This window comes from Sarcophilus harrisii, chromosome 3 (genome assembly GCF_902635505.1).
Source record: "Sarcophilus harrisii chromosome 3, mSarHar1.11, whole genome shotgun sequence".
Lineage (NCBI taxonomy): Eukaryota > Metazoa > Chordata > Mammalia > Dasyuromorphia > Dasyuridae > Sarcophilus > Sarcophilus harrisii.
Window position 1 is genome coordinate 216,353,047 of NC_045428.1, and position 72,089 is coordinate 216,425,135.

A 72,089-nucleotide genomic window follows, 5' to 3' on the forward strand; every position below is an offset into this window, starting at 1 on the left:
AAATAGTCCCTATGAACATTTGGGATGGCTTTTTTTAACTTTGCACATCTCCCGTTTCTTCTAAGCTAATTCAATTCTGCTTTGCTCACAGGGTACAGCACTTTCTCTGATGGAGGGCATGCCATCGTGCTGGGTGGCCCTGTGCCAGTGTTGTCCATGTCATACCATCAATTCTGAAGTTCTTAAAAGAGACCTTGAATGTGTCCTTGTATCACTTTTTCTGAGCACCTTGTGAGCACTTGCCCTGTGTGAGTTCTCCATAAAATAGTCTTTATGATAAGTGTACATTTGGCATGAGTTTAACTACTTGTATATATTTGTATATATTCATTTCATATTTATAATATATATTATTTCTATAATGTACTTGCTTTTATGGTATTTATGATGAAGAACTATTTCCATTCTTTGTATTTGTAGCCTCAATATCTGGTACAGAGCCTAGCATCCATTAGGTGCTTAAGAAATAATTATTAAATGGTTGTTTGAATGAGTAATTGAATGAGCATACATTCTTGTCTTCCAAGCAATTAAACTTGGATAGGAATTACATCTATTTTGTGAGTGACTAAATCTCTTGGTCATTCAAAACATTTTTTGACCACTTGATCCTCATCTTCTAATAAAATGATCTGGAGAGGAAGGGAAAAGACTGAACCTACATATAAATGTATCTGAAAAAAGTTTCAACAGTGATTTCTGAATGTGCAGTATTTAGTCTTGTCCCAGATTTCATCTTGACTCAAATATAATCTGCAAATAAACAGTAGTAAATAAAATAAGTCAATTACAAAAGGTAAATCCAAGAGGAGTCAGTTAGATAAAGCTGTTTCTTTGTATGTAAAGAAACAGCAAAAGCTGTTTTTGTCCCTACTACATAGTCATTTCTTAATCACAAACCAAAACCTTCTGAAAATCTAGCATATGTATTTGGTCTGAATGTGTTTTCCTCAATCAGAAATGCTCTCTCAATTTCCCTTTTGGGTTATTTAAGGACAATGATTCAATCCAAATGGTCGGGATCAAATTATATTCTTGGGGTTATCTAATTGCTAAAAGGGAATTTTCAAAAGGAAAAGCATGTGTGGTTGGGGCCTCGATATACTTTCCCCAAACAAGTGAGGTAGACCTCATGATACAGCTCCAGAGACAGCCCTTCCTCCTTCTGCTAACTCAAAAAAGAACTGATGTTCAATCAAATGAAGCAGGCAGTTTTTTATTGGAGGAACTAAAAAAGTCATCCAATTTATAGACTGCTAAACCCATTATATCACATAATGATGAATATTGTAACTTACTGTATTTTTCTTTGCTAACTTTTTTTCTGCACCCTGCAGTTTTTCTTATTTAGAAATAACATAGTATTTTTATCTTTCTCCCACAATCCATCTTAACTTTATTAAACTGAGTAAAAATGTAGATTTTCCTGCAGTTTGAACAGAAGAGACTTTTCCATTAGTATTCAAGTTCTCCCTAAAGTGACCATCAAGTTATATCACAATTTAAATATGTATAAATGTTAATGTGCCTTGGAAAAATATGGTTGGAACCAATGTAACTGATGCACCAATAAATAGCTTTTATTACAGAAATTTCTTCCCTTGAAAAGCTTTTCTGTTTATATTCATTTAAGAGAATAGTGTAGGACACAATACTACTAATCATACTCCAAAGAGCCCAATAGAATGGATCATGGAAAAAACAAATAATAGAACCTAATTTCCTCCAAGAAAGATACTAAAATTGAACCACATTTCAATGGGAGATCATACTCTACTTAAAATAACTCAGAAAAAAAAATAATGCAGCTATATCTAATTGTGTGTTCTAATCTGAAATTCTCACTAACTTTCTAATTCTGCACAATTTAGTAATAGTTCACCCCAGATATTTTCACACTTACATGTAATACAATTAAATTAATTCAGAATTCAGATGAGAATTCAAGGAACAGCTGTTAATATTTCAATGTAAACTTGATTAAATATGAATGATATAGTATGCTACAAATCTCTTCTTGGCCTTGTGTTAATGTCAGTGTTAATGACCTTGGATATAGGTATACTTAGCATGCTTATCAAATCTGTATATGATGCAAAACTTGGAGAGAACTTGCTTCAGTAGATTAACTGAAGGAAAGAGAATTGGGACATAAGCAAGGTCTTACACTCAAATTTGAAAAATGAATTTTATGAGTACTTTACAAGCTCCATACAGTAGACAGAAAAGCTAATGGAATTCAAGGTCATATTAAGAGAAACACTCTGCCCCAGTCAAACTACATCTGGAGTACTCTGTTCAATTCCCAGTTCTGAATTTAGAAAGACATTGACAAACTAGAGAATGACATAGGACAATCAGGATAAAATATTTCAATTCAATGTTATGTGGTCATTAGTTAAAGGAAATTGGAATGTTTAGCCTAGAAAAAAGAAGGCAGAGAGGAAACATGATAATCCTGTTTAAATATCTGAAGGGTTCTTTTGTTGGAAGAGGGATTAGATTTGTTCTGTTTGGTTCTGGAGGATAAAACCAGGAAAATGAAGCAAATTTAAGCTTAATTTAAAAAAAAAAATTCTAACAATCCAAAAGCAGAATAAGCTGTCTTTAGAAGTGGTAGGTTTCTTCTCCTCAGACATCTTTAAATAGAAATATAATGGCCACTTTTTAGAGAATGTTATAACAAGAATTTTTTTTAGAAACAGGTTGAACTGGAGGGCCAATGAGGTTCCTTACAACTCCAACTTCCAATTCTATGATTTTATAATTTATTCTTATGGCAGTAGTGGGTTTTTTTAAAAATGTAATCTGCTAATTTACTAATTCATTTTGAAATTCACCCAAAGAAAAATAAATATCTGAGGACTAAATGAGACATGATCATTTGGACCAAGCACACACATTTCACAGTCCCTCTCCTCCTCCCCTGAAAATAGACATAATTTTACTAATGAAGGAGGGAAGGAATGGGTTGTTACATAAAAACTTATAAATACATGGACTTTCAGGAAAATTACTACCATGATATAAATATGTAAATCTATCATAAGACATCTACAAATTTAGAACATAAGTTTTACAATAACACTAAAAACAAATATATAAACATTATTGCAAAACAGGATTACATTATCTATTAGTACCTTCCCTAGGACCTCTTGTGCTTATACAATACAAAATCATAGAGGTGAAAAAAGAGTGAGAGAAATAGAGTTAAATACAGAAAGAGCCTGTGGCATTGACAAGCAGAGATTTTTTTTTTTGCTTGCTAGAAAGGAAAGAGGGGATTATGTGCCTCTTCCCTATATCCTTTCCACTACTTCCAGTTTTTGTAAGGGTACAACAAAAATTACTTTCCTATTTGCTTGGCTCTCTTCAGATTCCGGTGAGAGTAGGAAACAAAATCACATCTTGTGCATTTCAAATTCTATGTCAAATTTCATGGTCATTGGGGATGGTGCCCAGTTTTAAAGAACATGTTGCTTTGAAATAAATAAGAGCATGTCCTGGTAAAAGCAGAAAAGGTTGTCTTTAAAATTCAGTCACATAGCACATGCTGAAACCAGATTTTTGCAAAAAAAAATACTTATTTATATCTGGAGTTGGAGCAAAGAGTGAACATTATTATTGCTTTCTACACAGTCTCCAAAGAGTTAGAAGATCAATGATAGCTTTGTCCTGCTAGATTGTTCTGTCATGGTAATATATTAGCTGATGTTAATATTGTCTACTTTTTTCTCATCCTCAGTGTTTACACATCATCTTCCTATACCAAAAGGCCAAAAGATCTCTTATAGGACTTAAAGACTTGTGCAAGATTAAAATATATTCATTCTTCTCAATTGAATTGACTTAAATCCAAGTCTTCTGACTATAAACCTAGAGCTCAGAGTAAGGTAAATATTATACCATCAATTCATAAATGAGAAAGAGATTAAGCAAAGTTAAATATCATAATTTATAGTTAATCATAGGCAGAGCCAGACCTCAAATCCACATATAGTAATTCCAAGTTCATTGTTCTTTCTATTATAACAGAATGTCAGAAAGCTTATTTTAAGGGCAGACTCAAAAATCTCATGTTTGTTTTGTATCTCTTTTTGAGGACAATGGGCTCTCAGTAAATGCCCTTGTTAATGTCCAAAGAAATATTAACCTAATGTTAATACTTCTTACAAAGGATATAAAGAAAAAGATAAAAAGTCAAAGAAAACCACTATGTAGAAATCTTAGCAATGAGATCTTTTCATGTATTAATCTAACAGTGTCTGTTATTTGCAAAGCACCTTCCATACTGCATGTTTTCAAAGATAGTATATTGAGCAAATGTGGGAAACACAGGAAAGACTCTAAGTAAAAGCTAGCACTTGAGTTAACCTTGAAAAAAGGTAAGGGTTTTAAGGGATGTAAAAGAAAAGAGAGAGCAGGTGTGTGAGCCAGGTTTTACAGTTTCAGTGATGGGTGGGAGAATGTTGCTTTGAAACAGTATTGAAAAAGGAATAAAGAAGTAAGTCTAAAATGGTAAAAGAAATCTAAAGGATAGAGAACTTTAAATACTAAGTTGAGGAGCTTCCTTTATTTTGAGGGATAATAAGAAGCTACTAAAGATTTCTGAACAAGAACACATCATCAGTATATATTAAATTTTGAGCCATTTAAAAAATACATTTGCATTTAATGTGAGTTACAAACTTTATCAAGTATTATTCATAAACGTATGTGTAACATTCTTTGTTCTATCATTTAAGTAGATCATACTCACATCCATTGAGGGCATAAATTCAGTTCCAAATTTAAACAGTGATGAAAATAAGAATAAAACTTTACTTGTCTAGGATGCATGAATTTCCAGAGAGAGAAGAAAAGGGATAGAAGAAAAGGGATATATTCATACTTAGGCTCATGCCTTAAGAACTTTTCTATTTCTTCATCCTCAGGATTATGTGGCTCACAGATCATGGATTGAAAAATAGCCTACTTGATCAACAAATCAAAATATACTTATTTAGTTAGTGCTTATAATGTATCAATTTGCTTGTATTTCTATCCACACTGTGATGCAGCCTTTAAATTCATGTTTTATAGTCTGGGTTTACAAACAAGAGGCAAATAAAAAAGTTAGTAGGCAAAATTTGAGTCAATTAGGACTCAAACAATGACTAAATGGGGCTTGGTGTGGAACCTATTGGTGATCAATGAGAATTAAATTGGTTTTAGTTTAAGTAAGGACTAAGCCTTTGATTCTGACACAGAATCAAACTAAAGGCAAGTTATTTAACTTCTCTCTGTCTCTCAGACACTGATGAACAAATTGATAGAAATCACTAGTGTTGACCAAAAACAAAATAAATCTCTTTCATAGTAGGCCTTTAATTAACATAATAGATCAATTGGTCTCCAACCCAGGAAGACTTGAATTCAAATCTTAACTAATTCAAGTAGATATTAGATTTCTGCTTTGTTTTTTTTTTTAACCTTTCATACTTCAATTTAACTTTCAACTAATTTTCTCAATTAGGAAGAAAGTGTGTTGAATAGCAGTTCATATAAGAACATAAGATGCTTGACAGAATTCTAACTATAAATTCATAAATTATCACTCTGGGTTGTCAATAAAGCTTCTTTATCATTGACCTCATGAATCAATTTACCAAAGCATCATCTCATGTGGATGAGTTTATAAAAACTGAATTTTATTTTATTTTTTTTAAATAACTTTTTATTGACAGAACCCATGACAGGGTAAATTTTTACAACATTATCCCTTACACTCACTTCTGTTCCGATTTTTCCCCTCTCTCCCTCCACCCCTTCCCCCAGATGTCAAGCAGTCCTATACATGTTAAATAGGTTACAGTATATCCTAGATACAATATATGTGTGCAGAACCAAACAGTTCTCTTGTTGGACAGGGAGAACTGGATTCAGAAGGTAAAAATAACCCGGGAAGAAAAACAAAAATGCAAGCAGTTTACGTTCATTTCCCAGTGTTCTTTCTTTGGGTGTAGCTGCTTCTGTCCATCCATGATCATTTGAAACTGAGTTAGATTAAAAACTGAATTTTAAAGATGAGGTCTAAATTATGGAACATGAATTATTTCCTTTTTAAGAAAAACTCAAGTCTGTGAATTTTATTTTTTAATTTAATTTAATTTAATTTTTGTTCCAATCTCCTATCGTTGACAAAGCAAGAAATGATACCCATTATCCATATACAGTCGTGAAAAACACATGCTTGTACTTGCCATGACTCCTTCCTCACCAAAAAGCAAGGGGAAAAAGGTAAAGGGGAAAATATAGTTCAATTTGCACTCTATGACCACCAAGTCTCTCTTTGAAGCTTGAGAGCAAGTTAAATCATAAGTTCTTTGAAATTGTGCTGAACCATTATATAGATTGGCATTACTAAATCTTTCACAGTTTATTATCTTTACAGTATTGCTGTTACATAAATTTGTCCTCCTGATACTACTCGATTTACTTTGCATCAATTTATATAAATCTTCCTGTTTTTTTTTTTCGTGGAAACTATTCCCTTCATTATTTTTTATCACACATTATTCCATCACATTCATGTATCATGGCTTGATCAGCCATTCCTTAATTAATGGACATTCTCTCAATTTCCAGTTCTTTGCCACTTTAAAAAAAAAAAAAAGAGAGCTAACATAAAGGTTTTTGTACATATGCATTCTTTTCTTTTCTTTTTTTTTTTCTTAAATCTCCTTGGGGGTATAGACATAGAAGAGGTATTGCTGAGTCAATAGATATGCACAGTTTTTAGCTTTTTGGACATAGTTCCAAATTGTTTTTCACAATGATTAAATCAAGTTACAACTCTACCAATAATGAATTAATTTCCCCCCCACATCCTCTTCAATATGTTATCCTCCTTTTCTTTCATTTTAGCCTGTCTGATGGATGTGATGTAATACTTTAAAACTGTTTTAAATTTACTACTCTAACCAATAGTGGTCTAGAGCATTTTTCTTTTTGATTCTTGATAGCTTTGAGTTCTTCCTCTGAAAATGGCCTGTTCATATCTTTTGACTACCAATCAAGTGAGGGAATAGTTCCTTTTTTTAAAAAAAATAACTTTGGCTCATTTCTCTATCTAGTTGAAAAATAATACCTTTATCAGAGAAACTTGTTGCAAATTTTTCTTCCAGTTTCCTGATTCTCTTCTGATTTGGACTGCATTAGTTTTGTTTGTGCAAAACCTTTTTAATTTTTTGTAATAAGTATTATCAATTTTATCTCTATTATGATTCTAACACTCTCTTAAACTCTAACTTGAATGAAAAAATGTCTGACATCTTCCTTGAATAAATGTCATTTTCTTCTTATCCACTGAACTTATTAGTTTTTCACACATATTTTCTGTTTAGAATAGTGAGGTAGATTGGACCTGATATTTCTTACCTTTCTCTAGGTCAATGTCTATGATAAGCAAATAACTTTTAACTATAAATTCCTATTATTGTTCTATAAGAAATGATGAGCAGGCTAATTTCAGAAAAGCCTGGAAAGACCTAAGTGAACTGATGCTGAGTGATTTGAGTAGAACCAGGAGAACATGGTACACAGTAGCAACAATATTGTGTAAAGATCAACTGTGATGGACTTGACTCTTCTCAACAATGTGATGATTCAAAGCAATTCCAACAGACTTCTAATGGAAAGTATCATCAGCATCAAAAGAGAGAATTTATGCTTACTGAATATGGAAAAAAAGCATAGTTTTTCACCTTTATGCTTGTTTGTTATTTTCTTTCTCTTTTTTTTTTCCTTCTGTTCTGATTTTTTCTATACAACATAATATATATGGAAAAATGTTATAAAGGATTGCATATATTTAACTTATATCATATTGCTTGCTATCATGCAGAGGGGGAAGGTAAGGAAAGAAGGGAGAAAAATTTAAAACATAAAATTTTACAACAATAAATATTGAGAACTATCTTTATATGTATTTGGAAAAATAAATACCTGTTTATTAATAAAAAGACTATAAATTTTTTGAGAGTAAATATTTAATTCTTTGTATTTATAATATGATTAATACAGTATCTATCAGATGACACATATTTAAAAATGCTCATTGATTGTTCTCTATCCTTCTACTCCTAACTAAGTAGAACAGTGGAGAGATTGCTAGATTTGGAGTGATAAGGATCATAGTTCAAATCCTGTCTTGGCCATGTACAATCTCTGTGATCTTGGAAATGTCATTTATTCTCTCATCTTATGTTTCTGCATCTGTAAAATAAAGAACTAGACATTATGGCCAGAAGTTAATATCTGTATATTATATTGTCACCCTTCACTGTTTCTTCTACTTGTACTTCTTTATTCAAATTGGCTATTCCTGATTTCTGGATAAAAGATCTCCCTTTACACATTCAGCATATATTTTTGGTAAGTTTTCTTTGAAATATGCCTTAATTTTCTCTTCTGTTTGTAGAAGTAGAATTGAGGTGGGGAAAAGAACTCATAACATCTTTAATCTACCTTTATTCAATGAATTAAGATTGTTTTACAAATGAGAGACTTGAGCCACAAAAGATGTTACATAAAAGAATATGAGAAGAGGGTAAAATAAATGAAAGACCAGATTCCCAAACAGTCAGAGCAAACTAAAAATGTAATGAACTGTCTTTGGAGATAATGGGTTTCCCCTCACTCAGGGTCTTATGGTAAAAAATTGAATGACTTCTCTGATATCTTGTACAAAGGATTCTTATTCAGGTATGCATTGAACTGGGTGACCTCTGAGGCCTTCCAACTCTAGATATCCATAATCCACTATTTTCAATGATACCTTCAAATCTCCTTTTATCTATCTGTCTGGTTGGGAGGTAAAGGAAAGATAGGTAAGAGGATATATTTAAGAATTAATAGCTGTCTATTAAGAATGGTGCTTTCCATTCTCCAGGTAAGGATTGATCTAGATGACATCTATCTTCTCTTCCAACTCTGAGAATCTATCATATAAGAATACTATATGATATTCTTTCATTTTGGAAGGAAGAATTTGATTCCTAGAGTGACTTGCCATTATTCACTAAGTAGTTTGTAGATTATATTGTATGTTCACTAAGACTAATCAAATTATTTTTTATATTAATAGTTGTGGGATAGGAAATAATTATTTCCTGGCTAAAATTGCATCATATATTTTTCCAGTTTTCTTGAACTGAAAATTTTGAAAACCAGCCTGAGTGAGGATCTTGTGGTACTCTGTTGGAGTTCTTTCCTTTCCTTCAGTCTGTACCAACATGTTCAAAGAATATAGCTGACTTGTCAAAGGTCCCCTTTTATCTTCAGCCAAAAGGGTTTCAACTACTAAAACACCACAGCCTAGAAAGAAACAAAATAAGTATTAGTTTAACCAAACCAGAAACAAAAGACTAAAATAGGTGCTTTCTCCTTCAGTAGGCCCAGTTTAGGGTTTGGCCATAGGAAATATGCAGGGACTATTTTCAAATGATCAGAGAGATCATATTGTAAGTCTGTATGCAGTGAAAATACCAAGTTCCTTTCAGCATGAAAATAAAGCAATGTGCATTTAGTATCCTCTGGGCCTTAGCTCTACTTTCATTCAGCAATACAGCAAGGGTATATTGCCCAAGGTAATCAGTTCTGTCTAGAGACATATCTGCTTCAGGTCAACTCTCCCCTATGTCAACTAATCCTATGTCACAGATCCTATGTCACTGTGTCCATGAAGATTAGCATATGTGGTGGTTCAATCCTTGTGCCATTATATGTTAGTGTACTCAGAGACAGAATGTACTGTCTCTGATTTCCCAGTTCCAGCATCTGCTTTGGACCTTGGACCTTTTTATTTGGTGAGAAGACACAATGTTATCTCTTCCTTGTGCTTTAACTTTGCATTAAGGGTCTTAGAAATTTGAATTCCTAAGCTGTCAGGGAGGAATTCGACAAATGGAGAATTTGGAGCCACAAAACCGGAGTAGAAATCTTGACTCTACAACTTATATAAGTAATATTTGACAAGTCACTTAACTTCTTTCTTTCTAAGTCTTACTTTCTTCATTCAAAAGAAGAGAAGCCTCTTTAGCCTTTTTAGCAGTCTTCCTCTCAAAAGGCCTCTTCTCTCTCTTTATTTTTTTGTTCCTCCCCTCTACCAACTGGGAAATTTTTTTACTTTCTCCCTCTAATGCTACAAACAAGCTATCTTTTGTGCTCAAGAGCTCTCAGCTGCAGTGGGCTAATAAGCCAATTGAATGTTTGCACTTGGTTTGGCATTAACATGGTGAGCTTCCAGGGTTGGGAAGGAAGGACTTCTAAGTAGCCTAAGGAGGGGTGAACTGACCCAAGTTAGAAATGGATCATGTCAATGTTAATCAATTATAAGATAAGGCTCTTTAGTAGCCTCTGAATTCCCAGATATGAAGATCTAGATTTAACAATAATAAGGATATTAACTATAAAGCACATATGAAGAAAGAAGCATATGCATCCAGAGAACTAAGTGATAATGGAAGTATGTATAGATAATTTTTCATTTGTGTCTAATGTTGGCCATCTCTAAGGGATACAGGGGAGAGAAGAAAAAAAAAAGGAAAAAAATTACATGATAATTTTGTTGTATATTTAAAAGAAATAGCAAGTTGCATATAGTATACTTACATTTTCATGTACAATCATCTTTTTAATTTTATTACATTATGCAATATTACATTACATTTTTGTTTTATTAAATAATTTTAATTGCTTCAGAGGAGAAAAATGCAAATGGAGAAATATGAACTCATTAGTCACTTGACCTTATTGAAAATTAGATATAAAAATACCAGTAGGACAAGTACAAAAGACTCATGAAGGAAAATGCTATCCATATGACCAGGTAAAGAACAGATGGACTCTGCAGATTGAAGAATTTTATTTTCACTTTACTTATTCTTTGTCATGTTTTTTTTTCATCTTTTGATATGTTTCTTCTTTCACAACTTTTAGGGGCTAGAACTTGAAACAAGGTGCTAAGTCAGTGGAATTGCTAGAGACAATAGTTATCTAATTTAGCGTGGTACTTAACAGTTCTCTAGCTCAGTACATGTACTTAGTACTTACTACAGTTCTACAAGATTCACACCTTTAAGAGAGCATATATAAACTAGGAGCCTCGACCAGGAATCAGTCAGGGAGATTGAGTAGCCAGAGCTCAAGCTCTCGGAAACAAGACTACAGAAGGTCTCTAAGAAAGCTAACTGGGCCCCAGGAAAGGAGACAAGACTTGGAAAGAGACAATAAAGGATTTGGACTTTAATACCTGGCTGCATTTGGAGTGATTGCTGAATTGAGGGGAGGACTGCCTCCAGAGACCCCAATGAGACCTCAACAGAGAAGATTACATTTTAGAGAAGAATATTACAGTAACTAATATGGAAATACACTTTACATGATAGTACATCTATAAACTATATCCTACTGCCTACCATCTTCAGAAGCATGGAGCCAGGGGAGGAGAAAAAAAATTGAAATTCAAAATCTTTTTAAAAAATGAATACTAACTATAAATGTGGAAATATATTTAGAAGAATTTCACATGTTTAATCTATATTGGAGTACTTGCTATCTAGAGGGGGAGAAGGAAGGGCAAAAATTTGGAATATAAGGTTTTGCAAGGGATGTTGACAATTATCTGCATGTATTTTGGAAATAAAAAGCTATTACTAAAATATTTTTGAATGGATACTAAAAATTTTTCTTGACATGTAACTGAGGGAAAAAATAAAGTACTATTAAAAAAAAGAATACCAGAAAGACCAGAGAAGTGCTGTTAGATTGAGAAAATGTTTGCAGGAATAAAGATATTTCCATTAACAAAGAAAAACCACAACTTTTAATGCATAGTTCTTTAAAGAATGGCCCCAAATGCCTTATATTTCAGTGAAATCAGTGAAAGAGATCATTTAAATGAAGGCAGTCTCCAACTCACATCACCAAAGCAATCAGCTATTTACTCTGTATGTATCATTTAGAGGAGATCTAGAAGATACCACTTTTGCTAATATTTTATTTAAGATTTTAGCATCAATATTCATTAGGGAGATTGGTCTATAATTTTCTTTCTCTGTTTTCAACCTACCTGGTTTAGGTATCAGTACCATGTCTGTGTCATAAAAGGAATTTGGCAGGACTCCTTCATTCCCTATTTTTTCAAATAGCTTATATAGCATTGGGGCTAATTGTTCTTTAAATGTTTGGCAGAATTCACATGTAAATCCATCTGGTCCTGGGGATTTAGAAGATACCACTTTCATGTTTGACTGAGAAGATAAATGGCTTGATGCATATATACTTACATATGTACTTGTCTCCCTAAAAGAGTTTAAATTCCTCAAGAGCAAATTATTTCACTCCTTGAATTTTTATTTTTACCACCATTTAAATAATTTAATTGACTCAGTCAAGTCATTTCTCTTTGGGCCTCAGTTTCATCATGCTGGGAGGCCGGAGAAGGGGCAGGAGGCAGTTTAGGTGCTTAAATAGAGTAAATAGAGTATTAGGCCTGGAGTCAGGAAAATGTGAGTTCAAATCCAACCTCATACACTCACTAGTTGTGCAACCCTGAGCAGTTTATCTTTTGTTTTAATTAATTAAGCCAAATTAAGCTTTAATGCACTGGAAGAAGAAATTGTAAAGCACTATAGTGTCTTTCCCAAGAAAACCCCATGGACAATATTATCCACAGAGTCATTAAAAATTGGACACAAATGAATGATTAAACAACACCAGAAGTATACAAAAATAAATGTGTCTTAGTTCACAATACTGAAAACAAACAATACATACGTACCTGGTCTACAGGCATGGTGGATGTTTTTTAGCAATTGTATGCATTTATTATCTGCCCAATCATGAAGGATCCTGGCCAAAATATACAGATCAGCTTCAGGAATGGGATCTCTGAAAAAATCCCCTGAAATAAAAAGCAAATGACCTGACATCATCCAAGAATTCAATTCCATTTGGATAAACCTGAACTATGCCAAAGAATCCTATGTTAGAGCAGCTGCAAGGACACATGGGAAATAGAGCCTTTTGTTAAGCTGAGGCAAAGTCAAAACTCTCAATAAATAAATACATTTGAAAACACTGAACAATAATAAAGCAATTGGCAATGTGAAGGTCAGAGTTGTAACTAAGGATTTTCCGCACCTTATGCAAAGAGGAGGCAGTTGGAAGAGAGAGATTACTTGGGGTACTGCTATTTCCAGAATGAGAAAAAACACATTATACCACAATATTTACTTTGTTCAAGGACTAGACACTGCTAATGAGGTGAAGGAGAGAGAACTGTATCCTGAGGCAAAGTCCCATAGCTGGGGGTGGGACTCGGTCATAAAAAGTTCACATGAAGTGTGGTCACAGGGAAGAAGGAAGCTTATAAAGAGCTAAATTGCAGGGCATTTCTAGTGATGTCCTTTGTTTCAATAAGCTGAAGGAAAGCCCCAGTCATCCTGCACTAATTAAAGTTCTAGAACAGGCTATTTTTCCTTAAGGACAGAAAACCCCTGGAAAATGTCATGAAATAAAATATCCGTCAGAACTTGAACTTAAATCATTTATCTAAAACAGAAGTTTCCAAAAAGTACAATCACAAAAGTACAAATTACAAGCATGATTTACACATCCCTCATATCAAGAATATCATACATAAATAACCAAACAACCTTTTATATTACTCAAAGCAAACAATTCCCACCATATTAAGTAGATCTGTTACAGTGTTGGTTGTATGTTATGTACTGAATCTTTTGCTGTGAGGAAAAGTCAAGTATTCAATTTCAGTAACTCTTCAGAGAGAACCATAAAGACCCAAAGGACTCTTGAACTAGAAGGGAATCTAGACATTTTTAAATCCCAGAACTCCCCTAATTTTATGGGAAAGAAAATTTAAGTAATAAGAAATTAAGCAACATTATTCATTGTTTCTAGCCCTGTATCCTGTCCACCGTACCATATACTGGGCTGCTTTTCAATGATTTCTTAAACACTAGCTCAGTTTCTAGAAGGAATGTACTTCCTAGTGTTCTTAAATAAAGGAATCCATTTGAAAAAATTTTAAATTAGATTAAATAAAATCTGATGACATTAAACAGCACAAAAGTCCTAAAATGGTGATTTAGTATATGGCTCTTTGACAGCATCTGAACACACAAAATTATGAAAATGTAAATGTATTTATATCCCAAAATACTGCCTTCATTAGAAAAGACATCCAGAAACATGAAAACTGGGTCTATGGTCATGGGATCCCCTATACCTAAAATATAAATTCTTGAAAGTACCAAAAACTTACAGAATCCCAGAAAAAGCTCTGAAAACAGCAGCACAAAAAACTTCTAGCTCTGGACAATGCCCCCTTAACCCTGATAGCAGAGCCCAGCTTTAAAATACAGTTGAAAGTCAAGAAAGGGATGGATAATGAGTAAACAACAAAAATCATAAAAAGCTACTTCCATGACAATGAAGCTCAAGACACAACTACAAGCAAAGCCTCAAGGAAAAAAATGGGAATTAAATATAAGGGAATTAAATATAATTAAATAAATAATAATTCCTGGAAAAGCTAAAAAGGATGTTTAAAATTAGAGCAAAAACAGAGGGGAGAACTATAAACAATTTCTCTGATGAACACTGGCAAAAATTTTAAATAAAATAGTAGTAAGAAAATTATAGCAATCTATCACAAAAATCATATGCTACAAACAATGGAATTTATACCAAGAATACAGGCCTGTTTCAATATTAAAAAAAAACTATCAGCATAATTGATCATATTAATGAAGAACCAACAAAAATGATTAATATTTTTCAAATAGTCAAAAAAAGCTTTTGCCAAAATACAACACACATTCCTATTAAAAATATGAGAAAGCATGGAATAAATGGAGCTTTCCTTAAAATGATAAACAATATCTATCTAAAAACATCAGTAAGGTGCTGAGTGAAGTGAGCAAAACCAGGAGAACATTGTACACAGTAACAGCAAGAATATGAGATGATCAACAATAATTAAACTTAGCTCTTCTCAGCAATGCAGTGATCCAAGACAATTCTAATAAACTTAGAATGGAAAATGCCATTGGCATCCAGAGAGAGAACTATAGATATTAAATGTGAACCAAAGGATAGGATTTTTATTGTTTTTTTTTGTTTGTTTATTGGCTTAATATTTTGTTGTGTTTTTTTCCCTTTTGGTCTTATTTTTCTTGTATAACATGACAAATATGTCAATGTGTTTAAAACAATTGTACATGTATGACCTATATAAGATTGCTTTCTGTCTTGGGAAAAGTAGAGGTAAAGGAGGGAGGGAGAAAAAATTTAGAACACAAAATCTTTTAAAAAAATGAATGTTGAGAACTATCTTTACATGTTTTTGGAAATATAAAAAAAAAGATTGAGGAAAATAAAGCAAATTAAAAGCATAAGCATAAGCAAGTATTATTTGTAACTTGGATACAAAGGTGAAATAAAGATTTCCATTATTACCACTATTGTTCAGTATTAAACTAAAAATGTTAGCAATAGCAATAAGAGGGAGGAAAATGAAGGAATTAGAATAGGCAATGAGGAAACAAAACTACCATTCTTTGCAGATAATATGATGGAACATTTAAAGAATCCTAAGAGAGTCAACTAAAAAAGTAATTGAAACAAGTAACAACTTTTGAAAATTTGCAGCATATAAAATAAACCCATATAATACATCAGCATTTCTATATATTACCCAGAAGGTCCAACAAGAAGAGATTGAAATAAATAACTATGAACTCTAATGTACATCATTCAGATTGGCTAAGATGACAGAAATACTGATGAATGTTGGAGGGGATGTAGGAAAATTGAGACGCTAATGTATTGTTGGTGGAATTGTGAAATGATCCAACCATTCAGACAAGCAATCTGGAACTATGTCCATTATAAAACTGTGCATACCCTTTGACTCAGCAATACTACTGCTGTATTCCCAAGGAAATCCTAAAGGAGGGAAAAATACTCACATGTGCAAAAAATGTTTGTAGCAGCTCTTTTTGTAGATCAAAGAATTGGAAAATGAGTAGGTGCCCATCATTTGGGGAATGACTGAGCAAGTTGGTATATGAAGATAATGGAATATTATTGTTCTATAAGAAATGAACAAGCTGATTTTAAAAAGGCCAGGAAATGATCTGATGCTGAATGAAACAAGTAGAACCAGGAATACATTGTACCCAATAGTAGCAAGAAAATGAGATGATCAACTATGAAAGGCTTTGTTCTTCTCAGTGGTTCAGTGATCCAAAGCAATCCCAATAAACTTTGGACAGAAAATGCCATGTGCAACCAGAAAAAGAACTAAGAAGACTGAATGTAAATCAACATATGCTTTAGTCACTTCTTTTTTCTATTTCCTTATCTCTCCCATGGTTTTTCCTTTTGCTCTGATTTTTCTCTCCCTATATGATTCATAAAGTAATGTGTATTAGCAATAAATAAATTTAGTAGAAAAAAGAAAGAAATTACTACAGACAATATAAAATACTTGGGAATCTACCTAATAACAAATCTAGGAGCTATAAAAACACAATTACAAAACACTTTCAAAGAAATAAAGACAAATGTAAACAGTTTAAGAATTGTTGGCTTATGCGTAGGGTGGAGTCAATGTAATAAAAATGAACAATTCAACCTAGATTAATTACTTATTCAGTGCCTTACAAATCAAACATATCAAAGAATTTTATACAGTTAGGGAAAAAATTCATCTTGAAGATTAAAAGGTCAAGCACATCATGGGAATTAATAGAAAATAATGTGAAGGAAAGTGACCTAGTAAAATCAGATTTCAAACTATATTATAAGCCAATGATCATCAAAACAAACAGGTACTGGCTAACAAGTGTTAGATCTGTGGGATAGATTGGGTACATAATAAATATAGCAAATGACCATAATAATTGACTATTTAATGAACAAAAAGTCCAAGCTTGAAGGAGGGGGTAAGAACTTACTATTTTACATATTGAAAAACATTTTGGCACAAACTAGGCACAGAACAATATCTCACAAACTTATACCAAGATAATGTAAAAATAGATGAATGACTTAGCCATAAATGGTGTTATAAAAAATTAGGAGAGCATGGAAAATTTTACAAATCTATGAATAAGGGAAGAATTTATGACTGAATAAGAGATAGAGAAGATCATGGGATATAAAATGGATAACTTTGATTATATTAAATTTAAAATCAATGTTGCCAAGATAAGAAAGAATGCAGAAGACTGGAGAAAAAATTTACAGCAAAAATCTCATTTTTAAAATATATAAGGAATTGAGTCAAATTTATAAAAATACGAGTCATTCCCCAATTGATAAATGGTCAAAGCATGCAGTTTTCATAAGGAGAAGTCAAATTTTTCTATAAGCATATAGAAAAGGCTCTAAATCTTATTGATTAGAGAAATACAAATTAAAACAGCTCTAAGATAATATCTTATACCTATCAAATAATAATATGACAAAAGGAAAATGACAAGTGCTAGAGGGGATGCGAAAAGTGGCAATACTAATGAACTATTAGTGGAGCTGTGAATTGATTCAACCATGCTAGAAAACAATTCAGAATGAAAACCAAAGGACTATAAAATTCTGTATATCTTTTGATTCAGCAATACCACTACTAGGAATGTATTCCTAAAAGATCAAACAAAAAAGAAAAGGACCTATATGTAAAAAAAAAATATATATTTATAGTAGCTCTTTTTGTGGTAGCAAAGAATTGGGGATGTCCATCAACTGGGGAATGACTGAACAAATTGAGGTACATGATTGTGATGGAATACTATTATGCAATAAGCAATGATGATTAGGGTGGTTTCAGAAAAACCTTGGAAGACTTATGTAAACTAAAGCAAAGTGAAGTGAGCAGAACCATGAGAACATTTTGTTCCATAACAGCAATATTATACAATCATCAAGAATGAATGATTAGCTATTTCTGATCCAATGGTTCAAAATAATTCCAAAGGACTATGATGAAAAATACCTCCAATGGAGACAATATATCAAGCATAATATTTTTCACTTTCTTTATTTCTTTTTTGCTACGTGCCTGGTTAATATGACATATTTTGCATAATTTCAAATGTACTATTGATCTTTTAAGTCAGCTCTGAATGGATGGGATGAGAGATATTGGAAGGGAAATAATTCAAAACCCAAAAAATTTAAAATGAATATTAAAAATAAATAAATAATGAGATTTTGACAAATTAAAAAAAAATAAAAGGACACTTTATAATCTTTAGCACATTAGGTGTGTTCTCTGGATGATACTTCATTTTCCCATAGGAAGAAAAGAAGAAAGTGATGGCCAGGGAGACTGATATAAACTCAACTGAATTTTATTTCAAAACAGAGGGACATAGACATACTCAGTAATGGGAAATTCTCACATTATTTATCTTGCCCACTGAAACTCCTGGTTAACATGAAAATGCCAAAGGGCCAGGAATTAAAAAGAAGAAACATTTTTAGGCTTTTGGTAAGTAAAGGTAGGGAAAAAGAAAAGAGCAAATTTTCATTAAAACACTCTCCTGTCATTTCTCAACAAATTTCCATTTTGATATAATTCAACTAATATTTTCAAATTCTTTAGTATTTAGTCTAAAGACACTACTGCCTGTGTTTTTAAATCAGAATAGGTTAGGGAGAAAATGTAATTAATTTGAGAAAAAGGCAGAAGAAGGTTGAAGTTTGTTTAAAAAGTTAAGGAACAATAAAAATCAACTTTTATTTATCTAATAGAGTTGGTTTAGTAGCCAATAGTCTTTGCTAGTACTCCTAACACATGTTGATAGAGGTAGATCACATTCTTTAGCAAGTCTTTGGCCTACCAGAAGAGATTTTAGGATATATTTAGCTCAAAGGACCCCAGGTCAGAATGATCAATCAATAAATAAACATTTAATAAGTGCCTAGTATGTACCAATTATTGTGCTGAGCTCCAGGGATACAAAAAGAGGAACTTATATCCCAACTTCTAAATGTAGGCAAAAATTCATATAGTTTATACATACTTACTAGATCATCCATTAGCCATGAGACCTTTGGTAAATTATTTAGGAAGGCTTTTATGAATATACATGAAATAAAATATTCATAAGTTTAGCACTGGAAGAGACCTTAGAAATTAATTAGTACACCCTCTTTTTTTTACAGGTGAGGAAATTAAGGTCCATAGTAAATGAGTCACTTGACCAGCAAGTAGCAAAAGAGACACCAATCTAGACCATTGGATTCAAAATTCAGTGCTCTTTTCATTGTATCATGTTTCCTCACCTGTAAAATAGTTAAAATAATATTTAAACTACTTTCACATGGCTGTTGCAAGGAAAGTATTTTTAGAAACCTCAAAATATCATATAAATTTAAATTATTATATTTGTATTTGTCCCTTGAGTCATAATTTCAAAACTGAAAAGTCAGGATCTGATGATTAATGATAAGGGAAAGTTTTCAATTCAATATCCATTTATGTTTTGAGCTTGATCTTTCAGTATAAAATAATGAAAAATACTTCTTAGTCCAGCTTGTAACCATGCCATTATCCCTCCCAATATCCCATACAATATATTTGTTTCATTTTGTGCTATTATACAATTATGAAAGACAAAAGAAAATCACATAAAACAACAATGTAGATTTTTTTAAAAAATTATATAAGAAGTCCTAGACTTTCTGAATATCACTCAGATCTTAAGCACATGATCTAGTTTTTTTTTTTTTCTTCTGATATCTGGATTTATGATATCCCCTAGAATCTTTACAGGTGGTGTTGCTAATAACTTCTAGGAGACTGTAAATTTGTTTAAAATGTTTTGAAGGTCAATTTAATCCAATAAGTATTTAATAACCCTTTATCATATTCAAGGCACTGTACCCAGGTTCAGGAAATAGAGAGACAAGGTCAAAGAGTCCCTTCCTAAAAGGACCTTATATTCTACCCAGGTTATCATTATTTTGTGCAGTTCTAATTGCTTGTTTGTTTTTCCTCAAAAGATACCATCAAGGTGTATGTAGTGGTGTCTTACTATAAATTTGGGAAGGTTCTGAATGCCAGTAGTCCACGACAAGGAAATATGAAACACATAACACCATATAAAAAATCAGTTTTATGAAGGGCATGTGCTTAAAATATGATGATCAGTCAGGAACATATTAGGTCTGCTGGACACTTAGGGCCAGTGTCCAGCACTGTGTCCCTTTTCTTTGAGAGAATGAGGCACCTCCTCTTAAAGTCTGTTGAGCTTTTATAAGATTCCTATATGGATCCAGTAAAAACAGGCATTTGGGAGAAAGAAGTAAGAAGCTGGACCTGGGATGTGTTGCTAATTCATGCTAGTTAAGGAAGAGAGGAAAAGGGAAAAAGGAATGGAAGATTCCTAGCTGATGTTCAAACTGGAAAGGAAGATTTGAGCTACAATGAAGCTTCCCCAGAGAGTCTTCCTTTTTCAGGTTGAGAAAAGTCATATTGAGGTCATTACAGGTGGAGAATAGGATAGTAAAACCTTTCAAATATATCAAGAAAAATCAAATCTTCATGGCTCCCTATTACCTCTAGGATAAAATAGAAAAACCTCAAAGAGAGACAAACTTGGTTTAAGGTCAGGAGTACTGGCTCTGTAGTCAGAGACCTGGGTTGCATCTAATTAATTGTGTGGATTTCAGTTTCCTTTTCTGAAAAATGAAGGGCTTTGACAAATGATGGATATGTTTCCTTATATATTTAAATACTTTGGTCATATATTACTTCAAATGTATTTTACTAAAAAAAATTTTAAAAACTTATCCCTTGAACAATACCATTTTCCTTGTGGACTACAACACCACATCCAGACGTACCTATGTGGAAACGGATCCGGGGATTTTCTAGGAATGAAAAATGCTTCTTTGCCACTTGTACCACTTCTTCCTTTTCAAATATTGTCACTTGGCATTCAGGATATATGGTGATACATTCCTTGGCTAGGGCACCTGAACAACCTCAAAACAAAAATAGAGGAAGAATCCCAGCTAAAGTTGCAGGTCACATCAGCTGCACAGATATGACTAATCAATCAACTCCAGGGGCCTTTCATTCATAATACTAGTTGTCAGGATCTTCACCTTCTCCCTTTTGCTAATGGCATTTTGATTGTTTTGAGGCTTGTTTTTTTTTTTGGGGGGGGGGGAGATTGATTATTTAATTTTTCACTAGCTCCAGGATTCAGAAGATTTCCTTTTCTCCAAGTACTTCCTAGTGCCACCCCATCTCTGTCTAATGTTCTCTTTTTTTTCAGAATCTTCCACAGATGCCACCTTGTAAGTTATAGATTTAGAGCATTAAGAGACCTCAGAGGTCATCTAATTCAATTACATTTATTTTTCAGATAAGAAAACTGAGCCTGGGAAATTTGAGTTACTCAAGACCACATATGTAAGTACCCATCAGAGTTGGAATTCAAACCCAAATTCTTAGAGTTATACACAGATATTCTTCCTATGTACCATAGAATACATAATGCTTGTAGTGATATCCAAAACTATAAATAAGTCCTTCTCACTTGAATTTCTGAGCTTATTCTGTTTGTATATTATCCCACCCCACTTGCTATACAGTCATTTTCTAACTGGTAGTATAATTACTCATGTACATGTATCATTCCTTTTACTAGATTTTAAAGTCAAGGACAGAGTTATGTTTTATGTGTATTTACTTTTTAGTTTTGAGTTTCCATAATCTAATCTAGTCCATAATACTTAATTGTATGCAATAGGTGCTTAATAATGTCTGTCAATTTTTTTTTAATTGAATTGATTTCAGCCTATTTTCCTAACTTCCTAACTTCCTAAACTGAGTTTCTGCATACTCAGAAGACAAAAGTTCATGTTAATATATCAAAAAGCACTTTCCTCAAAACAAACTTATGAGTTGTGCAGTGCAAATCATATTATAACTATTTTACAGATTAGGAAACAAAAACTCAATGAGCATAAGGGAAGTGTGCCCATGTTAACAAAGTTAGTTAAGCAGTGAGAACCTAAGTTCATATCAAGGTCTCCTGAATGCATGTAAGGCTAATTCACTTTCCACCATTTATTAGATATCACTTAAGTGCTAGGCATTGTAATAGGTACAAGGAATAGAAAGACAAAGACAAGAATTCGCTGTTCCATGTTGCTCCCCACTCTCACTCCATTCAGGTTTTATGGAGGAGTGAGAAAATCAGATTCTAAGTCCCTAGGTTATTTGGCCAAAAGATATAGACACTGACAAATGTTAGCAGTGGATCATTGAGAGACCTTCAAATTTAGGTTGTTGAAGTTGGCCAGACACTGAGGAGTTGAGCAAGAAACCCTACTCTGCTTTATTTTAAAACTGAACAAAACCTTTTCCCTTCTGGCTGCTGGTACTACAGAGGCTTCAGGGAGGCTTCTATCCTAACTTTTCAACCCTATTCCTAATACTGCGTATCAATAGTATTTAGTTGGAAGGAATACCAGAGCTCAGCTAGTCCAAACACCTCATTTTACCCTTGAAAGATTTCAACTATTTGCCCAAGGTTATACAGACAGACCATTATGCTTTGGCTTTTTGCTGACCCTCGTGTCTACTTTCACAATGATACATCCAACTGGCTATTTTATTGTCTCTAGTACTCAAATTCTTATGCACCAACCTGAATCCCTGAGGTACCAAAAACCTCTCATGGATTTTGCCTAAGACTTGAGGCAAACTATTAAAGGAACATAGAGTTTAAACCTGAAAGGGGCCTTAGGTGCCATATTGTTCAAGCTGTCCATGTAGACTGATGCTAAGTGGAAACTGAGGCCTAGGATTCAAATATAGTCTATAGGATTCAAAAATAGGCTCTAGATTCAAGCCACTTAACAATTCACATTACCCTGTCTAAAATTCTTAATAAATGAGCCAACACTGTAGAGGAAATGTTTGGAAATTAGGAATTTAGAAATGATTGCCTTTTTGAAGCCCTAGATTTCAAACTAGAAGGAACTTACCTCTTCTTGCCTTCCAGAGACAGCTGGTGATACAGTGGGGTTACTGTGGGAGACCCTTCACATAGTGCCTGGCACGTAACAAGAGTTATATATACGCTTCACAGCATCATTCTAATCCTCATGTACAATTTTTAATCACCTCCATGAAAGTCCTTGGTTCTTAGAACTTATCTAGAATATTTGAAACAATTCCTAATTCTTTAGCTAATACTTACCGCCAAGATCATAAATGAGAGGGAAGGAGGAAAGATCAAATGCAGTAATCACATATCTGCCATTTATACTCCAAATCTCATGCAGGCCATGCATGAATTTTATCAGTTCTTCCTCTGACCTAGCAGTTGAAATAATATTTTTATTACATGTTAAATCAAGAGAAAGTATGAAATAATGATTAGAGAGACACTCTTGGAGTAAGAAAAACCTAGGTTCGAGTATCATCTCTAACAATTTAAGTTATGTTATGCTAGGTAAATCACTTAATTTCTCAATTCCCAATCCAATTCTCTAAGCCTCCCAACAATAAGGATGTTCCTTTTCAGGACTGCCATGCACTGTATTTATGAAATCACATAAGAAGAAAAAGAAAAAAGACATTAAATACTGTATATATCACTATGAAAAGTGATAAAAGGCAATCTCTAAATAATGTCTTTAAAAAACAGGATATCAGTAATGGAATGGATTTTTGTCTAGCTTAGGAAATAAACCTTAATCATTTTTTCCTGAAAATTCATTTTTTAAATTCTTATTAAATCTTATGATCCAATAAACCTTTTGTACTTTCTCCTGAGTTTTATATAATGAAACACATTTATTAACAGTGAAGAGAGTTTATTTCCATTTCAACAAATGACTAAAATACTTTCATAGAAGTTTAATATCAAAGCATTATTCAAATACTGATGATGAATCTATACATCAAAACAAAAGGAATATATATAAATTATTCATCATAAAATGAGATATCTAGTGTCTTAGTTATTTACTTAGATCTTTGATTGTGTCTGTACCCTCAAAATGAAGTGATTAGGGATTTAATTGGCATAAATATTCATATTGCAATGACTCAGGGCACAAATATGATTTGAGATCATCTGTGAGAAATGATTCATTTGGACTCCTAAAATATTCCAATCAGTATCAGTCAGTTTGATATTTTATACAAATCATATAGGGATATCATTAGATAGGGTTCTTATAAAGAGTAGGCTTTTATGGCCTTTATAATGGGCCTCAGACTTTAATGTAAGTTCACTACTTGTTTACCAGTTATGAAGCTCACCTAAGCAATCACAAAAAAATCTGACAAAGATATCTGCATCTTGTTTTGCAAATTCCATGTTGAAACCCATGGGTGGGATGCATCTTTGCAACTTATTTTTGTACTTCCAGACTACTCTCTCTTGAGTACTCTCATGAGCAGGTGACCATCTTATGACCATTTTGTGATGATTTTTCAGTGGAGAAGCCCTGTGCTTCACTCAACCTATGAATACTCTGCTGATATATCAGTTTTTTCAGCTGAAATCTCATTTTTGGCTCTCAAGAGCAAGGTCTATAAACCAATAAGATTCTCTGTTTTACCATGTGTCTTTTGTTTTTTTTTTTTTTTCTGAGTATCACACCCCATATAAACAATGTACTGAGAACCCAGAGGCATCCCAGATCACAAGAAAGATATGGGGTCCACTTCATTAAAGGGAATCATGGACTTAATAAAGTGCTATTGATTCAGAGCACTGCCTCAATTTTTTTTATTGTAAGTTGGATAATTTTAAACTCCATAGATCTGAACTATATATATTGGCTATGAGCATTGCTGAAATTAGTTGGATAATCACAAATCTCAGCTTCACTTTGAATTTTTATTCCTATGTATTCTCTCCTATAGTAATTATAAGAGAACAGAAAAATTCTCTCTGTTAAAGAGAACAGAATATCAGAGAGGTTCATTTTACCTGTAGATAGCTTCAAAAAGATCATCTGATGGGATACCAAATGTCCTCATATATTGATTTTTTCCTTCCCTGAGAGAGAAAAAGCTATTATTACTTATATGTACTTACTGAGCATCAGCATATTACTACATGTCCCAGAGTCCTGAGTACATATAAATCCTTTCTTAATGAGCTTATAAATATAAAGTCCCAACTGTAGAACTTAACAAGCATTATTCTTCAAATTGAGCCAAGAAAGAAATTCAATAAGAGGACACTAAAAAACAAGTTGAAAGATATTCTTAAGAGAAATCTTAAGAAAATATAAGATGGATGAAATGCCATGGAAGACTCATCTCCATTACTATCATGAAAATCTTTGGCCAACATACTTCTGATTTAACCCATCATGTAATATTTATGAAAAGAGAACTAGTGATCTCCATTGCCATATCTTTTAAGCTTTCTTGAATAATTGTGATGTATGAGTGGAAGATTTATTATTGAAAGAGAACCCTTTAACATTGCTCTATTAAACATTTTTTTTAAATTAATCGACAATAAGCAAAGAAGACTGTTGTATTATCTGTGACTTCTCAAAATTGTATGATAAGAAAGATGCACTGTATTGTGTAATATTGTGTGTGAAAACGACATATTCCTAATGCCCTCAATAAAGATTTCTTTAATGTGTGAAAATTATTTTCTTTTAAACTATATGTAGTTAGGAAAGCAGGACTATTAAATAATAGATTTTTTGGTTGCTTTTTTTAAAGCATTAATGAAGTCTGACATTTTCCTGTGTCATTGGAATGTTCCCTTCTTTGAGATAACTTGTAAATCAGTCTCATAATAACTTCACAATTGTGTTAACTCCACGTAGATCTCCTTTGTGTATACTTGGTCTAGTTCTTTGTTCTTTGTAAAGCCATTTATATACCCATGATAAGCAAAAGTAGGTTGGTGAAATTAAGAGTCCAAGTATGATGATTCTAATCTCTTTGATGAAGGGAAAAAATACAACTTGAAAAAAATTTCTGCAAATGTTTTTCATTTTTTCCTGCTTATTGCCCTCCTTCCATTTTTATCTTTTAATGCTCTAAGGACAACTTGTTCAGCTTAGTCTTTCTACAAACTTAGTTTCTATTGGTTTTATTCTCCACTGCTTTTTAAATAAATATATAAATATATATATATATATATTGCTCATCATTAATAATCATTTTTCCATAACATTTTACAGATAAATTTATATTATAAACTTTTTTATATTATAAACTGGTAATAGAATGTCTTTGTCATCTCCTTCTACTTGTCAAATGTTTGCTAAATAAAGGGATTTTTAGGTTCGTTTTAGTCTCTGAGAGATTGGGAACTCTTACCAGTTTGAAAACAAAAGAGAAGTTTTGGCTCAAAAGAGAAAAAAAATGATCAGAAGGAAAACAGCTAGCAGAGAAGTGGTTTCATGTGATGAAGAGTGTTCCTGAAGGGACCAAGGATTTCAAGTCTGCATTTCAGAATTGTGGGATACCCTAAGACATATGTTTTTTTCCCTCTCATGTCCCTTCCTCCCAGATTTGTATAAGTGTATGCTCACTCTCCCACATGGACATTACATACATTCCTGAGAGACTATGACCGAGATTTATAGGTAGACTGTGATGTCTTGATCATGACCTGTTTTTGCCTTCTATTGAATAGTTGTGATATTTTGATTATTTTTGTTTGCCTTTTATTCATAATTACTGTTTAATATTCCATTTGATTATTATAATTATTACTGGCTTTTCATTATAATTTAATAAATGATTTATGTTTGAGTCAGTGGTATCATTGTGATTCTGTGTAACTAGAAAGCATATTATTGGGGGGGTCAGAAGTTACTATTTTGAGTACTAAAATTGTACCCAACAGGAATGCTCCTACCACCCTGAGAAGGTGTGAATTATAGTCAAGAAGAGGTGACTGAGGTCAGTCTCATTTTAGGAAAAACTCCAAGAATTGCTAGTATCAAGAAAGCTGGGGTGAGTGAGCCATCTCTGAGAAAACTGAAGTAAGTGAAGGTTCCAGATTGGGTGGTATACAGGAAGATGATGTTACTTTCATCAGTGAGCCAGTATCCAATACCATACCTGGGCTACAATTGTGCACATACACTCAAATTAGCATCATTAATAGACAGGAGGTTCAGAGGGAAACACAGACAAGTAAGACAGCTATGGAATTAACATGCTTAATTTATTATATTCTTGGAGATTTATAGTTTCATATATAATTATCTTTTTTCTGTCTTTTTTGTATTAAAATATTCATGATATTAGTGCTTGTCAAGTTCAAAATTACAAAAATAATTAAAACATATAATTGGTTTTTGTTTGTGACGTTATTTTGTCCTCCACAATATCCTTTACTTACCAATGATTTTTTGGAAGAAGGTATTAATCACATGTAAGTGTGAGGTTGTTACATAGTCTACCAATCTTTAGACTTTCTCTTTCCTTCCATTCTCCTTACTTGTACATTCCTGTTTTCCAAAATATTTCTTACCATCCTTTCCTATTCCTGCCTTTTCTTTGAATCCAGATAATATCAAAGTATATATGTTGACTTTATATGGCAGATTTTATAAAGTTCTTCATAGTCTTTCTTTACCTTTTCATCCTCTGCAAAAGATATTAGTTCATATGCTGTTATTTTTCATGGTGAACTTTCTGCAAATACTCATTGTGTATTTACAATATAAGATGACCAAGAATCCATGAATTCTTATCTTTAGGCACACCAAAAATTCTATTCTATTAGTCACTTCCTTTATTTGCCTCTACAGTGAAAAGCTGAGATCCATTCTTCAATGCTACAATTTCCTACTTTTTTTTTCATTTATATTGACAATGTCAAGATTATTATTATTCAGGTTCTGCAGTTTCCTATCCCCTTGGTCATGGGACAAAATTCACAAGTAGAGTACCAACTGTTATATTAAAATATATAAATGGCTTAGAATATTTTCTTTACTTTTATTGTGGTCTCTGACCCTTTTTCTACCTCTTTTCTATTATCATTCCAGAAGCAGAAGCACTGGAAGATAATTTATATTTTCATTTGTTTCAAGTGCTGCAGTAGTCAAAGAATTCATCAACTAATAGCAAGTTACTTCTCTGTATATAAGTAGACTGTTCCTGAATCAAGACTCCATCAGTTATAAGAACTATAGCTGAAGTTTTTACAAAGTAATGGTATGCCAGGTATTATTCTTTGCTGGCATAATTTTTGAGAATCCATGGCTCACCTCCATAATATGATGAGACATCTAAGTAAGTTTTCCTATGAAACCATTACATTCAAAAATAACTGATAAAATTAGTCAGAATTAGAACAATTGAAGTTTATAAAGTACTTTAAAGTTTGAAAAATGCTTTATATATGTTATCTCATTTGATCCTCATAATGACCCTATTATTCCATTGTGTAGATAAGAAAATTTAATCTAAGAGGAAAGAGATTAAATGATTTGCTTATAATCATACAACTATTATATGTCTGAAGTGGAATTTGAACTCAGGTTTTCCTGAAACAGAGTCTTACATACTATTATTACATGACTTAGGTACATATATAAAAGCATTAAAATACCCATATATACACTCCTTGCCCTATTTTAGGTTATCTAAATCATCACTCATCTCCATTAACAAGCTTTCCAAATATTGATGGATCACATAGATGTTTCTATTTTTAATTGTGTCCTGTTCTTCTGGTGTTGTTTTATTGAATTCCACCAAGTGCCACTCTAAAAGAAGATAAACTATTCCTTTAAATCAACTTCAGGTTAATTAAACAGGTTATGTTTGAAATAAATCTAGTAATTTTTCTTATTTTTCAAGTGTTGCCAAACAAGTCTGAATAAAACATCAGAGAATAAACCATCACTATTTGAAACATCCTACTACTTTACCTTATGGCTTCAGTTAAATGATTCCAGCATGAGTAAGTAGTTTTGGACATATAAAGTAACATGTTGTACTGAGTTTTAGGGCCAGACTTGGTGAGATACAAGGAGGCAAGTTTTGTGTTTTGATATAAAGCTGAAAAGAAAACAAAATTATTTTCATTTTTTCTTTCTTTTTTTCTAGTAAATTTATTTTATTTTATTTTATCTATTTATTTGCTGAGGCATTTGGGGATAAGTAACTTGCCCAGGGTCAGACACCTAGGAAGTGTTAAGTGTCTGAGACCAAATATGAACTCAAGTCTTCCTGACTTCAGGGCTGATGCTCTATCCATTGCACCACCTAGCTGCCCTGAATTAATTTATTTTAATGCACATTACTTTATGAATCATGGTAGAATAGTAAAATCAATATAAAAGGGAAAAACCATGGAAGAGATAAAAAAAGAAAAAAACAGAAAAAAGAAGTGAACATAACATGTGCTGATTTACATTCAGTCTCCTTAGTTTTTTTTTTTTTTTTTTCCCTGAATGCAGATGGAATTTCTGTCCAAAGTCTATTGAGATTGCTTTGGAAAAGTTATTTTCTTTATCATCATCATAAGTGTATTGAGCCCATTATCTCTTTGACCATTTAGATTATCTCAAATAGCAATCTGATATTGTATAAAAGAATAAGATAATTTAGCATCAACCAGTATGCTTTTTTTGCATTTAGTAGGAAAAATATATCTGATTAATTTGATTTACTAAGAAGGGAGAAAGTAAATGTATAAACATTAAACTCATGAATTTAACTTTTTTATTTTATAAAAACCTTTTTTAAAAAGTGAAATGAGTCACCTCAAGAATAAAGATGGTGTTTTATCATGAAAATAAAAGTAACAGAGATAAAAAATTAAAATTAGGAACAAACAATATTTTTCTGAATAAAGTGTCAGCAGTGAAATATTTAATAATGGTATAAAATATTTCAAAGACAGAAAAAAATATCCTTAAGTCTTACAGATAGCACAAGTCTTCTGGATAGCAACAGTCAAGTCTATGACATAGAACTATAGAAAATCTATATAAAGTGATATGCATATTTACTAAAATAAAATAAAACATAGATTATTTTAATATGTCATTTTCTATGTCAATATGTCCACAGACATCTTTATGTACAGTTTGGTGTCCCCTGTTTCTATTTGGTTTAGATGATGTCTGAGGTCTTTTCTAGTTATAAAATTCTATGGTCCTATCAAGAAACAGAACTGGTAGAAGAACCTTTGATGCAAGTGTAAGGGAATTGATTTTTTCACAGACCTAATCACAGAAAAGAGATGGGATAATAAGTTGTTACATTAACTATAGAAATTCAGCCTCACCAGGTGATCTCTTTATGAGATTCAAATTAGGTTCTTTGAATGAATCATAAAGAAAGCAGTAAAGAATGAAGAATAATAGTCCAAAGCTCTAAGTGGCTTTGGAAAATTTGCTAAGTTTGGGTAACAAATAAACTATAAGGGTCTTACATAAAGGAAGTCTGGAGAGGGGAGTTTATCAAAAAGAAAAGGGCTAGGACTCTGAGTGAGGCTGCTTGTACTAATCAGGATGATGTGCATTGGGGCAGAAGCCATGAGCTAAAATACTCCGGAAAAAGTGGCGATTTTGTAATTACTTTTTCTTCTTTTTGTTCAATAGTTTTTCCAGTCATATATAGTTCCTTGTGACCCCATCTGGAATTTTCTTAGCAAGAATCCTGGAGAGTTTTGCTGTTTCCTTCTCCTACTCATTTTACAGATGAGAAAATTGAGGCAAACAGTGTTTAAGTGTTTGGGGCCAAATATGAAAATTAGATGAATCTTCCTGACTCTAGTTCTGACACTATCCACTGTGACACCTACCTGACCTTCTTTCTATTCTATCACCCGCTAATGGGAAACTCAAGCCTTTTTCTCTGAATATTTTTGCTTACCTTTCTGTTCTAAATGTTTTTTTTTTCTTTCTAAACCATCAGCATTTGTTGTACTCATTTTACTGAATGGAGTTTAGGTATTTATTAGGGATATAGTTATAGAGATAAGTTTAACACTGAGATGTGTTATCAAAAATGCTATCGTTGCTGGGAATTTAGAGCTAACAAAAAGATAAAGAGAATTATTGATCCTTTGATACTATTCCTCAGAGCAGAAGAGGAGCATCTATATGCCTAAATTTGTCTACACAATAAGTCAGTAAGAGGGTAAGACTTAAATAGGAGTATTTGAAAAATTGTCATCAATATATTCACCATTTAATGTAAGAGAACTCATCTAGGGAGCAAAACAATTTATAAAGGGACTCAGTGTTCTGAAACATCCCAAAAAAATCAACAAAATGTTGATCTTTGAACATCATTAGAAAATGCACTGGAAGTAACCCCCCCCCCAAAAAAAAACAACCTTTAAAAAAATTTTAGCAATGAAGTTCCTAAGAGTTTTCATGTTGAATGTCATCAGTTTAGCTAATAAAGTCAACAAAGATTCAATCCAAAGATTTTTATGGCCTTCTCAAGGTTCACAGTCTTAAGTTCTACAGAGAGGGCACAGCAAGCTATATAGGTGCTTTAGAGTTAGCAAAGACTGAACCAGCAAGTACCCTTGCTATATGGATTAAAGGACAATGAAATTAAGATTATTAAAAATGGCAGATAATTTTAGAGTGCTCAAAAAGGCAAAGCAATGTGCATCCAATTTGATCATCACAACAACCATATGAAGTGGGATTATAGATGTTGTTATATGTTATTGTTTGTTCTGCTTAGAAGCAAACAATAAAATTAGGAGGATGATGTCTTGACTTGTAAGTGAATTGGATTTAAGTGAGGCAGAACTGTGCAGTCATTATCCTCACTCTCTCCTCAAGAGTCATCAGAGTGCCGTGATAAGACATAGGTCAAGAATTTTTTAAGTTTAATCTGTAAAAAATCTCTGCACCCATATAGATCAGCTAGTTACCTATAACTTAGAGTATTAAAGAGATATCTGAGGCCCTAAGAAATTAAGTGACCTGCCACCATCATTAGAGACCATCTAGCCCTGGTCTTCCTGACTCCAAGATTGTCTCTCTAACTATTAGGCTATGCTGCCTTTCAGATAAGAAATAACCAACTTCTTATCAGACATTTTTATCATCATTTTAAAACCTTATTTGAACATCTCTAATTTTATTACTAGGAGTCCCTACTCCTTAAAAAAGTGATACTCATTAACTCTACCTCTTTTAAAGTTTTTTATTTTCCTATCAATGCTGATGCTAAAAAGGAAACACCATGACCATCTGTCAAGGATGCAGTAGACAGGATTTATGCTCAGATACAGCTTAACAAAAAGGGCTCATCCAAATCATAGGGAAGGAAGATAATTCGAGGCATCTAGTACAATTCCCTCATTTCATAGATGAAGAAAGCTGTGTCCACACAGGAAGGTTAAATGAATTTCCTAAGTCACATACATAGTAAATATCAAATAATGTGAACCTAAATCCTCTCACTCAGCCTATGCTTCTTCAATTGTACCACGATGCTTTCCTAGTTTAGGGACATGTGATAAGATTATAAGAGATAAGAGCATTCCTTTGGGGACCCTATTCCTATTATATTTACCTTTTTCTTTCTTCATTTCCACGTTCAGAAGTTTCAAGGTCGCACAGATATCAAGTAATTGTTCTATTCCTTGGGAATTGGTACCTAAGCGTTCAGCAATGACATCGAAGGTCAGGAACCCTTCAGATTCCAAGAGATCAAATACTCCCAATTCACAGGCAGTGAACATAACCTCATAAGAAGCAAAGCAAAAAAAAAAAAAGTTAGGATATTCTTTTGAGGAAAATACTTAATAGGAGCTTAATGGATTAAGAGATGCAATGCTTTTTCAATGAACTTTGCATATAGAGCTGAACATTCTCCTGAAAAATAACCAGGTCTTATAAGGTCATTGGCTGATAGGATAAGAAGGGAAAGAACAATACTTCTTATTTCCATAACACTTTGCTTTCCTACCACAACCCTGTGAGTTAAGTAGTAAATTATGTTTATCTTATAATAGGAATAGGGTCCCCAAGGAATGTTCTTATCTCTTATCATCTTGCTCCAACTTATTATGTTTTTAAAGTCTTAACTAATTTTTTTTCACTATAACTATCCATGAAAGTTACATTAAGCAAGTGGGGACCTTTTGTTATCTGTTTACGTATTATAGTCTTGCCTGTCAAGATAAAGCTAATAAAGCTTTTTTAAAAATGTTAAGAATATAGGTTGTATATGTGACAAAGAAAAGGGAGCATGAATATCACAATTTCTACTCACACATATTAAATCTGATAATCTCTTTTGGCCTATTAGAGAAGCTAAGTAACAATAAAATCAATCTATTTCCAAAGTTCTATGTGAAACAGACTTTATTGTATATGAATCACCTTTGATTATAGGGGAACTATAATCAAGAAACCACTGGCTGAGTAAATAAAGAGGTGACCTCAGTCAGGAAGACCCTGGGTCCAACTCCCATCTTTGCCATATATTGTCTGCATGACATGAGTGTGGATGAGTCATTGAACCAATTACTATAGACAATTCAGCAAGGCTATATGTCATGGAGGCTGTGATCTACATTGGTAGAGAGAACTCCCTATAGTGATAAAATCAGAAAGGAAATCCCCAAATAAAAAGAATGGGGAAGGAAGGGGAGGGAAGGGAAAGGAAGCAAAAGAAAAGGAGAGAAGGGAAGGGAAAGAAGGGGAGTGAAGAGAAGGGAAGGGGGGGTAGAAAAGGGGAGTGAAGGGAAGAGAAGGGAAGAGAAGGGAAGAAAAAGGAAAAGAAGGGGAGGGAAAGAGAGGGAAAAGAAAAGAAGAGAAGAGGAGGAAAAAGGGAAGGGAAGGGAATTGAAAATAAGACACATTCCCTCTCAATTCTGGTGCATTCTCTCTGTTGATTATTTCTAGTTAATACTAAATATATCTTATTTGTACATATAGTTGTTTGCATATCAACTCCCTCCTTAAATTGTAAGTCCTGCAAGGGCAAGGACTGTGTTTTGCTTTTATATTCCTTTGTGCTTAGGAATATGGTACACAGTAGGCACTAAATATTGATTTACTGATGGACAGACTAACCTCCTTAATAAAGCAAATTGCTCTTATCAGTGTGACTGAATCAAATTTACTGAAGGCCCTTGTACAGATAACAATACACATTGAATTATCCTGGCTGCAAAAGACTTCATTATCTGAGTCAAGACTCCAAAGCTGACTAAGCATATCTCTCCAACATTTTTCCTTTTTTTTTTTTTAACCAAATTGAAGTAAATAATTATGATCACCATTAAAAAAATGAACACCATTCAGCTACTCAGTATGCTGATACAATTTAGCCAACCTATAATTACAAAATGTTTTCTTCCCAACAATTTGTTATATTATGTAACATTCTTACCTTGGAGATCATGAAGCCATTTATGTATTCATTGAAAAGGTCATAGTCAAGGTCCTCTGCAAAACTCATTTTTTCCCCTCAGAACTAGCAAGAGTTGGAAAGGCCTTGTTTGTCCAATTTTAAATAAACTTCTTGGAAATGAGAAGGTTACATGTCAGCAAAATGCTTTGTGGTTGCTTCCAAAAGCCCATTGCCACACTAGCATTAGTTATAAGCAAATAATTGTGAAGGCACCATGTACCTTATTAATAGTAGTACACTGGCTCTCCTTGACCTAATTTCCAACATCACAGTTGTTCTTCTTGCTTCTAAGTCCTTTAAGCTATCATACATATAATCTTGTTGCTTCATTAGCAAAATTAATTTGGCCCCCTGAGGAAAACTTACACAAAGAGAAAAGCTGGTGAAAGACCAATCTGAAGATAGAGGAGGCAATCACAGCAGCCAAGATGCATCTAGGGCCCAAGGATAATAGGGATAAATAAAATCTATTGATAATCCTTCAACTTCATTTTAGCTATTGGCTTCAAACTCCTCTCCTGTGTTGGTTTCTTATATCAAATAAGATTTTAAATAATCTTATCACCATTTTTAAACCTTATCTAAACATCTCTAATTTTATTACCAGGAGTCCTTAATCCTTTAAAAAAGTGGTCCTCATCTACTCTACCTCTTTTAAAGTTTCTTATTTTCCCATCAATGCTGATGCTAAAATGGAAACACTATGACCATCGCTCAGTGATTCTAATCAGAAGCAATATTTGATAGATTAGCATCCCTCCTCTCTGATGGGGGAAAGATGCCAGGCATGGAGAATGTACTAACAAACAGAGAAAACTAGTCAAAACATTAGCAGAGGAAAAGAGAAAAAGAGAGGGGAAAAAAGGGCATGGTTTAACAAAATTGGTATCAGCAACTTCTGATTAAATATGTGTAGGTTGTGTTTATGGAATAAAAAGTACCAGCTATCATTAACAAATCAACACTTGACAAAAAGAACAATAGATAAACATTGTTTTCTAAAGATACAAAGTAATATAAAACCTCCCAAACCTAAATCCAAAGCACATTTAGGCCTGTTAAACAGCTGATCATTCTTCAAAAGCCAAAAAATTAATTAACAGTAATCTCAGATGATAGCCCTTACAAGCACTATGAAAAAGCAAAGGACTGATTCCAGTTATGCCAAGTAAACAATAGATGGATGAATGAATAGTATTTGTTAAGCACTTATCCATCTAAATTCATTTGCTTAATGAAGGTCTAGTAGATAATCACTGGATGTGAAGTCTGAACCTGGTTCATCTTCTAACTCACTTTTTACCCATGTGACCAAGTCACTTTAATTTTCCTTTATTATAAAAATTGGGGAGTTGAATTAAATGACTCCCAAAGTCTCTTCCAATTCTAATTAATGATCCTAAGGTTTGAAATTTATTAGGAAATAGATATTAATGTTTAGGAATCTATTACCTTTTCAGCAACTGCAAATCATTTGTTGCCACACCAACGTTGAACAAGTTCCATTGTACTAGGGATCGCTGTGCCTGGTAGGAACCTTAAAGAGAGAATCTTAACTTGGTGGGAAACTGGTGCTTTGCTCAAGATAGGCAGGATAATTTGAATGCCTATTTTTTTTTCACAGAGAAGTGCCATTTCATTGCTGTGGCCTATACTTCATAACTCACAAATAGCCTTGGAAAAAGACAAACAGCAATTAAAGTAAAGGGATACAGTGAGGAGCACACCTCTATTCCACATCTTTACCTTCTGGTCAGATTGTTTCGCCTGGTGCCATCTACCTCTCTCACATTGAAATATATTTCTTTTGCTAACCATTTTCACATTTTTGCCCCACCCAGTAGACCCCTTCCTAAGAAGGGAAGACCTGAGCTCAAATGCTGTATTAGACACTTACTAATAAGTAACCTTAATGACCAAAAACAGAATAGAGAAAAAGAGAAGAGAGGAGAGGAAAAGAGAGGAACAGAGGGGAGGAGAGAGGAGAAGAAGAAGGGAGGGAGGACAGGAGGAGAGAATGGGAAGAAAGAGAAGGGGAGGACATACAAACAGGATAACTTTGAAAGTAACATGCTAAATTTATTAATTTTAAAAATTACAATTTATTATTTATTTTAGTATTCTTTTCTTTTTAAACATTGAGTTACAAATTCCCTTCCTCCCACCTACTTCCTATCATACCCATTGAGAAGAAAAATAATATGATATCAATTATGCATGTGAAATCATGCAAAACACATTTCAGAGCTAAGCATATTTCCCCCATAAAAGCAAGAAAAAAATCAAGTGAAAAGTTATATTTCAATTTGCACTCAATTAATCAGTTCTCTCTCTCTGAAAGGGGACAGCATTTTTTTTTATCATGAATTCTTTGGAATTGTCTTGGATAATTTTTTTTATTATTATAGCTTTTTATTACAAAACATATGCATGGGTAATTTTTTTCAACATTGATCTTGCAAAACCTTTCGTTCCAAATTTTCCCCTCCTTTCCCCCAACCCCTCCCGTAGATGGTAGATATTCCAATACCATGTATACATATCTATACATTATCTTGCTGAACAAGAAAAATCAGATCTAGAAAGAAAAAAAAAACCTGAGAAAGAAAACAAAACTGCAAGCAAACAACAGAAAGAGTAAAAATGTTATGTTGTGGTCTACATCCAGTTACAGTCCTCTCTCTGGGTGTATATAACTCTCTTCATTACTGAACAATTGGAACTGGTCCGAATCAATTCATTGTTGAAGGGAGCTACTTCCATTAAAAGTGATCATCATATAGTTTTGTTGTTGCCATGTACAATGATCTCTTGGGTCTGTTCGTTTCACATAGTTTCAGTTCATGTAAGTCTCTCTGAAATCATCCTGGTGATCGTTTCTTACAGAACAATAATATTCTATAACATTCATATACCATAATTTATTCAGCCATTCTCCAATTGCTGGACATCCATTCAGTTTCCAGTTTCTAGCCACTACAAAGAGGGCTGCCACAAACATTTTTGCACATGTGTGTCCCTTTCCCTCCTTTAAGATCTCTTTGGGATATAAGCCCAGTAGTAACACTGCTGGGTCAAAGGGTATGCATAGTTTGATAACTTTTTGAGCATAGTTCCAAATTGCTCTCCAGAATGGTTGGATCCATTCACAGTTTCACCAACAAAGTATCAATGTCCTAGTTTTCTCATATCCTCTCCAACATTGGTCATTATTGTTTCCTGTCATTTTAACCAATCTGACAGGTGTGTAGTAGTATCTCAAGAGTTGTCTTAATTTGCATTTCTTTGGTCAATAATGATTTGGAGCATCTCTTCATATGGCTAGAAATAGTTTCAATTTCTTCATCTGAAAATTGTCTGTTCATATCCTTTGACCATTTATCAATTGGAGAATGGCTTAAATTATTATACATTTGAGTCAATTCTGTATATATTTTAGAAATGAGGCCTTTATCAGAGCCTTTGAATGTAAAAAAATGTTTCCCAGCTTATTGTCTTTCTTCTAATCTTGTCTGCATTAGTTTTGTTTGTACAAAACCTTTTTAATTGAATATAATTAAAATTATCTATTTTGTGATCAATAATGATCTCTAGTTCTTCTTTGTTCACAAATTCCTTCTTCTTCCATGAGGTCTAAGAGGTAAACTATCCTACATTCTTCTAATTTATTTATAACATCATTCTTTTTTGACCTTATCTTGGTATACAATGTTGTGTGGGTTAATGCCTAGTCTGCCATACTAGTTTCCAATTTTCCCAGCAGTTTTTGTCAAATAATGAATTCTAATCCCAAAAGCTGGGGTCTTTGGGTATATCAAAAACTAGATTGCTTTAGTTATTGTCTATTTTGTCCTGTGAACTTAATCTGTTCCCCTGATCAACTAGTTTATTTCTTAGCCAATACCAAATGGCTTTGATGACCTCTGCTTAATAATATAATTTTAGATCTGGTACATCTGTACCAGGCCACCTTCATATGATTTTTTTTTCATTAGTTCCCTTGAAATTCTTGATCTTTTGTTCTTCCAGATGAATTTTGTTATTATTTTTTCTAGGTCAGTAAAATAGTTTCTTGGGAGTTTGATTGGTATAGTGCTAAATAAATAGATTAGTTTAAGTAGTATTGTCATCTTTATTATATTCATTAGACCTATATGTCTTGGATAATTTTATTGATCAAAGTAGCCAACTCTTTCCCAGTTAATTATCATTACAATATTGCTGTTACTGTGCACAGTGATCTGGTTTTTCTCACTTCACTTTGCTTCAATTCATATAAATCTTTCCATGTTTTTTTTTTCTGAAACCAGCCCCCTCATCATTTCTTATATCACAATAGTACTTCCATCCCAATCATGTCACAATTTTTTTAGCTATTCCTCAAATTATGAGTATTATAATTTCCAAATTTTTGCCACCATAAAGAACTTTTATTAATACTGTACATGTGCACATACACACACACTTGTATGTGTCCTTGATATTTTTCTTTGATCTCTTCAGGATACAGACCTTATAGTGGTATTTCTGGGTCAAAGGATATGAGCAGTTTATATGTCTTTGGGCCTAGTTCCAAATTATTCTCCACAATGGTTGGACCAGTTCACTACTTCACCAGCAGTTCATTAATGTACCAATTTTCCCTTCATTTATTCAGGAATTTGTCATTTCAGATAGGCGTGAGGTGGTACCTCAGAGTTATTTTACTTGCATTTTTCTAGTCAATAATGATTTGCAGCATTTTTTTCATATGACCATAGACTATAGCTCTGATTTTTTTCTGAAAATTGGCTGTTTCTATTCTTTGACCATTATCAAGTCGAAGATGGCTTTTATTTTTATAAATTTGACTCAGTTCTATACTTGGAATATATTTTGAGAAAATAAGCTTTTATCAGAGAAACATGCTGCAAATTTTTTGAAACTATTTCATTATCTACAAATAATGTAGATATATGCATAATATAATTTCCCTGATTATCTCTTTTAATTAGGTCTACATTTGCTCTCACTTTGTCTGAGAGCATGATTGCTACCCCTGCCCTTTGTATTTTAGCTGAAGCCTATTAGATTCTTCTCTAATTTAACTCTATGTGGCTTTCTGGTTCAAGTATGTCTCAAGGAGGTGAAACCAAAATGGCATAGTAAAGGGAAGAACTTCCTGGCTTATCCTCCAAACTGCTCTAAGTTCCTTTAAATAATGACTCTAAACAAATTTTAGACTGTCAGAAAACACAAAAAGATAGAGTGGAGTATTTTCCAGTTAAAGACAACTTAGAAAGTCAGCAGAAAAATATCTGAGGCACCAGGGTGGGAGTTTAAAAGCCTGCAGTCTTACTCCCAGTGCCAGGAAAGCAGGAAAAGTCTTTGGAGTCTCTGAATCAATGGCAGGGACTAGTGTTTTCTAGGCTTCTCAGCTCAGAGACACCAAAGATGACTTGGAAGATCAAAAGGAAAAGTTTGTAGGGTGAGAGGACTGTGGGAAATCAGGAAACCAGAAGTGGACATAAGTGGCAATGGCAGTAGCAGCTTCTGAAGGTCTCACCTTACTAGCACTGGAACAGGACTTTATTGCGTTAACATAGTAAAATTTACAACCATAGTATCATCAAAACACACACTCAGAAGAAGATAAAAAACTCCTAGATCTGAAGCCTCCAAGAAAAATAAGAATTGGGATCAGGGAATGAAAAGGGATTTCAAAAAGGATTTTGAAAATCAAGTCAGAGAAGAGAGAAGATAATGGTGCAAAAGGTGTCATCTTCTCCTAAAATAGATCCCAACATGAAAACTCCCAGGAATATAATAACTAAATTCTGGTCAAGGAGAAAATATAGCAAGCATTTAGAAACAACAACAACAGTTTAAGTATGGTGTAGCCACAGTCAGAATAACACAGGATTTGGTAACTTCTACCATAAAGGATAGGAGGGCTTAGAATATGACATTCAGAGATCAATGGAGCTGGAATCACAATTAATAATCACCTATCTAGCAAAACTGGATATAATCCTTCTTGGAGAAAAGGTGGATATTTAAAGAAATAGAGGACTTTCAAGCATTCCTGATGAAAAGACCAGAGTTGAATAGAAATTTTAATTTTCTCTTTTTTCAACAGCACTTTATTTTTTCCAAATACATGTAAAGATAGTTTTCAACATTCATTTTGTTAAAATTTGTATTCTAAATTTTCCTCCCTCTCTCCCTTATTTCACCCCTCCCCAAAACAGCAAGCAACCTGGTATAGGTTAAATGTGTGCAATCCTTTTGAACATATTTCCTTATTTGTGATGTTGTACAAGAAAAGTTAGACCAAATGAGAAAAAAAAAACACAAGAAAGAAAAAAATAAACACAACTGTGAAAAAAGTATGCTTCAATATACATTCAATCACCATAGTTTTCTCTCTGGATGTGATTGGCATTTTCTATCCCAAGTCTGTTGGAATTGCCTTGAATCACCTCATTGATGAAAACAGCCGAGTCAATCACAGTTGGTCATCACATAATCTTGTTGTTACTATGTACAATGGGTTCTGTTCACTTCATTTAGCATCAACTCATATAGCTTTTCTGAAATCAGTCTACTCATCATTTCTTATAGAATAATTGTTCATTACCTTCATATACCATAACTTTTAGCTATTCCCCAATTGATGAGCATCCACTCAATTTTCAATCCCTTGCCATTATAAAAAGAGCTACTACAAATATTTTTGCATATATTGGTCCCTTTCCCTTTTTATTATCTCTTTGGAAAACAGATCTAGTAGTGAAATTAAGGGTCAAAGGATATGCACAGTTTTATAGGCTTTTGAACATAGTTCTTAAATTACTGTCCAGAATGAGTAGATCATCTCACAACTCTATCAATAATGTATTAGTGTTCTAGTTTTCACACATCCTCTCCCAAAATTTATCATTATCTTTTCCTGTCATCTTAGCCAACCTGAAAAGTACAAGATGGTACCTCAGAGATGTCTTAATTTGTATTTCTCTAATCAATAGTGATTTAGAGCATTTTTATATAACTAGAAATGGCTTTAATTTCTTCATCTGAAAATTGTCCACATTCTTTGACCATTTGTCAATTGAAATATGACTTATATTCTTATAAATTTGAGTCAGTTCTCTGTTCATTTTAGAAATGAGGCCTTTATCAGAAACACTAGCTTTAATTTTTTTCCCCTAGCTTTTTACTTCTTTTCTAATCTTGGCTGCCTTTGGCATTATAGTGTAAAAAAATTTAATTAATGTAATCAAAATTATTATGTATTTCATAATGTTCTTCATTTCTTCTTTGGCCTTAAATTCCTTTCCTTTCCACAGATCTGACAGGTAGATTTATCCCTTGCTCTACTAATTTGCATACAGTATCATCCTATAATAATATAATTATCATTAACCCATTTTTACCTTATTTTGTTATAGAATGTTAGATGTTAGTCAGTGTCTAGATTCTACTATACTATTTTGCAATTTTCCCAGCAATTTTGTCAAATAGTGAGTTCTTATCCCAGAAGCTGGAGTCTTTAGGTTTATCAAACACTAAATTATTATAGTTATTGACAATTGTGTCTTGTATTCCTAACCTATTCCATATTCTACTATTTTGTTTTTTAACCAGCACTAAATGGTTTTGATGACTGCTGCTTAATAATATAATTTTAGATCTGCTACAGCTAGGCCACCTTCCTTCTGATTTTTTTCCATTAATTCTCTTGATATTTCTGCCTTTGAATTTTTCCAGATAAATTTTGCTATTATTTTTTCTAGTTCTATAAAGTAATTTTTGGCAGCTTCATTGACATGGCATTGAATAAGTAGATTAATTTAGGTAGAATTGTCATTTTTATTATATTAACTCAACTTACACATGAGCAAATGATAGTTTTTAAATTGCTTTGATCTAACTTTGTGTGAAAAATGTTTTGTAACTGTGTTCATAGTTCCTGGCTTTGTCTTGGCCGATCAACTCCCAAATATTTTATATTGTCTAGTATATATATAGAAAGAGGGAACAGGTGTGAGTTGAATAAGAATGGATAATATCTAAAAAATAAAATTAAGGGGTGAGAGAGGAATGTACTGTGAGAGAATGGAAAAGAGAGAGATGGAATGATGTCAATTCCTACCATAAAAGGGGGAGGGGAAACTTTTATACTGGAAGCAAATGGAGAGGAAAAGAGTGAACCTTATTCTTATCAGAATTGGCTCAAAGAGGAAATAGCATACACGCACAATATGGATATCAAAATCTATTTTACGCTGCAAAAATGTAGGAGAGTAAGGGGATACAGGAAAGGGGAAGAGCAATAGAAGAGAGGACATATTGGGGAAAGAGCATAGTCAGTAGCAAAACACTTTTGAGGAAGGTCAAGGTGAATGAATAGAAAGACTAGAATTAACTGGGAGAGAAGGTGAGAGCTGGATACAGGTAGCAATAGTAAGTGGGAAAATAATTTTAAAGCAAGTTTCCCTAATGAAAGTCTCATTTTTCAAATGGGTAGGGAACTGAGTCAAATTTATTTGAGAGAGAGAGAGAAGAGAGAGAGAGAGAGAGAGAGAGAGAGAGAGACATATCCTTTATATATATCTTTTATATATATACATACACATATCCTTTAGTCTAACAATACCACTATTAGGTATGAATTCCAAAAGAGATTAAAAAGAAAAAAGGGAAACATTCTATATGTACAAAACTACTTATAGCAGCTTTCTTTTCATGACAAAGAATTGGAAATTGAGGGTACACCCATCAATTGAGGAATGGCTGAATAAATTGTGGTTTGTGATTCTGAATGACCTGATCTTTCAGATGAAAAACAAATTCAATATACTTTGAGGAAGAATGACTTATGACACTTATGATTAGAGTATTAGAAAGGCTTCTCATGAGAAATGACACCTAGCCTGAGACCTGAAGGAAGCTAAAGATTCTAAGTGGTGCAATTGAGGGAGGTAAAGGTCAGGCCTTCCAGAAAGCCTAGGAAGGGGGGCATGATAGTGGGAGATGGGACGCTGAGTTCAAGAAATAACAAGCAAGACTTGTGACCCCTTTTCTTCCAAGTAAGTTTTATGTAACTCTGGGTATATAGGTATATAAAATAGGTAGGTATGCAAACCAAACATTTACTTAAAATAAATTATAATTTTGTGACCCCCTCCACATTCAATTACAAGATCCCATATGGGGTCCTGATTCACAGTTTAATTAGTTGGAACCTAGAGCATAAAATGTATGAAAGAAAGCAATGTAAAATGAGTCTAGACAGAGATGTTGGGGCTAAATTATCAAAAATTTTTAAAAGCAAAGTTAAATATTTCATCTGAAGGACAACAGGAAACTACAGAAGTTTTTCATATATGGTAGACACATTATTAGCAGACCACAGTGATTAGAGTACCAAGCTTATAGTCAGGAAGACCTGAGTTCAAATCTGACCTCCGGCACTTACTATGTGACCCTAGGCCAGTCATGTAACCCTGTAGGCTTCAGTTTCCTCATTTGTAAAAAGAGCTAGGAAAGGAAATGGCAAAACATTTCAGTATCTTTGCTAAGAAAATCTCAAATGGCATCACAAAGCCTCAGATGTTTCTGAAATGGCTATACGACAACAAAAAACACATTATTAACCAATTTCTGCATAAAAATGAGCAATCTTGTCTAGTTGTACATATTTGCCCTTCATAGCACTTGAATAGCACCTGGGTAAACTCTGAATTCTTGTTCACAAAGCAAATCTTTGAGTGGATAATTATCCCAGGTGCAAGGCATTCTCTGGGTCCACATTTCCAAAATAGTAGTTTATGATTTCCTTTTTGCTATGTTTACCTTTATGAGACAGTGAAAAGACAAATTAGTTCATAGTGTAAATATTTAATGTCACAACATAGCAATAAAAGTGCCAACATAGCACTTCTTCCACAAAACTGAGGTCCCAAAAGATGCACACAACTGCAAGTTTACTAGTGAAAAGATGAGGAAACTATGTGTGGAAGACAGGTAACCAGATATGTAAAGGGGTGATAAGTAGAAAACAGGTGACCAAAGGACATACCTGGATGAAACCCACCTTACTTATGGTATACTTCATATTTCCCAATTTAAAATCTCATGGCAAAAATATAAAGCTTATTGTTCAGTCATTTCAATCATATCTACCTCTTTGTAATCCTATTTGGAGTTTTCTTGGTGAAGAGAATGAAGTGGTTTGCTGTTTCCTTCTCTAGCTCATTTTACAAATGAGGAAACGGAGTCAAAGAGGGTTACATGATTGACCAGGATCACACAGTTAGTAAGGATCTGAGATCATATTTGAACTGAGGAAGATGAGTTTTCCTGACTCTAGGGCTGGCACTCTATCCAATTTGCCACTTTAGCTACCCCCAAAATTGTAAACTATAAAGCAGGTAATGATTATTTACTCAATAATTATGAAACAGGTTTGAGATTTCAGGTTCCCCAGTTTTCAAGTACCTTCCACTCTTCTATATAGATAAGTAGAAGAACAAAAACATAGATAAGAAATGCCAACTCTATGGGGCAAGCTTGGTCTCTCTGTTACCTGTTCAACTACATTCTTGTATTTTTGGATGCTGATGCAGCAAATAAATATCTGAAAAGAACCTTGCTGCACTCATTAGTCATGCTTAGTGTCAATTCTTATATTGTGACTTTAAAGGAATGTGATTTTATTTCCAACTTTTGAAGGTGAAGACTATGTGAAATAGAGGAAGGAAAATGAGGGCATGAACTGTGAAGAATGTGAATTGGAGAATTTGAGTTCTGAACAATTCAGAAAAAAATGAATTCAGAAATTCAGAAAAAGGGTGGGAGAAACTGAGAACAGATTGAAAGGGAAGGACATCAGATGAAGCAGAAGGGTTCTTCATATGCTGAAGAAGTGTTTAATCTAAAAGAGATGAAATTGATTTGAAATAGGAAAAAGAAGGATTTGAAGAGGAATTGGAGAAAGACTTAAACAGAATGATTTGAGGAGAAAAAATAGTAGAAATTGAAGAATTCTAGAAGAAGAAGCATGATGAATATAAAAAATACAGAGAAATATGGAAAGACTTGAATTAACTAAGCGTGAAGTAAATAAAATAAGGAAAAATGATGATGACAACAATGTAAATGTAAAGACAACAATATTTTTAATATGATGATTAATTCTTTTTTTATTTAAAAAAAACATATGCATGGGTAATTTTTCAACATTGACCCTTGCAAAAACTTCTGTTCCAACTTTTACCTTCCTTCCCGTCACCCCCTCCCCTAGATGGCAGGCTGTCCCATACATGTTAAACATGTTAAATTATATGTTAAATACAATATATGTATACATATGTATACATCTTGTATATGCACAAGATATCATGTATATGATTATGTACAAGAAAAATCGGATTTAGAAAGAAGGTAAAAATAACCCAGGAAGAAAAACAAAAATGCAAATAAACAACAGAAAGAGTGCAAATGTTATGTTGTGGTTCACACTCATTTCCCAATGTTCTTTTGCTGGATGTAGCTGATCAATTGGAATGGATTTGGATCCTCTCTTTGTCAAAGATAGCCACTTCATCAGAATTTATCCTCAGCTAGTATTATTGTTGAAGTGTATAATGATATCCTAGTTCTGTTCATTTCAATTAGCAACAGTTCATATAAGTTTCTCCAAGCCCCTCTGTATTCATCCTGCTAGTCATTTCTTACAGAACAATAATATTCCATAACATTCACATACCATAGTTTACTCATCCATTTAATTTCCAGTTTCTAGTCACTATGAAAAAGGCTGCCACAAACATATTTGCACATATGGATCCATTTCTCTTCTTTAAGATCTCTTTGGGATAGTAACACTTCTGGATCAAAGGGTATGCATAGTTTGATAACTTTTTGGGCATAATTCCAAATTGCTCTCCAGAATGGGTGGATCCATTCACAATTCCACCAACAATGCATCAGTGTTCCAGTTTTCTCACATCCTCTCCAACATTCATCATTATCTTTTCCTACATCTTAGCCAATCTGACAGGTGTGTAGTAGTATCTCAAAGTAAGACAACAATAAATTTTTAAAATGCTGTATAATTGTAATAGATTAGCTTAGCCCCAAAGAAAAGAAGAGAAAATTATTTCCCACCAAGCTTTTCAGGAGAATGAAGAAGGGTAGAATATTGATATACAACAATGCATATTCTGTTAGACTTATTTGATGTGTTGTGTAAGTTTTGCTGGACATTTTTCCTCTTTTTCTTAATTATTTTTGTTATATGAGAAGGCTTTCTTGGAGAGTAGTTTGCAACTATGCCCAACAGGCAATCAAATTGTACATTTTCTTTGATTCAGCAATACAATTACTAGGTCTATCTCATCAAAAGATCAATAAAAAGGAAAAGGGTCCCAACATGTATACAAATATTTATGGTAACTTTTTGTAGTGGCAAAGAATTGGAAATTGAGGGGATGTGCATCAATTGGGGAATGGCTGAATAAGTTATGTTATATGAATGTGATGGAATAATATTATGCTATAAAAATTATGAGATAACTTAGTTTTTCTCAGTAAAATAGAGATCCAAGATAATTCCAAAAGACTTGAGATGGAAAATGCCATTCATATCCAGAGAGAGAACTATGGAGACTGAATGTGGATGAAAGCATACTATTGTCATCTTTTGTTGTTATTTGTTTTTTCTTTCTCATGCTTTTCCCCCCTTTTTTCTGATTTTTCTTTCATAGCATGATTAATATGGAAAAACGTTTAAAATATTTGTACATATATAACCTATATTGGATTACTTGGAATACTTGCTGTCTTGGAAAGGGGGAATGAACAGTGGAGAGAGATGAAAAAAATTGGAACTCAAAATCTTAATAAATATGAATGTTCAAAACTATCTATATATATATAATTGGAAAAATAAAATAATAAAGTAAAAGAAGAAAAAGAAAAAGAAATGATGAGCAAGTATATATTAGAAAAACCTGGGAAAGGCTTGAATGAACTGATGCAAAGTGAACAGAACAAGGACAGCATGGTACACATTATCAGCAATATTGGGCAACAATCAACTTTAAATGACTTAGCTCTAAACAATGCAATGATCCATGACAATTCCAAAGGACTTATGATGGAAAATGAATTCTACATCCAGAGAAAGAACTGATGGAATACAGATCAAATCATACTATTTTTATTTTATTTTGTCTATGTTTTGGGGGTTTGACCTTTTTTCTTTTTTCACAATATAACTAATATGGAAATATATTTTACTTGATCATATATACAAATCCTATATTAAGTGGCTTACTACGTTAGAGAGAAGGTGGGGAGGGAGAGAGGGGAAAAGTTGGAACTCAAAACTTTTTTTAAATGAATGTTAAAAATTGTCTTTCTGTAGTATTGTTGTTGGTTTTCTAAATTAGGGAAAGAAGGTAGAAGGCACTGATAATGATGGTCAAGGTATTAATAATTACCAAAGAGGGCTAGCAAAATGTTGTTCAGTTAGTTGTTTTCAGTTATGTCCAACTCTTTGTGATCCTATTTAGGGCTTTCTTAGCAAAGACAGTAAAGTGGCTTGCCATTTCCTTCTTCAGCTCATTTTATAGATGAGGAACCTGATGCAGAGTTAAATGATTTGTCCAGAGTCACACAGTTAGTAAATGACTGAGGCCAGATTCAAACTCAGGGAACATGAGTCTTCCTTACTCTAAGACTGGTCCTTTATCCATTGTGCCACCTAACTGCCACATAGCTGCACCATTAAAATGTTAAAAGGGAGCCAAAAAGAAAAGGAGATTATTAACTCTCGGGCTAAAGCCATCCAAGAGCAATTTGCCACAATAGTTCTGAAGGGAAAATACTACAAAGACAAAGACCGAGGACCTCACTTTAAGTAAGTTTTAAAAAAAGAGATTGAATTTTGCAGTGGTCTGCATTCAATACTTTGTATTCTCTTAAGTTCATAAAACTTCAGTGTTCAAAATTTAGGCTGTTCTTCTATGTGATATAAAATTAATAATAATAATAATAGTCCATTGCTCAAGGTTGAGGGCACAAATCAAATAAAAGCTTTATTTATATTATTACAAGTCGCGATAGGGATAGAATTGACAATTGTTGACAGTTTCCTTTGATAAAATCCTTTAATGATTTTCTTTTTGGGCCAAGTGAGCTATAAACACAAACAACTTCTTACTGGTACAAAATAAGAGTAGTTTTGGGGGATCACAATCTGTCTGCAGCTGGCCTTTGAAGAGACAGCACAATTTATTTTGTTCAGGGAGAGAAAACAGTCTACCATTGCCCTCAGGGTAGAGAAAATAGGGCAACTTTGTTTTGCAATGTGGTCAGCTGCAATAAAAAAAAAAAATAGAATAGTGATATAACCTAGACAGAGAAGTAGAAGAATCTCTGCATTTACACTCAAATGAAAACCAGGTTAAAATGGAATTAGGTCAGGTGAGGAAAGATACAAGTCCCTCTCTTTATACCTTCATATTCTGCTAGAAGAGAAGATAAATTATCTCTGAGGAGAAAACAATACTTGTTCTCCAAAGAGTGATCATTTGTATCCTCTGATGCTGTCAGATGAAGCATCATCCAGTAAGGGTTAGAGGAAGGAGATGAATAGTGGATGACAGGTAATGACAAACTGCTAAAGGATACTGTGACAGTTATTTGCTGAAATGATAACAATATAGAAGGCTGTCTTTCTTTCCTATGACATATTTCTAAGATGAGTAATACACAAAGAATTTATCATATTACTTAACTATATGTGAAGCACTGTGCTAAGTAGTACAGAAATAAATATTTTATAGAAGGAACCAAGAAAACATTGCTAAAGGTTATGAAGTCCTGAGCAAGAAATGAGATTTTTGGAAATGAATGAAAAGCTGGTCAACTAGTGTGAATGCAGAGATTCTTCTACTTCTCTATGTCTAGAAATTTGTATTGTTAAGAACCCTGACAAAGTGTGAAGGGGCAAGCTGATTCTCAAAAAAAAAACCACACAAAAAAAAACCACAGCTGTGAATAATAACAACCCTGAAGGAATTGCAAAGCAGCTTTTACTGAAGCAGATGTTGCTTGTGAATTGGGAAGGAAATAAATTGGAAGCAAGAGGGAAAAGGAAAGAGAATGAGAAAATGCAACTGCCTCTCAGTCTCCTTGTATTGTTATCATCCTCTCACTTGAAGGGATCCATTCTCCTATAACACCCAGCAGCCATTAGCAGGTTGCTCTGGTAACATCTAGACCACAGCTTAAGCAATAGAAATGACTAATTCTAGGAGGTAAATTTGACTTTATAGGTATTATTGGGACATTATGTGATACCAATGGCTAGCATGTGATTCTAGAAAAGTATACCTTTTTCAAAAGAAACAGGATAGAAGAAAAAGGAGGAGGAACAGGAGCAGGAGAAGGAGGAGGAGGAACAGGAGCAGAAGAAGGAAAAATAGGAAGAAAGGAAGTAGACACAAACACATACCATATGGCAATATAGACAGCTAGAAATTCAAACCCAAAGATGCCAAAAACTCACCCAGCATGAGGGGGAAAAGGAAACATATCAAGGAGAAAACACACTCAAAGTTGGGATTCAGTTAGAGAAGTTACATGTCCTAAATATAGTCTTGGTAGAAAACAATCAGTGTCAGAAATGGAATGGAAAAGTCCTGATCACACTAAGATATGGTGGAGAACTACTTAGAGTCACTTATTAATATTAGGTTTGGGAAGGCTCAGGAAGAAAGAGTTTCTTTACCAAAACAAGAAATTGGGTCAGTTGCCAAAAGTTGGTCAGGAGTTCAGATGCTGTGAAAACTATTTGATATAGGCTTAATAGAATAGTGAAAAACTACAGTCTATCTTTGTCTCTATGTTTTGTGGGTATTATGATCATTTAGCTTAAATCACTCCTTATTGGAATCCTATCATTACAACTATTATATCAAACAAAATAAAAATCACAAATATCAAGATACCCATGGTCATATTGTATACTAAGAAGACATAACCATGCAGGGAAATTCCGGATAAGAAAGACATTTTGAAGACTATGTAGGTAAACATCTCTAGAGGAAGAAATAAAATAGATATATCCATGGATCTTTTTTTTCTTTCTTTATTTAGTTATTTTTATAGCTTTTTATTTACAAGATATGCATGGGTAATTTTTCAGCATTCACAATTGCAAAACATTCTGTTCCAACTTTTCCCCTTCTTCTCCCCACCTCCTTGCCAGATAAATCAATACATGTTAAATATATTAAAGTATATGTTAAATACATTATATGTATACATATCCATACAGTTATTTTGCTGCACAAGAAAAATCAGACTTAGAAATAAGGTAAAAATAACCTGAGAAGGAAATCAAAAATGCAAGCAGACAAAAACAGAGGGAGTGAAAATGCTATATTGTGGTTCACACTCATTTCCCATAGTTCTTTCACTGGGTGTAGATGGTTCTCTTCGTTATTGAACAAAGGGAACTGATTTTATCCATGGATCTTTTGAACAAAAAGGGAATCAAATTAGGAATTCAAGAAACAGCTCATCAGTCTGACACAGTCATATATGGTATTGATTGGGGATACTGGTTATCTAGGCATTAGTGTAAACTCTCTTTTTATGCCAAAGAAGTTAGTAATACCTTCACTTGCCAAATGATTATTTCTTTCAGCAAGGGGAAATTCTGTTTTGGAACCAATTTTCAAAAAGAAGAATTAAGTCATCACTAAATTGAAAAAAATGAGAGCCTAAAGGGGGGACATAGCCACTCCATCTCAAAATTTGCAATTAAAAAAAAAAAGCTAAATATTTTCTTCAAAAAGAAGATAGCCACTATTAACTGAGGGCTTTAGAAAAGTGTCACTGGAAGAATTGATATTTGAATTATAAACTCTCAGAGTTAGAGGGAACTCCCTTGTCAATTAATATTAATCTAATCCATTAATATTAGTCTTTCCTAACAGTATCACCACAAGAGTCTCTACTTGAAAATGTCTAGGAGTATTACTTCCTCAAGCATGCCATTACACTTTTGGAATAACAATCTTGTTAAAACTCCATTCCTTTTTAATAGTGTTACTAAACTAGTAAATGAGAGGAATGCTATAGATATGGTTCACTTTAAATTTTAGGACAATGTTTGGCAAAATTTCTTAAGAGGTTAAGAAGGTGATGCCTCAAATGAAATTTAGATTTCTGGATCATGGCCTAAAATATATAAATGTCAGGCTCTTTGTCATGAATTCTGTACTTTTGATAAATTTTCTGAGAATGTATTGCTTGATGTCTTGCAAATCTATTTTTTTAAAGGTATAAATTTTAAAAGGATGGAGAAAGGAGATTAGTGGCTACATACTTTACGATTCTGGACATCCTAGATGCTAGTTAAAATGAAAGAAGAGCAACCATTATGAAATCCAGGACTTTAGGGAGAGAAAATCAAGAAGGAACCAAAGTAAAAATCATGGAGTCAAATATTTATGTTCAAATGCACAAAATTTAGATAATATGCAAGATAATGCAAGAAAGCAATTTAGATCTTCTAAATGTCATTGAAATTTGCTGGGATACACATAAGTCAATAGCATTCTTATATATCACTAATAAAATCCAACAGTTAGAGTTTCAAAGAGAAATTCCATTTAAAGTAACTACCGATAGTGTAAAATGTTTAGGAATCTATCTGCCAAGGGAAAATCAGAAACTATATGAGCAAAACTACAAAACACTTTCCACACAAATAAAGTCAGATCTAACCAATTGGAAAAATATTAAATGCTCTTGGATAGGGCAAGCAAATATCATAAAGATGGCAATACTACCCAAACTAATCTATTTATTTAGCACCATACCAATCAGACTCCCAAAAAAAACTATTTTAATGACCTAGAAAAAATAACAACAAAGTTCATATGGAAAAACAAAAGGTCAAGAATTTCAAGGGAATTAATTTTTAAAAAAATCAAATGAAGGTGGCCTAGCTGTAGCAGATCTAAAAATTATATTATAAAGCAGAGATTACCAAAACCATTTAGTATTGGCTAAGAAATAGACTAGTTGATCAGTGGAATAGGTTAGGTTCAAAGGACAAAACAGTCAATAACTTTAATAATCTAGTGTTTGACAAGCCCAAAGATCCCAGCTTTTGGGATAAGAACTCACTGTTTGACAAAATTGCTGGGAAAATTGGAAATTAGTATGGCAGAAACTAGGCATTGATCCACACTTAACACCGTACACCAAGATAAGGTCAAAATGGGTTCATGATTTAGGCATAAAGAATGAGATTATAAATAAATTAGAAGAACATAGGATAGTTTACCTCTCAGACCTGTGGAAGAGGAAGGAATTTATGACCAAAGAAGAACTAGAGATCATCATTGATCACAAAATAGAAAATGTTGATTATATCAAATTGAAAAGTTTTTGTACAAACAAAACGAATGCAGACAAGATTAGAAAGGAAGCAATAAACTGGGAAACATTTTTACAGTCAAGGGTTCTGATAAAGGCCACATTCAAAATATATAGAGAATTGACTTTAATTTATAATCAAGCCATTCTCCAATTGATAAATTCTCAGATGAAGAAATTGAAACTATTTCTAGCCATATGAAAAGATGCTCCAAGTCATTATTAATCATAGAAATGCAAATTAAGACAATTCTGAGATACCACTACACACCTGTCAGATTGGCTAGAATGACAGGGAAAGATAATGCGGAATGTTGGAGGGGATGTGGGAAAACTGAGACACTGATGCATTGTTGGTGGAATTGTGGATACATCTAGCCATTCTGGAGAGCAATTTGGAACTATGCTCAAAAAGTTATCAAACTGTGCATATCTTTTGATCCAGGAGTGTTATTGCTGGGCTTATCTCCCAAAGAGATCTTAAAGAAGGGAAAGGGACCTGTATGTGCAAGAATGTTTGTGGCAGCTCTCTTTGTAGTGGCCAAAAACTGGAAACTGAGTAGATGCCCATCAATTGGAGAATGGCTGAATAAATTGTGGCATATGAATATTATGGAATATTGTTGTTCTATAAGAAATGACCAGCAGGATGATTTCAGAAAGGCCTGGAGAGACTTACATGAAGTGATGCTGAGTGAAATGAGCAGGACCAGGAGATCATTATATATTTCAATGTTGCAATCTTTACAAATTCTTAAGTCATTAGAGTTGATAGAGACAATAATTATCTAATTTAGCATAGTTCAGTATGATTGATCTGATCCTACAAGGAGATGTTATGGGCCAGAAGAAACAAGGTACTAAGTGGAACTGAGAAACAATGCTTGTGTTCACATCTTTACTCAATGGAGTTCACAAGTATGGGAGATTCACAAAGTTAACTTTGTAACTTTGTGAATTCACACCTCCCTTGAAGCTCTTAGGGCCAGAGAGCTGGGAGGAAACCCATAATCCCACTCTCGTATACCACAATCCCACTCTCAGAGAAGGAGCATAAATAGAGCTTCAGGAAATCAGTCAAGTGAGTTACTTCAGAACATTGCCAGTGGTCAGAGAGGAGCACTCTGGGAGGAAGCCCACAAGCCCACTCTCAGAGGTGGAGTCAGATCCATTCCATCTTCCACCTTTGTGCTGGCTGGAGGCTGAAGAAAGCAGAGGCAAAGGACAAGCTGTAAGAGCTCTCTCGGAACCAAGGAAAGCTGAGGCCTCTATTAAAGCTACCCGGGCCCAAGGAAGGAGAAAATAAACATTTGCATTTTATCAGCTGGCTGCATTTGGAGTAATTATTACTTTTAGCTTAAATGAAGGCTGCCTCCAGGAAACCTCCCCAAGAAACCTGCTCCCAGAGAGAACCATTATTATTTTAAAGAAAAAGAACAGCACACTTCAACAACAATACTATATGATGATCAATTCTGATGGAATTCAACAAGGAGATGAACCAAATCAGTTCCAATAGAGCAGTAATGAATTGAACCAGCTACACTCAGCAAAAGAACTCTGGGAGATGACTATGAACCACTACATAGAATCCCTAATCCCTCTATTTTTGTCTGCCTACATTTTTGATTTCTTTCACAGGCTAATTGTACACTATTTCAAAATCTGATTCTTTTTGTACAGCAAAATAACTGTTTGGACATGTACACATATATTGTATTTAACTTATACTTTAACATATTTAACATGTATTGGTCAATCTGCCATCTGGGGGAAGGGATGGGGGAAGGAGGGGAAAAGTTGGAACAAAAGGTTTTGCAATTGTCAATGCTGAAAAATTACCCATGCATATATCTTTTAAATAAAAAAGCTATAATAAAAAAAGAAAGAAAGAAAAGAAATTTGCTGGGATAAGACCCATGACTAGAATGTAGCTCTGGATGTCTATGTTGTATTCAAAAGAAATAGGATAAGTAAAAGAGGGAGTACGCATGAATGTACTTTCTAAATAACATTGAACATAAAAGAGGTACATTCACTTGAAGAAATTTTAAAAATAATTAGAAAGGAGTAGTATGGTGAAAAATCTTTAAAAGAAGATCACTGGAGGAAAGCAGGAGAGATTTAGTTATTAGAGTATGCCATAAACTACCTATGTGGAAAGAAGAAGCAGATAAGAATGAAAGGATAAGAACTAAAAAATGAAAGATACCATACTTGATGATGGGGAACCCCTCTCTGACAAAAAGGGAACATCTGACAATATCTTGACTTGAACAGGTAAAAATTTTATCCTTTCAAAAGTGGTGTAATTAATGAGAGAAATTCTAGGTAGCTAGGTAGCATGGTAGCTAGAATCCTGAACCTGGAATCAGAGAGACCTTACCTTAGTAGCCATGTGGTCCTGGGCAAGTCATTTAGCTTCTGTCTACTTCACTTTCTTCATCTGTAAACTAGAGAAAATTACAATGTCTTCCTTCCAGGGTTAGAGACAATATTTGTAATGTGTTTTGCAAACATTAAAGCACTATATAAATGCGAATTTTGCTATTATCATTATTATTGTTTCATTTTGGATCTGATTCTCATTAATAGGGAAGAATTTCTTCCTGGGGTAGAAATGATGGAAAACCACAGGTAAAAGTGACCATTATACTATAGAGATTTTGATAAAGAGAGAAAATCGGGGGGGGGGGTTGTCCAATAGTGTACTGATAAATGTTTAACAACAAAATATCTATATCTGTCTATCTGTCCATCCATCCTTCTATATGTCTGTGTGTCTATCTATCTTATCTCTATGTATGTATGTCTATATGTACATATGTATGTATATTTTATATATATGTTCAATGTATAGGTATATAAACTTCATTATTATTATTTTACAATCTGGACAACAAACAATACAGTAACTACAACCCTGATTTGTAGCATTTGTCCATTTCTGAAATATAAATGTTTACAGTGAAAATTTAGCAATTGTCTCTAGCTATATGGAAGGAGGAAACAGATAAGGATTAAAGGGAATAGATATCATATTTGGGGATGGGGAAGGAACTTCAATTAGCCAGAAAATACTGTAACTCATTCCCTTTATGACAAAAGAGAAATAGCTGATAATATCTTGACTTAAATTGGTGAAAATTTTATCCTTTTTTATGACTGAGACTTGTACCCTGGATCCTGGGGCAGCTGATATCAAAAGGTTTAAGGGAAAGCCAGGTAGGATACCATGAACTAAAATTCTACTGGGGAAATTAGATCAAGAGGGATAGAAAACCCTAAGAACTGTTTGAAGGCACAAAGGGAAAACATTATGGCAATAAAAAATAGAAGTTGTCTAAAGAGACTGATGTCTCAGAGATCTCACCAAATATCTTAGTTTTTTTGTTTTTTTTCCCCTGAGGCAATTGGGGTTAAGTGATTTGCCCAGGGTCACACAGGAAGATGTTAAGTGTTTGAGACTAGATGTGAACTCAGGTCTTCCTGACTTCAGGGCTGGTACTATATCCACTGCACCACCTAGCTGCCCCAAATACCTTAGATTTTTAAAGACTATATATACTAAGGGGTTGCAAAAAGAATGATCACAACTTCCATTCCTGATGGAGCACTTTGAAGATCCTCTAGTCATGTGCAATTCAGCCCTAAGGGATACCTGAGCTCTTCAAAAAGATGAAACAATCCCTTTATGGGCCTCTGAGCAGAATCAGCACATAACTCAGAAGACCTTTAAAAGTGGAGTAACTCTGCCCCATCTATTTCTCTCCTATCCATGTAGTAAGTCATTCTCTTTTACAAGAACTCTCTATAAGAGGATGAGAGAGGAATAGTGATATTTCTCCTATAGTCACTGCTCCCATGAATTAACTAGATCAAATGAGTAAGCTTGAACCTAACTACTTGGCTCCTTTTCCTATTTTTGTTTCCTATTCTAAATTGGTGTCCAAACATTTATCTTGATATGGAAATGTCCAGGTTTAGAGGAGACCTTGAGATCTTGAGAAGAAAAAAAGAAATAGGAGACAATAAAGATTGTGGGTTATTGGGTCTCCAGTCTCAAGATTCCTGAGCAATCATAGGCCGAACATATTCCATGCTTCGTACATGTCACCTTTGTTACGCATTTTGGGGAAAGGATGCTGATAACCCTCCCGGGCTGTAGTACTCCAACTTGGAAGTCCAAGAGGAAAAGTGATTATGTCTCAAGGAGAAGCAGTTCATTCTTATAGATCAAAGCTTTTTAAACTATGGGTCTCACCCAATATAGGATCTTGTAACTTAATGTGGGAGGTTATGAAAAATTACATCTCATTAGTATACAAATTTGCTTTCATCTTCGATAAATGATAAAATTATATGTGTACCAAAGAATCATTTTAAAAGAAATTTCTTTTTTTTATTTTATTAAAAAAAAGTTAAGAAAAAAATAAAAACAGAAAGGAAGTACAAAACAAAATAAAGCAAAATAAAAGAGAATATTGTCATGTGCCCAAGAGAACACCAGGGAGGATTCAAAAGATATAACAAATTACCAGATCAAGAAAATATATATATTAATAGAAAAAATTATATTCATGAATGTCCATTTTTTCTTTACTTCCTTGTAAATTGTTCTTTGTGCTGTGTACCTTATTTCCTTTATTTTCCCCTTTTATCCTCCCACTTCCAAGCAAGCTACAATTAAGAAAAGATATATTTATATAGTTATAAAAAATGGACATAGGCTGGTGACTAGAAATGGTTTTAATTTCTTCATCTGAAAATTATCTGTTCATATCCTTTGACCATTTATCAATTGGAGAGTGCCCTGAATTCTTATAAATTTGAGTAAATTCTCTACATATTTTAGAAATGAGGCCTTTACCAGAACCTTGAATGTAAAAATGTTTTCCGAATTTATAGCTTCTCTTCTAATTTGTCTGTATTAGAGACTGGTGAAAAATCAAGACTTGGGGCAGAATGGGGGATCCTCCCTATATAACCTGAGAAGATCTGAAGAAAGACCCCAGGCTAACTAACCCCATTTAGTTGGGATTAACTCTTGTAAAGTGTGAACACTTCTGGACTAGCTCAGCAGAAACAACAAGTCCTGGGCCCAGGACTAGAAGAGTATAGCTGAAGATTTTTATTTTCTAAACTGTTTGTCAATTCCAGGTTTGAGTCAAGGAAGACTAAATCTTGGCTGATAGGGAACACCAGGCCAGTTATGCTGCTGAGACGTGGCTCTGGGAGAAAAAGAACCCATACCCAGTGAGTCCAGAAGCATTGGGGCAGGGATACTACTGGCTATGGGCACTTGCAAAAGGGTGGAGCTCTTGGTTTGGGGTTCCTGGTCAGAATGGAGAGCTACCATCCCCCACCCCATGATTAAAAATGCTTACACTAATACCTCTTATTTAAAACAAAATCAGCAAAGAAGAAAGAACCCCACCATTGAAACATATTATGGGGACAGGGACAACCAGGGTTCATCTTCAGAGAAGGGCACTTTAGTAAAAAAAAAAAAAAAAAAAAAACCTTCTACCCCAAAGAGTCACATGAATGGCTCCTTGTCCAGAGAGAATTTATAGAAGGATTCAAAAAAGAATTTAAAAGTTAAATGAGACACATTGAGGAAAAACTTAAAAAAAATCCAAGAAAAACAACTAGAAAAGGGGGTACAGAGTCTCAAAAATGAAAATAATTATTTGAAAATTAGAATTGGGTAAGGGGAAGCCAGTGAAATTATGAGTGACCAAGAAAAAACAAAACAGATTATTTTAAAAATAAGAAAATAGAACAGAATGGGGAAACATAAGAAAAATGACAGATCTGGAGAACAGATCAAGAAGAGAAAACACAAGAATAAATGGATTGTCAGAAAGTTGTGACTAAAAAGAGAACTTTGACACAATAATACAGGAAGTAATCCTAGAAAATTGTCCTGAAGTGATAAAACATGAAGGGAAAATAGAAGTAGAAAAAAATCCATCAATCACCACTTCAAAGAGATCTTCTGTGGAAAACAGGCAGGAACATTATTGTGAATTTTTGAAACCCCCAGACCAAAGAATAAATTTTGTAAGAAACAAATAAAAAAAAATTCTAATATGCTGCAGTTACAATTGGAATTGTTCAAAATTTATTAGCAGGTACAATAAAAGACCACAAGTCCTGGAATCCTATCTGCAGACATTCAAAAGAACTAGGCCTGTGGCCAAAAAGATCACTTTAATTTTGGGACTGAAGTGGGGAAATTGGGATTCTCATTCAAAATGAATTGAATGAGAAAAAATGGACATTTAATGAACTTGCAGATTTTCAGGACTTTTTATCAATCAAACCTGAACTTAGCAGAAAATTTAATATATAAGAACCAATTTGAAAGATCAATTTTAAGGAACTTAATGTGAACCGTTTAAACATGGACAAATTGTTTATTTTTTTTTACATAGGAAAATGTATACTACATGTTTAAGATTCACATTAACAATAGGGTAGATCAAAAGAAAGATTGGCAGAATCAAGATAAAAAATAGTAATCAGTTATACAACTGAGGTTCAAAGGAATTGACACAGAGACATTAGAGGGGGGAAGAGGACTCATAGTTCTGAGAACCATCAGGAATGGGTTCAATAGGCAACACTACATATATAACATAAAGGGGAGAGCACCCTCCAAAATTTATAAGAAATAAGGGTAGAGGGATGGGTGGATTAGGAAGCAAAGGGTGAGACAAGAAGACTAGGAAGGAGTCCTTGGGTAGTGGGTAAGTAATAGCAAGATAAGTTATGGAACAGAATTTAATTAAAGGGAAAGCAAGGATAGGAAAGATGTGTGTACGGGATATGTGTGTATGTGTGTGAATGTATGTAAAAATATCCCATGGATATCAGGTCCTTCATACTGTCCATATGGTTTTCTTGGCAAAGATGCTGAAGTGGTTTGCCATTTTGTTCTTCAATGGATCACCTTTGTTAGAATTCTCCACTATGACCTGTCTACTTTTAGTAACCCAGTACAGCACATGGTTTCATTGAGCTTCACAAGCTCCCCGACACTGTAAGGCAGTGATCCAACAGGGAAAGTCTGTATTAGTCATGTTTTTAAAAAAGGGGGGAAAGAAAAAATATATATATATACTTCATTCTGTACAATAAATCTATCATGTGCACTTGGATAGAATTTTTCATCATGAATCCTTTGGAATTATGATAGGTCGTTGTATTGATTAAAACTACTAAGGCAAAGTTTTCACAAGTAATTATCTTTCCAATATTACTGTTATTGTGCATATTGTCCTCCTGATTCTGCTCATTTCACTTTGCATTATTTCACATAAATCTTTCCCTGTTTTTTCTGAAATCATCCTCTTTGTCTTTTCTTTCTTCTTTTTTTTTAAATAATTGTAACTTTTTATTGACAGAACCCATGCCAGGGTAATTTTTTACAACATTATCCCTTGCATTCACTTCTGTTCCGATTTTTCCCCTCCCTCCCTCTATCCCCTTCCCCAGATGGCAAGCAGCCCTATACATATTAAATATGTCACAGTATATCCTAGATACAGTATATGTGTGCAGAATCAAACAGTTCTCTTGTTGCACAGGAAGAATTGGATTCAGAAGGTAAAAATAACCCGGGAAGAAAAACAAAAATGCAAACAGTTTACATTCATTTCCCAGTGTTCTTTCTTTGGGTGTAGCTGCTTCTGTCCATCATTGATCAACTGAAACTGAGTTAGATCTTCTCTTTGTCAAAGAAATTCACTTCCATCAGAATACACTCTTTGTCTTTTCTTACAACACAAGAGTACTTCATAACATTTATATGCCATAACTTGTTCAATCATCTTGATTTTTCAAAAAGGAGAATCAAATCTTTTAACTTTAAGACAGTGAGCTTGATTTCAATTCTAAGAAAATATTTTAATAGAGATGGATTAGTGACTATCTTAAAAAGAAAGAATGGCTCATAGAAAGTTAGCATGGCTTCAACAAAAGCAAACTATGATAGACTCTTCTTACTTGCTTTATGCACACTTCGTTAAGCATATAGATCAGATCAGTGCTGAAGATCTAGCTTACCTAGATTTTAGAAGAGCATTTTAATCAAAAACTTCATGCTATTCTTATAGATAAAATGAAGAGATGAGAACTAGCTGATAATACAATTAGATTCAGAACTAGTTGAATATATGGTTTCCCAGAATGGTCATTAATGATTAGGCTTTGAGGGAATTGAAGGGGATTAGGATAGCAAGTGGTTAATGATAAGAATTGAGAGAACCACACTGATTCCATCCCATGACTCAATTCTGGAGATATTTCAGTTCTCTTTCTATTTAATTATGGGTCTAGTTCAAATGTGGTTTGTGAGAAAATGTTATTCATTTGTGGGAATTGGTAGAAAAACTTACTACATTATTTGAACCTACATGGCTGGGAAGCTGGACTACCTCTCCCATCTATTTAAAAACCCTTGAACCAATTACTGAGATTATGCTGACCAGAAATCCAGTCAGACTTAAAGATTGCCCCAAGAGTTTTTTTTCATGATTGCACTCTCTCCCAACTTGGAAAAACCCTAATATTTCACCTAATTAGAAATCAAATTAACTAATGTATGATGTCTTTTAATTAATTACTTATTTGATTGTTTTTAATGTATAAAAGTCTGTTTCCCCCTGTATTTGGGGTCCAGCCCTAAACTAATACAAGGGTCTAGTTCGAGTTCATTATGCAATTGGCAGCTAGGTGGATTGAGCACCAAGTCCTGAATCATGAAGACCTGAATCCAAATACCATCTCACACCCTTACTAAAGGAGGTACACTGGACAAGTCACTGGACAAGTCACTTAACCTTGTTTGCCTCAATTTCTCATCTGTAAAATGACCTGGAGAAGGATATGACAGAACACTGTAGTACCTTTATCTAGAAAATACCAAATGAGATCATGAAGAGTCAAACCCAATTGAAAATGACTAAACAACAACAAGATAAATTGCTTAATTATACAATATGCTTGGGAGATAAAAATCTTTGTTTCTTCAGTCATTCATCTTTCACCCACTACAATGTCTGCTTCAGAGAATATTTCCAGTGGAGTGGCCCAGAGGTGCATAGCCCATTGCTGTTTAACACTTTTGTCAGTGAGTAAGATTAAGTCCTAGATGGCATTATCTAATTTGCACCAAGCTAGGTAGGACAGCTAACACACTGGATGTCAGATTTAAAATTCAAAAGTTATTAACAGATGAGAGCACTGTACTAAATCTAATAAGATGAAATTTAATACGATTAAATCTAAAGTCTTAGATTTGAAGGGGAAAGGATAAATCAGCTTTACAAACACAAGATTGGAGTGGTATAGTTAGACAGCAATCTATCTGAAAAAGATCTAGACAGAAACCTCCAAATGAATCAATAGTGTTCTAGTAGTCTGCAAGCTCAATATGAGTCAATAGAGTGAAATGGCAACCAAAAAAAGCTAATGCAACCTTGAGTTGTATTAAATGAGCCATCTTCCCTCTGTAGTCCAGCCTGGTCAGGCCACATCTAGAGAATTGTGTTCATTTCTGTTCACTCCAGTTTAGGAAGAACATCATAAGTTGAAAAGCATCTAGAGCAGGGCAACCAGAAAAGTAAATGAATATGGTTCATATCATGATCAGTGAAAGGGACAAGGGATGTTTAATCTTGAAACTCAGATTACTCAGAGGGGATATGGCAACTACCATAAAGAATTTAAGGGCTCTCATATGGAAGAGAAAATAAATTGGTATAAAGTTGGCATTTTGTTATTTAGTTTTTAGCCCCAGAGAGTAGAACGAGGTGCAATAAGGAGAAGTTGCAAAGAGACAAATTTAGGCTTAATGATAAGAGATTGTTCCTGATAATTAGAGCTATTCAAAAGTAGAATAGGCTATCTAAGGAGGAGGTCTTTTGGAGAATGCTTGATAAACATTTATTTTGAAAAATTGAAAACAGCATACTTTTGCAGGTTTGGGTTAAGCTGGATGATCTCTGAGATACTTTCTAACTCTGATAATTCTGTGATGTTTGAAAAATAAATGTCAAAAGAGAGAAACCTTGAAGAAAAACTGAAATTCATTTATGAAAAAAATAATGGTTCAGTTTTTTTTTTTTTTCTTGTTCTCATTTGTATTTACAACAGAGAGGGAAAGTTGCAAAATCTTTGAATAATGTAATACTTAAAAAAAAAAGAATTAAGGTAGGTTAGTCTAAATATTATATTCAGTAAGCTAAATATAAAATTGACCCAAGAATAAGAGCAACGTTTCAAAGCAATCAAAGGAGACTTAAGGGAAGACAATAAATTACACTTATTTAATTAAAAACAAATAGCAATGTTCTAGTAAAGCTAAATGAACAGCTGTTGCTGTTGTCTATTCAGGATAATCAACTAAGGAGATTACTTCAAGTAATGAGATTCAATATTGAATATACAAGCAATGGAAACTGTAGATCAATATTTGAGAGGCAAAATTATTGCTGGCATCTACCATTTCTGAAGTATTCACTTTAAGTATATTACAAGATTAAGGCAGCTAAGTTGGCATAGTGGATAGCACACCAGCCCTGAAGTCAGGAGGACCTGAGTTCAAATCCGATCTCAGATACTTAATACTTCCTAGATGAGTGACCCTGAGCAAGTCACTTAACCCCAATTGCCTCAGGGGAAAAAAGAAGTATATTACAAGATGAATGAGTGAAATTATCTCTCTGTGAGATAGTATATATCTCAGCCAATCATTCAGAGCTGTTACTCTAAAAACTATAAATGTTGCAAATTCAGTATTTTTACAATTCATATTTCTTGCCAGAGGAATCTCACTTACTGCAAGTAATACCACAGTGCTAAGATATAATTTTAATCAAATTGATTCAGAATAATTTAGTCTCCTCCCAAAAAAATTCTTTAAGATTGATAATCTTAAAAGTATACCAAAAAGCATTAAAAGTACACTGAAATATTTCAAATAGTAGAGAGTAACTACTTCTGATTTGTTGTATTACCCGTGAATATTCTTGGCATCTCTGATACTTCTTTTAGTCTTTAATGGACTTTTGAGATGCAAAATACTGGGAAAGGTTTGTAGGAGAGAAGACCCTATAACTACTGCACTGAGAGAATTATTGATTTATCAAGTCTCCAGAAGAATATCCAAATTTGGGGTACAGACCAATTTCCCAAGAGGCACCTTTGTGTAATTTGAAAGGACTGTAATATTTTAAGGGGAAGAATATAAAGGATGTGTCAGGAGGAGTCTAGGAAAGCCTTTCTGAATTCTCCCCTGTGTCTCCTTAAGGAAGCATAAATTGCTGGGTAGGATTGATAGTTTTCTCATTTGGAATTTCCCACATCAATGAAATAATGAAACAACCTTTTCTTTTTGAATTAATTAAATTTTATTAAACAAACATTTATTAGAGTTTATTATATGTAGATTACTTATAGGTGATGGGACTACAAGAAATAATTCCTGTCCCAAAGAATTTTACTAGAAAGGAAGGCTCCTTAATTTCTTACAAGTTTCAATTCAAGGGTCATCTTCTGCTTGAATCTTTTCCTATCATCTTCTGCTTGAATCTTTTCCTATCCCTCCCAAGTCCTAGGGCCTTTCCCACATAATTTTATTATGTTGATTTTGTATGGAGATAACATATACATAAATTGTTAGTCCCTCAACAACACTGGCTGTTTCAGTTTTGTCTTTTTGTCTTTAGCACCTAATTATAGTAACCTGAAATATTGGCAAACAGTAGGTGCTTAATAAATATTTGCTGATTGATTGATTGGTTTGAGGGACTTCTGAGTTATCCTTTGATAGGATTCTGCAGGGGAAAAAAGGTAAAGAGTTAGTATTTTCTAGACGATATGGGGGGACTATTTCTAGTCTAGTTCTTATACAAAGAACAGTGAGAGACAGAGACAGACAGACAGATACACACACACACACACACACACACTCAGAGACAGAGAAACAGAGACAAAGGGCAAGGGGATGGGGAAGAGAGGGAGGAAGAAGGAAACTCAGGCTGCCTGGAAGGAATAATAGAGAAAGTAAAATAATAAGAAATTAGACCTAAAATGTAGGTAAGAGTTATACTGTGAAAGGGTTGAAATTCCAGGCTGAGAATATCATAAAGCTATAATGTAATAAAAATCATCAAGTGTACAGACTACATAGTATTAAAAGGAAACCAATTATACTGAAATAATAATCAATGTTTTTTATAACTTGTCCATTGATTCTAGTTTAAAAACCTCTGTCCTAGTGGCAATTTGAAGGTACTAAAGATGGAAGTGACCTAGTTAATCTGTGTTTTAGAAATATCAGTTTGGCAGATAAGTAGAGAACTGTTTGAAAAAAAGAGAGTAACTACAAGGAGACTATTTAGGAGGCTTTTGAAATAGTCTAAGCAAGATAAGAATCTGAACTAGGATAGAGGTTATATAACTGAAGAGAAGATAAGTGTAAAGATATGCCAGAGGTAATATCCAAAAGCCTTGGTTCTTGACCTGGGATCCAAAGCTGTTTTTGTCTATGTTATTTCTATTATTATTGTTGTTGATGTTAATAATGATAATTTATGGAATAAAACAACCATTTCCATAACATAGTATAATTTTTCAAAAGATGATTTTACATGAAACTGTAAAGCTATTGTGTACATCTTGCTATTCCTCTTAAAATATATTAAAAGTTATCATGTAAACTTTTTTCCCATTATTTTACTTTCCTTCACTCAATCTTAGAGATGGCTATCATTAGACACAAATATGTATATATATATATATATATATATATATATATATATATATACATATATGTATGTATGTAAGATAATATTATACAGAAGGCAAAGCCAAGATGACAGAGAGGACAAATGCTTCTTTCTGATCTACTCCCATGACCCTCAGCTAATTACCAAATCCAGTCTCTGAATTAGTTCTGGACTGGCAGAACCCATGAATTTTAGAAGTGCAATAAATTATCAGCAGAAAATAATTTCGAAGATTGCCAGAAAAGTTCTGTTTTGGCTGGGCATGGAGGGAGGCAGCAGGCTGATCATAGACGCCAACAAACGCTGTGCAGACCTGTGGCAGTGCAGACTCCGCAGGGGCCAGGCAGACTCCCCACAGCAGAGAATCTACAGCAGTGTTGGCCACTCTGCCCTGGTTTCAAGCCAGAGATCAGCAGAGAAATTATAAAATATCCAATACAAACACAAAAGATAAAGAGTGAACCCTGAAGCCAGTCAAAGATTCTAGCTTAAAGGCCTTAGGCTTCTAGGATGATAGATTTGAGCTAGAAGAGATTTCAGGACACATAATTCAACCCTTTTTTTCCACAGATGAGGAAACTGAGGCCCAGGAAGTTCAATTTACACATGCAGTAAAAATCAAAACTAGATTTAAACTAGGCCCTCTGACTCAAGAATCAGTTTCATGGCACTTCATGGCATTTCATGATTGAACCCCATCTGTGTAAGTACAGAGCTTTGGTCTGGGGTCTTGAGTTATTGATTAAAACTAGTTCTCTGATACACAGTGAGATTGAAGCTTAAACAAATACAAATAGGTATAATTGATGCAATTCTCTAAATTTCAGTCATTTTCAATATAAAAAATTAGATTAAAAATGTCATTTCATTTATCCTTGTCATTTTATACTATGAATTGACTGACAAATCCATTTAAATAATCTTGCACGGACCAAAGGAGCAAACTCCAAATGGACACAAAAGTAAATGAAATGAAAGTAGATTTGGCAAAAAGTGGGGTCAGTATGTTCTCAGATACTGAAGCAAATGGGGTGAGGGTAAGTGAAGATTGAGCAGTGTTTTGAGGTACTGAATAGAAAAGGCAAATGACCTCATTTTGGAAAAATTGCTTTATTTTTCCTTGTAAAGTTGGAGATGGGAGTAGTCTATTGTGTTAAGAGATAGATAGTTGTTTCCTTTTTAATTTTAGCTTTGTTAAATTTATTTGTACAAAAAGCTTTTAATTTTATATAATCAAAATAATCATTTTCTCTTCTGTGATTCTTTCTATTCCTTGTTTAGTCATGAACTGTTCTTCTATGCATAGATCTGACAAGTAATCTTTTTCTATATTCTACTAATTTTTTGTCACATAAGCTCTGATACCTAGGCCATATAGTCATTTAGAACTTATCTTTGGTTTAAAAAAAATCTCATTTTAAGGCATGGATTCAAATTTATAAGAAAAAGAACCATTTTTCCAGTTGATAAATGGTCTAAGAATATGAAAAGTCATTTCATAAGAAAACAGGTTGTAATCCTATGAAAAGGTGCTCCAAATCACTACTAATCAGAGAAATACAAATTAAAACCTTTCTGAGATCCTACCTCATATTCTTCTATGGCATGATGACAGAATGACGAGAAAGGAAAACTGTAAAGATTGGAGAAATTTTGGGAAAACAGGAACATTTGATGCATTATTAGTTTACCTGTGAATGGGTATAATCATTCTAGAAAGCATTTTGGAATTATACAAAAAAGTAACTCTTTTTTTTAATTACTCCCAATGGAGATTTAAAAAATAAAAGAGGAAAAGGTCCTATACATACAAAAAATATTTATGAGAGCTTTTTTGGTTGTGGAGAAAAAAAAAAACTGGAAAGTAAGATGTCCAACAATTAATGGCTAGAAAAGTTGTGGTATATGAATGTGATGGAGAATTATTGTGCTATAAGAAATGAAGAAATCAAGGATTTCAAAGACATAAAAATATTTATGTGAATGATGTAAACTGAAGTAAGCAGTATCAGAAGAAAAAAAATTTTATATTGCTAATAGTTACATTTACAGTACCAGAAACATAATTTATATAATATTACATAATATATGCAATAACAACAATACTATAAAAATAGACAATTATGAAAGCTGTAAAAACTTTGCAATGACAATTCATAATTCCAGAGAACTGATGATGAGATATGATATCCATGATAGAAACTTGATGAATTTAAGGTACACAAAAAAATACAATTTTTTGTACATAGCCCTTGAAGGAATTTGTTTGGCTTGCCTATGTGCATTTGTTCAAAGAAACCTAGTTTTCTTTATTTTTTCCAATGAGATTGGAATGAAAGGAAGATAAAATGGATTTCTGTTTTTTTGTTTGTACTAAAGAGCTGAGGGGATGGCATAGATGTGAAATGTGGCATATACTTTCAAATGAGGTAATGTGTTATTGATTTTACTAAATTTGGTTTCTTATAAGAAACCTTTAATGAAGTATACATGTTTGTAATGGAAAAATAAAACATCAACAAAATTTTCTTAAAAAGAAAGAGGTAAGCAGAAATGGCATTGGAGGTTTGAAGAGAGAGTCTTAGAACAGTCATGACTGAAATCATATTGTAGTGAAAATCACTGAAAATCAAAAAGATTGCCATAAAAGTATTGAGAACCTACATGAAACATGACTTTAAAAAAAAAAGAATCTAGTGCTCATAACTGTATGACTTCTTTAAGTAGCATACTATAGTTTGGGGAATAGAAGTTTAGGACATGAGATGATCTAAGGTTCAAGACCAGCAATATATGAAAGGTGGCAGTAAAAAGAAATAAAAAATTGGGAACAGTGCATAGTAGAACTATAGGGTAAATGAAAGAGCCATTGCTGTGATAAATGGAATGTGATTCCAGAAAAGGGATGCTGGATAGAAAACAAGGCATGGAAAACTGTGTTTTACTGTGGGAATGAAGAACAGATTTAGGACAATTAAAGGAAAGGAAGATCAATTAGGCAGATATCAAAATTGCAGGCCACTTAAAATCTAAACAACTTCAAACCCTTCAACTATGTTGCATATAAAACACCGGATGGGTACAAATTTCTACTCTCTTTAAAATCTTAATTTAAGGATTATTTTGGCATAAAGAGAATCTAGGGCTCTCAAAGACTATGCCAGCAAAACCCAAATTCTATAAGGTTCTACACAAGCTAGACTTAGAGTTTAGGCCCAATAAGAGACAAAATTGTCAGCTGACTGAGAATTAACCTATTTCAGAAAGGATAATTATTGGCCTGGCCACAGGATGATTTATTTTTCATTTACAACTTTCAAAGGCCTTTTAAAATTTAAAAGGGTTATTTGTATAGATGATCACAGTAGGAAATAGTCACACCAATGAAATCATTGATCTTTGAAGTATCAAACATAGAAAGTGGCTGAGGAGAGTGTGGAGACAGCATTCTATGCATGGAGCACAGTGTCAATCAACTAGCACTTATTAAGTGACTACTTTGTGCCAAGCAAGAAAACATGGAAGTGGTACGAAGTGTTGCAAGGAATCCAGTTAGCTTGAAGTGTAGAGTATGAGAAAGAGAATAGCATAAACTAAAGCTGGAAAGGAAGTGTGGCAGGAGATTGTGAATAGTTTTTAGATGCTCGTGAACTTTATTCAATTGGCAATGGGAAGTCATTGTTAGATTCGGACAAAAATGGTACAAATGGATGAATGAGCAAATGAAGTGAATGAACAAATTAAATGGCATTATTTAAGTGCTTGATGTATTAAACACTATGGTAAACTCCGGGGATACAAATATAAAAAAGGGAGAAAGTCCCTGCTTTCAAGAAACTAATACTTTAATTAAAGGAAGCAACACAAGTAAGAGATTATATCTGAGGAACAGATAGAAAGGTCCAGAGTTCTAAACAGGGATTGGTGGGGCAGGTGGCAAGGCCCATGAACAATTTAGATGGACATGCCTGGAGGTCTGGAGGGAGTAGTGGCAGGGCTGATGCTAAGGGCTGGAGGCTCTAAGGGTTTAGTGACAAAAACGGTGGTAAATACTGGTGGTCCTCCATCTCACCAGGAGAATTATTGTTGGTGACTGCCAGTTTATCCAAGTAGTGTGTGCATATCCATGTTGTTCTTCCCACTTGCCCTAACTGGACATAAATAGATGTACACATAAGAAAGATTAACTTAAGAGTTATGTGAAGGAAATCTCCTGCTGAAATGGAATGAATGATTAAGCCAAGGGTTACTAGGTTTTCTAAAAACTTGAACATCAAAAAAAAAAAAAAATGAACATCATCTACTTTTGTTGTTCAGTCATTTCTGACTGTTTGGGGTTTTCTTGGCAAAGATACTGGAATGATTTGCCATTTCCTTTTCCAGCTCATTTTACAGATGAGCAAACTGAGGTAAATAGGGTTATACGACTGGCCTAAGATTACACAGATAGTAAATGTCTGAACTCATGAAGATGAGTCTTCCAGATTTCAGGCACAGTATTGCATTGCATCACCTAGCTACCCTACTACCTACTTGGTCCCCTCAAATTCATCCACTCAAATTCATACCCATTGAAAAGACTGATGATGACATAAAGAAGTGGTTATATAAAGTAAAGAGAATGGTTCTTCTGCAGAACCAACAGCATCTCCTTTTACTCCTGGCTATGTTCATATACCACAGAGTTGGGTGGCACATTAATAAAGTGCAGAGGCCTCAGACACTTTAAAACTTACTACCTTAGACCTCCACCACTTTATTATTCCAGAGAAATTCACATACTTTGTCAACTGCCTTCCCCTTTGGTTCCACAAAAACAGCTTGAAAGAAATAAGATTTTGACTGTGACTGATGAGCTCTTAGGATCCACTAGTTGAGGCTGGTATTAAGTCTCCCAACCTGTCATATCCTGCCTGTGGGAGACAAGTTGCTGTGAAAAGAGCATTGAAGTTTGAGCCCCATTATTCACCTTAAATATCATCTTGATCAATTTGACTTCTTGGTGCCTTAGTTTGTGTGAAATGTGTGAAATGGAAATAATAACTGCATTATCTGATCTACAGAATTTATCAGAGAAAAATGGTGACCTGTTATATGTTAGAAATAAGAACAATAATTAAGATTACCTGAACCAGTGAAGCATGGGAAGATTCTTATGAACTAATTAAAAAGTGAAGTAAGCAGAACAACAACAACAAAAAATGCACAATTGTTCAGTTGTGTCCAATTCTTTTTAACCCCATGAACCATAACATCTAAGGGATTATTTGTGCAAAAACACTGCAGAGGCTTGTCATTTCCTTCTCTAGTGGATTAAGGCAAATAGAGTTCTCTAAAATGGCTTTCTCAGAGTCACAGAGCTAATGAGTGTTTGAGGCCATTTCAGAACTTAGCTCTTCCTAACTTTAGTGGGCCCAGCCTTCTATCCACTGAGTCATCTATCTGCCCTGTACACAATTTTTTAGCAACAGTAATGGAAAGAATAGCAATAGATTTTTTAAAAGATCAAAGAAAGAAAGTATCCATTTGTGGCAGCAAAGAACTAGAAACAAAAGGTGCCCATCAATGGAGGAATAGATGAAAAATTATGTAATATGAATGTAATGGAATACTACTGTGCCACCACAAAAAACAATTTATACATAATAATAATATTGCAAAGAAAAATAACTTTAGAAGATTTAAGAACTCTGATCAATACAATAATCAACATTGGTTCCAGAAGACCTATGATGAAGAATGTTTCCCACTTCCTAACCAATTAGTGATGGATTCAAGATATAGAGACAGATATAAAATTTTAGATACACCTAGTATAGAGATTTATTTTCTTTAATTGTGCATATTTCTCACAAGCATTTTTTCATTTTTGCTTTCTTAATAAGGAAAGTGGGATAGAGAGGAAATAAATGTCTGTTAATGAGAAAAAATAATTTAAGAAGAGGTGGGAAATTCTATTCTGGATTTAAATATTAATAATATGGAGAAACTATATCCTGAGGTAGAAATTATAGGAATCCTCGGGAGAAGTGACTAGTACTTTCTAGATTTGTGATTAAGTCATTTTTATTCTTCAATTTCTATTTTTTGTATTGTATACAAAGTAATAGCAATGTTCTGGGATGATCAACTATAAATGATTTTGCTATTCTCAGCAGTACAATGATCCACAACTATTCTGAAGGACTCAAAAGGTGACTGTTGCTTCATCAAGAGTAATGGGATGAAGGGTAAAAAGTATTTTAAATTGTGCAAGATATTTAACAATGACAGAAACAAAATAATTCAGGAGTGGGGGAGCAAAGAAGAGAAACAGGATGACCAAAAACAATGGAAGTACAAATATATAAACTAAAGCCCAAGTGTAGTGACCCCACAGGGATACAAAGTTGGTT

At 33.6% G+C, this 72,089-nt stretch overlaps 1 protein-coding gene across 2 annotated transcripts; it reads right to left on the bottom strand.

The window, feature by feature from the left end:
- Nucleotides 1–8,005: 8,005 nt before the first annotated feature.
- Nucleotides 8,006–36,551, bottom strand: ASMT (acetylserotonin O-methyltransferase). Of its 2 annotated transcripts, XM_012546121.3 has the most exons (8): nt 34,427–36,551; nt 32,600–32,771; nt 28,978–29,107; nt 25,044–25,112; nt 23,298–23,416; nt 20,926–21,066; nt 12,827–12,949; nt 8,006–9,360 (listed from the first exon to the last, which is right to left on the bottom strand). In XM_012546121.3, exons 1-8 carry the CDS (start codon nt 34,493–34,495, stop codon nt 9,149–9,151), a joined length of 1,035 nt encoding a protein of 344 aa, XP_012401575.1. In that variant the 5' UTR covers nt 34,496–36,551; the 3' UTR covers nt 8,006–9,148. The 2 variants fall into 2 exon arrangements, with proteins under 2 accessions (XP_012401575.1, XP_023356134.1); XM_023500366.2 differs by lacking the exon at nt 20,926–21,066.
- Nucleotides 36,552–72,089: the final 35,538 nt, after the last annotated feature.

Coding starts and splice junctions, on each gene's coding strand:
- ASMT (XM_012546121.3), bottom strand. CDS start 34,495: ATGAGTTTTGCAGAGGACCTTGACTATGACCTTTTCAATGAATACATA. Junction 32,772..34,426: donor ATGGCTTCATGATCTCCAAG/GTAAGAATGTTA, acceptor GCTTCTTATGAG/GTTATGTTCACTGCCTGTGA. Junction 9,361..12,826: donor CCACCATGCCTGTAGACCAG/GTACGTATGTAT, acceptor GTTTCTTTCTAG/GCTGTGGTGTTTTAGTAGTT.